Here is a 72,089-nt window from a genome sequence, read left to right on the forward strand (position 1 = left end):
CAAGGATTTAAGGAGATGCCATACTCTCTACACTTTATCAATACTTCCTCAAGACATTTCAAGTGATCCAATTTACTTCAACGTATGCATAGGTCATCTAGGAAGTGATCCACCTTACTTGAATGTATGCATAGCTCATCCAAGAAGACTTGTAGAGACTCGTTGAAGAATGCCTTGAAGGTTGTGTACATTATCCATTGGAAATTGGCCAAGGCATTACACAGTCCAATGGCTTGACTTTGTATGAAAAAATTTCCCATTTTATTAAATATTTTCTTGGATTGATCTTTTGGGAAAGTTTGCACATGATTGTTTGCACTAAATCCATCTGTGAAGTTATAGATTGCAAATCTAGCTACCCTTTCCAAAACTGTTTCTAGTAGTGGTACGAGAAGTGATCTCTAATCGTGGCAACTTTTACATTTTTAGATTGATGCATATTCTCAACTTGTTCTTTTGTGGCACAATGGCAATGGGGGACACCAATCGATGTGTCCATATCATAAAAGAAACCATCACCCAATAACTTTTCTAGCTCTTCATACACTATAGTACCATATCTTGGGTTTGTCCAATGGGGCCCACATACCTTGGGTTTGTGGCACCTTCCCTAATAGGTATAGTATGAACTGCTACTTTGGGGGAGATCCCTTGCACCTCTTTGTAGGACCAAGCCAAATAATCCCTATATTCCATCAGCAAATCTTTTAGTTCATCTTCGTCCTCTTTAGTGAAAAGGTCCATACATGGATACAGGTGGCAACAATCCAAAGTTCTCCAATATTCCTTTGCCCCTCCAAGTGAGAACACAAGTTTCTCTTCTTCTCCTTCCATCAAATGATTTAATTTCCCTATCTTTGTTGGGCCTTCATACACTAGGGTCTCGCCAAGGCTATTTGCTCCATTAGCCTCTAACTCTCTTACCAGTTTGGGCATCGCTACTTGTGCTACCTCTTGTATAGTCCTTACAATAGTCAATACTTATGTCAAGTCCGCATCAAAATGTGAGGTGCTTGACTTTTGTTGTCAGTCATTGATGGCGCTTGTCCTCTTGCCTTGATTCCAAAGATCCTTCATGTGCCGATTTTTTGTGTCAGTCTTCATCCTTACATTCAACTCAAATTTACAAAACTTATTGCTTTGTGCATTTTCAAGCAATAAAAATTTGCATTGTTGTCTCCAAGTTCATTTGTGTGCCAATCCATCTTTGTAATTCCAACCTCTTTGTTGGTTTGGTCAAGTAAAAATCCACCATCCTTGTTCCATTGAAGTGTTCCACCTTAATCTTTTTGGCATTGGCCACCTTCCTTCATTTTTCTCAAACTCCTACCCCCGATTCGTCCATGAGGGCCTAGTTTGGGTGAACCCCACTACCATTAATTCTTGGAGAATTTCAAATCAAACATAACTTTCTGAAGCAACATTTTCTACATTTGTTTCCAAGTCCCAATTGAAGTTTGCACCATAACTTCCTATTATTGGATCTTTGGGATTGCTATCACATTGCAACTTCTTGCTCTTCATCACAAATTGGCATTTCTAGTCGTACCAATTCCACGTTCACCTCGTGCAACATTAGGTGCATTGTCTTGCACTTATGTCACTTTGTCTATCACTTTTTGTTAATATGAGCTCCTTCATTGCTAGGAAGATAAACCTAGGTTTAACAATCTTGATTGAATCATAGTCTACAATTCCCAAGGGCTTCGCTTTGTATGACTAGCAAGTCTTATATTGAATGGGGCCATTTATATACACAATAATCCCCATGCATCATAGAGTTCCGTTGCTACCCAGCATCCACAATGGATAGATGTGGACTAAGCTGTGGAAAATTTCATACCATTTCTATCCATACTCCTCTTACTTGTGGAAGACTTCCTACCAAGCAATGAAGCAATAGGTAGAAAGGAAGATACACAATTTAAGGTGGATAGGAAGGTCCTACCAAGCATTGAAATAGTACTTGATCCCCACCCAACCAAAGGGTGACAAAACCCCATGTACCACAACACCAATTGCAAAGAATTGCCTTAGCAATTTGATCAACTACCTAGTAACAATCACATGTCAAATCCTCAACAAGGCAACAAGGAAGATTCTTAAGGATAAGTATTCTCACATTTCTTTCACTCTTTGCATGGAAAAGTGATCTTTTTAGGGACATTTTATGTGACTATTGGGGTCAATTTATGTGCTTGATAACAAAGGTTTGAAGGGTATAACTCCTTGGCTCTACTGAAGGGCAATGACTTGTGAAGCACATGTTTGGATCATTGGGTGTGGCCGTCTACATGCTTGCCAAGTGGCGATGTGAATTATATCTCTACTACAAGCGCTCGATGCTCTCTTATGAAGCTCCCCTAGACCTAGAACTTGCCTTCTAATTGTTGCTTTCATCACTCACCACCATTATATTTTGGCCATTCTATCTTTCTAACAAGGCTATAGACATAAATGTCTTGTCTTGTGAATATATTGTGGGAGGGAATGATTTCCCCCTCAATTTGAAAGGCACAAAAATGTGCTCAATGATGAAGCAAAACTCAAAAGCTACATTAGGTATTTGACAACACAAGGCCAATGGAGCTGTAGTGAAGCTTTTGTGAGAAGAAAGTGGCAAGCAGCCATCCACAACACGAAGTGGATCCATACTTGGCTTTCATAATTTGGACATTAGGATAAGCATCACTTTTTGCTTTTAGTTCCATGTTGGGTGGTGTTGTGCTAGGCCTATCTTCATTTTGTTAGCTCATAGGAAACTTCCTCGATTGAACTCCGAGTTTGAGAAATCAAATTTGCATTTTGAATAGCTCTCAACAATCGATTTTCAAATAGATTTAACTAAACCTAAAGATAAGGGAGAAGGCCAAATGGAGGATGATACCAATACAAGACTCCAAGCCCAACCCAAAATGCCACCTAAGTTGCCAAGGATGGCCTCAAGTCTCAAATGCCAAGGAGGGCCCATGACCAGCCCACAAAACACACAAGCAAGAAGCATCAAGAGCCTAGGGATGGCATAGTAGAGTCACACAAGAACCAAAGATAGCTGAGTTACAGGTTACAATAGCTGCAACCTCAATACAACTAGAACAAGTAATAGAAACAACATTTGAGATATTAGACCAATCTTATCTGCAATTGAGGTTTTACGCCTATGTGAGGATGCAGAAATGACCTATTTTGGTGTTCAGCTACCAGCAGTTCTATAGCAGTATGACGTATTTGCTCGGTTTCTTTTCTTGTGATTTCGAAGTCCACGAAAAACAATTCATTGCTAAGTTCTGCGACCTAGGAGTTCTCAAATTTTTGGTCTTTGGGATATGCCCACCACTTACTATGGTAACGTACTTTATGCTGTTGGCTTTATGAGAAGATAAGTAACCGTTGGGGTAGTTCCTTTGCCTTTGATAAAAGCCTGTCAATTTCTACAATGGATTATCAAGGATACATATTTGCAAACTGCACGAATCTTAATTCTACAAAACAGTAGTTACGTACACAAACATACTGCTAACACGTGAAGGAGCAAACATGAGGGAGATGTTGAGTAGCCCTTTATCAAACAGGTATTCATCTTTTAGCTTCTTCATTCGTTAGCAGCCACATGAGAGTATTTTAAGAACAATCCACAAGGTCATCTTTTATGTGCATAGTCAATTTCCACAGAATTAATCAAAATTTTGTGAGGCTTATTCAAAAACTTTGATACATTTTTTCCATCCCTGGAGAAATCTTTGCATCGAATCTCCAAAGCAAACCATCCTTACAGATTTGCAACAATGTCTGATCCACATGGTTGTGAAACAACCATATTGTGTTAAACCATGGCTGCAACTACAATACTGAACAATGACTGAAATTACCCATTAGACTCTAAAAACTTAAGGCCTACTTGTATTACAGAACATTTCATTCCTTAAAGACCAGAACAGCTGGTCCATGGAAATCCCTGGACTCCAGACCTCTCCATCTAGAAGGAGAACACGATTGCTTTCCTAATATTGCAGCTCTGTGGGATGAACCGACACGTTTGAGGACCCCAAAAGCTGCTGAACTAGCGTAAGCATATGCAAATAGGTTTGGACAAAAACACAGGACAATAAATAAAGAGGAAAACATGGGACTTGTCACAGGTGCAGCACCTTTATCCCATCACTATGGGATGCAATTTGGCAGGACTACACAGAGAAAGACCTCACTGGCAAACAGCAATAATCATTCATAAAGCGTTTCTTGAAAACATTTCAGTGTGCCAACTAATATACAGACAAACAAGATTTTTTTGGAAAACCATATGCTGCCCATACGGAAATCCAAATCACCTGCACAAGAAAAGAAAACAAAGCACTTCATTTCTCAACCATGTCCTCCACATCTATCCAGTACACTCATCCCCCGGCAAAGCTAATAACAGCTTTTTGAAACGAGAGATGTCTTTCCACTCTTGTTTATCTTTCCACATCTTGTTTAGCTGCACTCAGCTTGTATATTCCAAAAACGACCAGCTGACTCGTGAAGGGACCATCAAAAGGGGCTACTTTGATAGCCACCAAACTGCTAAACTTTGCCTCCCTGGAATGGCTGTGTACAAGCAGGTATAAAAGGCATTAGTCTCTCTCTCTCTCTCTCTCTCTCTCTCTCAGTTGGGTAAAAATGTTTTTTCCAACAAAATTGGCTAACTGGTTAAAAAATCAACAGATCTCCTAGACTACTAGTAGCATGGCAGAATCCGAAAGAGGAATGCAAAAGCTTAGTAGGGTGCCCACTACACACACAAATTCTGGGACGGTCAGAAGATGGAGCAAGTATTTACAAAGAGTCATTGGCTTGTAATGCTACACAAGAAAATTCCTCATTTACAAGATGACCAGTTTGATGTGATCCTTCTGTCAAGGACACCAAGGCAACCTGCTCAAAGAATATACTTTAACAAGCGTGTCTAACAAAGATATGTGTGCATAATATGTCTTGCCAGAACAGGACACCAATACGTTCTATAAAAGCTACCCGGTACACATTATTATATACCTTCATATATCCAATCTTTATCATCCCTTTTGAGGGACATGGCGGTGGCCTAATTCTTTAAAGAACAAAGGAACGAAGGGAGGGAATTAGTACATGAGAAAACTAAAAAGTAGCTACGCTTATGTTCTCATCAGTACCCGGCCATAGTTTCAAAAGATTCCTGAATCTCATGGGTAATTATGTCTAAGAGGTGCTTCCCCAAAGATTCAAGAAAAGATTCGAACCCAAAACCTTGTTTTTCCCACAATTCAGTCCTATAGAGTAATAGTATACGCCCCTTTTGTATTATAAATGCTCCCTCATCCCCCTCCCCTTTGGGATGTCCTTTCCTATTTAATGCCCCCTTCATAAGTGGTGCCTCCCCCCCCCCCCCTCACACGTCTTTCCTTTTTAATGCCCCCTATCCACAATTATTATTTAATTAAAATCTATCCCTTAGTTTAATCATGACCTTGCTCTCTTCTTTTTCACCCTTCTTTCAATCTCCACACTAATTAATTGAATTTAGAATGAAAGCTGAGTAGGGGAACATATTAAGAAATGCTAAAAGAGAGCGAGCAAGAGAGTGAGAGAGAGAGATAGATTAGGTTAAATCTCCACAACATAGCCCCAAAAAGAAGAAAGAAACGACGACGACAATTAATGCAAACGAGGGAACAAAGATAAATCAGGCATACATATAAGAAAACAAATGAAACATCAACTCAAAATAAAAATAAATGCATACATTATATACATACACTTATAAAGATATATATAGCAAAACTAGACCAAATACGTGCCTAAGAGTAGATGAACCCAAAAATAGAACAGACCTAAGAACTTAGAAAGAAAATGGACTATGAAGCTCCCCACTTTGGATTATGATTCTATATTCAAGAATCCTAAATACATCCAAGGATATAACGACTACAACATAGGACAAAAGCAGTGATCCTTCATTACTTGTGTTATAATAGTATTAAATTACTAAATTGGGAGATAAGTGCACAGACAATTGTGCAAAGACAAGAGGACCTGTAGAATTGGGAAGTATATATATACCTTTGTAAGACTAGAATATATCCAATCGTACAAATGTAGACTTTTTGTTGTTCTAAAGTCCAAAAATCTACAAAGAAAATAAAAGAGAAAATGGAAGAGAAGAAAAAAGAGGTAACAAGATTTTTTGTAAAACAAAAGGAAAACATACTTAGCAAGCAAAGCAACACTCATGTCGTCATCAGTGCCCAAGCATAAGCAACTATACTGGGTTTCTAAAGACCCATGGAGTCACTTGGGCAAACCCAATGCTAACTAAAATACGTAAAATAAACAAAAGAGAAAGAAAACAAGTAAAAAAGAAGAAAGAAAGGAGACTAAGCAAGAATAAACAAGCAAATCAAGAAACAAAATCGACCAACAAACAGGAATAAAATCTCTCTCTCTCTCTCTCTCTCTCTCTCTCTCTCTCTCTCTCTCTCGTAGGAATGCAAGAAAGAATTTATAGAAAGAATGAATTATTTAAAACATAAAAAACTAAATGAGCCTCTCACACTTATGTACCGCTTCCTACAAATTGGGAAGTAATCTATTAGAGGTGTTTCCGTCAATATGAGGCATTCGTATGATATTCAACATAGGATACTAAATTGTTGTCATTTATCATAAATATCAACTTCTAAACCTAAAGAAGCTCGAGTAATCCTAAGACCCAAGAGGCTACAATAGCTTCCACTAGCTGTACAATTAAGCTCACAAAACTCTGAGGATAAATTCCTCCACCAAAAGGGTTTGGATCTTTGTATATAAAATCTTTTAAATTTAGAAATGTATGGGACTAATAAGTCATCTATGAATCTCAAATTCATACATGAACAAGTAGAAGTTTGCTAAGAAAACAGCACAATTAGTGCCCATCGGAATACCAATTCTTTGTTGAAATAAACAGTCTCCTAGAGTTATGAACAAATTATATAACTATTAGATCAACATCCGCTTTGAGTGTATGATGTTGATGAAATCCAGCTATCAAAGATTCCATACATTCAACCTATGCAGAACTGTGAATGCATGGGCTTGTGCTTAGATGAAGACGAGAAGTCATCAGTATTGTGTGGGAGATGTCTCGTATGAAGGAATTGAGATAACTCGATTCCAAGTTAAGAACTAGCGAAAAGCACTTCTCTTTGAAACTTTTATCAATCGAGGGATTGATTCGCTAAAAACATATTTTTGATACCATGGATGATAATACTGTCCACAAGTTCGTCATTTAATATTCCATGCTGCAAACTGAGTCCAACCTGAAGTACCAAGTTCATCATGATGGAGAGGTTTGTCATGAAATCCCTCCGCCTGTGGCCACATATTCAGATCTAGAGAAATCAGTATTGACTTTAACTATGTGCATAATCACCTTTTCTCTATCTGCATGTGTAGGCACCCACACTTAACTGACCACCACTCATTGGCATTGTATATGGAACTTGATTGTTCAGCCGGTGGTGGAGTAAGCACGTGTACAAATATGGGTTGATCATCTGTTAGTTATGAGTAGCTAACAGATTCATCCACATCATCTCTACCGATGACAGGCTGTCTTTTGAAAAAATCCCATTATTTATAGCTTTACTCCATCACTATGACCTATGAGAACACGTTTCTGAGAATCTGCATCCAACTTTCTTCTCAATTCATCCAGCACATGTGCATAAACAAGTTAGCCAAAAATGCTCAATGGCTTTGCTTTCTGCCTATAACAGCCTATTTTTTGGAAGCAAATTCTACAACATTGCTTTAGGCCTCCAAAAGGCTCCAATTGATAAGATATAGAATTGTATTGCATGCTTCTAACCAATTAAGATTTTGGGTCGTCCATCCAGCAATAGGCACATTCTATGATACATATCAGCATGTGAATTACCTCTTTACCAAAAAACATGGAGCTGATGTGAAGTATACTCACAACCATTATCACAACTCAAAATCTTGACGTATTTGCCAAATTCTTTCTTCATCAAAACTTTGAAAGCTTTGAAGAAGTCAAATGCTTTAGGGATTTTCTTTCATGAAACATATCTAAGTTTCCTTTGAATAATCATCTATAAGTGTGGAGGTACTATGCACCACCTTATGGGCTTTAGGCAATGAACTAGTATAGTAGACCTCGAAAAATATTGTTCTGCCTAATGAAAACAAGAATTGTGTAGTTGAGATGCTTCATATCTCTTATGCTAAAGTATACACTGGAATTCGGTTATTGTGTGTCACCACATGTGCATGTTCAGAAGACAGAAGAATAAGAAGCTTGCCATCTTTAATTCCTCTAGCAAAAAGTTATGGGCATGATTGTCTTCTCTAATGAAGAGACCTGTCTCTAAAGGTAGGCAGATTCTCCTGCAGTGCATCTAAGTGTCTCCGAAGGCCCTTTGCAGAGGAGGATAAAGCATATGCTGATTGCCTGAATGGAGATACTGTAAGTCATAGAGGAAGAAGGCCTTTGTAAGATCAATGGCTTGCTAGCTTTAAAGATTCGACCCTGCACATACCTAGTTCTAGATACAATGCATAGATCCAAAATGGAGGTTACCATAAATTCTATCACTCCAGCTCTCATGCCAAAGTGGTAGCAGAGTGAGCCCTAATTCATGTCAATGATTACTCAGTGGATGTCAGATTTGTACTATTCATGGTACCCAAAAGGTTATTGGACATTTCCATTGTTTCTTCCTTCGAAAATAGAAAGCGCACTGTCTGTTTGATTACCAAAGGTGGCCAAACCAGTTACAAAAAAGGTGCAACCTCCCCATACATCTCTGCAAAATCAGAAACAACACAAAACCCACTTCTCACTTGTCTTTTCCCACATTTCACTGCTATATCTTAGTAGCAACCTCAGGTTGGCTTGTAAACCAGTTCCAAAGACTGCCCCAGTGCTACGTTTCATTGAATTATTATATTCAACACCTTGATCTTCATTTGCTTTGCCAGAGTAGTTGGGAATCTTTTCCTTATCCGTGCATACCATCATACAATGTCCCCACATGAAGGGTCACGTTGAGGTCTTGTGTTAGCTTCCATATCAATAAAATATTGCTTTCTTTCCAAGCTGCTAGCACACTAAGAGAGTCTAATTTGGACTGATCATGCAGATAACACTTTCCAGTTAACAGAGGAGCACTTTCCAGTTTACACATCTTTCAGGCGATGCCTGAGTTATCCACCACGTTGTTACCTCTTCCCCAGGGGCATTATAATCTTGTTTTGGAGTAGACTAATAATCAAGTGTTAGAAGAACGGCACTACATGTGGAGGAGTGTGGTTAGAAAATGTGCATGAAATGTTAAATTTCTTATTTTTATTTTCCTATCTAGCTTTATGAGGGCACGAATCTGTTTGAAACAGGGGGGGAATCAGACCAACCCCAGCTCAACCAAGATTCAATGATCTCATAATAATTCTAGTAGAAATTCAATGGATTTTGGCAATGTCATTGTACTGTAGGGCATGCTCAGCTCTGGACAAACTAGAGAGACTAGACCAGAAAACAAGTATCTACAAATCTCGTCCTACCATTAAATGCAAAACGATGGGAGAAGTTCCTTACAATGTAGGTTGACAATGGCAAGACTTGTGACATGTTTGACAAAAATTGTTCCCCTGCATCTAGCACCCTTGTTCGGAAAAAGATGATGGTACTAAATCAACACATGCAAACACCTCATGCTACTTACAAATATTCCAATACATACATTTCTTATGAATACTCTCAAGGAATGATGCTTTTTTGTTTCATAGTAATTCAGCTCTTGATTCCTCCAAAGGTGGACAATAGGATGTGCATACAAAGAGGTATTCAATCCAGCTCACCAAGGACTTGCCACACATTACCCTACATACAAGCTCTCTTCTCTCCTATAAAAGTATATCACTTCAAACAAATGACCAAGACCAAGACACCCCTAGCTAGAAATTGAAACTTTCCAGATATAACCTCCGCCCAACATGAGAGAGAGAGAGAGAGAGAGAGAGAGAGAGAGAGAGAGAGAGCACTCAAAGAGCAAGCAAAAAAATAAGAGGTAGCGCAAATTTAATATCATGAGCTTGAGGTGTTTTGCTCCCGGTTTTCTAAGGCAGAGCATATCTCTTGGAAATAAGTAGTCACATAAGAGTTGTCTTCATGTATCCGGGAAACCACTTCTTTGAAATATATCCATGACATCATACCCTATGTGACAATGGGAGCACCCACAGAAGGCATCCTCCACACCCCCCCTTGATCAAGGTGAGCTTCAAGGATTTCCACCATCCCAATCTCAAGTAGTACTGGAATCCATGGTGAGGACGGCTCTGGACTCATTCAAGTAACGATTTACTCAGCCAGTCATGAATGTCCGACAAGCATGATTGGTACGATTTCTGGCCAGCTTCAATATCACCTTTGAGCACATACCAGGATTTTCCATTTGGTTAGAGATACCCTTAGCAAACATACTTCTAGCCTCTCCTATGGTAAGGACGGCAGAGGCAGGACTGGTAAGCCATACTGCAGGGCAAGGATTGCAGGCTTAGTCAGGTGCTGCCGTAGGTACAGGTGGTTTGCTGCAGGGCCTGCAGCGAGCAGCAGGTCTGGAGCAGGGACCAGAAGCAAGGCGCCAACAGCAGAGGCCTTAAATACGCCAGGAGGCAGATCGGCTGACCTAGAACCCTACAGCCTGAAGACTGCCAGGTTGGCCAGTCTGAGGGTGCTGGTCGGCCAATACAGGGGACCTCAATGCCCTTCAAAAGGGCCCCCTTGCCGGGCAGACATTCATTCAGCAGTCCTACATTCTTCAAGGTGAAGAGCAGAGTGAGATTGAGGGATCAAACCATCGGTTCTTGCAGGGCAGAAGTCCAAATATCCACAGCATACCTTGGTGCAGACCTACATACTCTAGGTGAGTATAAGGTGGGGCAACGGAGGGATTTGTCGCAGAGAACTTGTGAGCAGATTTTACAGGAATGCTCAGCCTAGAGCAGCTACTGAACTCCATTTGGGACACTCGGTGATCTAGGAGTCGTCGACAGTGACCATATGAATGCTGTGATTCTGACCTTCTACCAAAATAAGAAGGCCACGAAAATAATGGATGGTGGAGCGTGTGTCAGCATTGTCACGAAGTAGTGCTGGGCAAAATGGGGAAAGCCGAAAGTGGAGAGCACCAACATAATCGTAAAACTAGTTGATGGTGTGACAGCTCAGCCAGTGGGAGTCATGAAGAATATAAAGATCAAGACCTTTGGTATCATCTACCGGGTTTGGTTTGTGGTGATGGACTTCCACGGGCAGCCAGATGCTTATGATGTCATCCTAGGAAGACCCTTTATGCACGCTGCAGGACTAGTCCATGACTATTTTGGCTATATTTTGTACTTGGACATCACCTCCATTTAAGAGATTTATTTGCCTGAATATTTGTGTGTATTCTCTCCACATCTGAAGTATCTCTCTACAACCACACGGATTGAATTGGCATTTCAAGTTCTTTATTTATTCCGCTGTGTAAGAGTTGGCTGTAGCAAGCAATCCTTTTCTCTAACAGCTTCTGCTTGCATGGAAGCCCTAGTTTGGCTGCCTACCTATGCAACTCTTAGTTCTTCTTGTGGCTGCTATGTGGAAGCCCCTCTCTCTCTCTCTCTCTCTCTCTCTCTCTCTCTCTGTGCCAGTAAGAACATTCTTTCAGATACAAAGTATATGAGCCTTTCGGCATCAGTCATTTGTACTTTCACACCTTAATCTCGAGCTCTCTGAAGTCTCTCTGTGTTGCATCAGCAGATATCAGCCTTTGAAGATAGACAACAAAGACTCCCCAACCAACAAATACCCTTCTCTTCTTGTCTTTGAAACAAGATCCACATGACCCTTCCCCTCACTGCGTGAGGCAGATTTCTCATGACTAATCTTAAGCCTTCTCTGGTGCACCTCTTTAGAGTTTGAAATCCACTTGGTTGTAATCACAAAACATGCTTATGATGCCAGGCGAGCATCACAGTAAGGATGAATGGGAGTTGATACGTAAGGACACCCTTCGGTCTCTTTTGATAGACTATGCATAATTCTCAATGATTATGTTCCCACGTAACCCTTGATGACTACATAATTATCCAAATACTGCACACCACAACCTCCTTTGCACCAATAGATGCTGATAAATGACAACAGTTTCAAGAGCATCGACCACCATGGCCTAAATAGATATGTTACGATATCCATCATCTTACATTGCTAAACACAAAAGGACAACCGCAAGACCTTCCAGTACACCAACATTATGCTTTTGAAACCATAGAGCATCGAAACTTGAGCAAATTCACTTGAAGATACTGACTCAATCTTTCCACTGGCGTTGATTGCTGCTTAGACTGCTTGTATCATTGTGAACTTTGATTACCAAAACTAAAACAAGCAGTTGTTATCACATTGCTACTCATTTTTTACCTTGCATTTTTATGTTTAATGAGGTACACCAGGAAAAGATTTATTAGCAAATTTCATGTTGGTCTCCGTACATCACTTGACGTATGGGAACTTCAAAAGCTCTCCTCCCTTTGAAAATGCAAATATTATTGGAGTATCAAACCCCCACAACTTCCAGCATTACCTTTAATCCTCGAGGTGGTGTTCCTACACGAGCTGAGTTTGTATTACCATATGAGAACTTTGGCTTTTTTTCAGCTGGTTTCAAAATCTGAAAAGAGCACATGAGGGATTCATCGACACTCATCATAGCCCCTGCATTGTCAAACTCTCCACAATAGTTTGGTGCAGAAAATATCGTGACCAAATGCCTTTCAGCAAAAAATTCATATCCTTCTTCTACAACCTGGAAAATAAAGCACAACATTTCCACAGTATCAGTCTGAACATTTCAATGAAAAAACAAAAACACAGGCCAAAGAGTCCAAAATGACAACCGTTGCACCTGATGTGCTCGGCAAATGAGATCCAAGTCGTGCATTTGTAGAAACTCATTAACTTTATCGACCCCAAAGGTATACGAAACACCTCTGTCATTTTCACCCCAGCCTACAATTTCTTTGTCTGGGTCTGCCCATAACAAATCACATAACAATCCCTGATCAGGCACATCTGTGGGACGAGGAATGTTTCTAATCTGATCCAAACTATTCAGTTCTGGGGAAAGCCCTCCATGCATGCACAATATCTTTTCATCAATGAGAGCTGCCACAGGTAGGCAGTTGAAGCATTCCGTGAATGCCTTCCACAGCCTTATGTTGAATCGCCGTTTGCATTCATCATAAAACCCATAGATTCGATTGATCGAAGCACACTCGTGGTTGCCCCTTAGCAGGAAAAAGTTCTCGGGGTATTTGATCTTGTAGGCAAGAAGGAGACATATTGTTTCCAGGCTTTGCTTCCCTCGATCAACATAATCCCCCAGAAACAAGTAATTAGCTTGTGGCGGAAGGCCACCATACTCAAAAAGCCTCAATAGATCAGAATATTGTCCATGGATATCACCTGCACAAAAAGGTGATGTTCAGAACATATCTCTTAAAATGCAAATACATAACATAAACTAAACCTCAAACTTGCACAAACTACATCAAACAAGCACTCTAGATCTACTCTCTGACCGACGCTTCACACAAGACAAAAGTTTGACGTGTGGGAAGGAAACTCTTTCTAATCATGCAAGAATTTGAAGATATTCCCAGAAAACATCACCACAAGCAAGCAGTTTAAAAGCAACCCAACTGCAAAAGTCAGTGCCAGTATAAGCTGCGCTGCAGACATGAGTAAGGACACTTTCAATATCTGTCGCTCCACTTTACATTAAAAAAATTGCATACACGTACAAATATAACCCATCCATGCCACCACAAGCCAACCAATAAATGGACAAAAAACTATAGCTGAAACTCAACTGTAAGCAACGTTGCACTATCATAATTGATATGTACTGTGTTTAAAGATGCAGAGGGACATCCATAACTTGCATATACTACCTTGTGACTTCGATCTTATAATATAATGGCTCTGTAGAAATATTGGTCCATACAAGATGAGCCAGATACACCATAATGGGGTGGTTTCTGTCAGTATCTTAAATGCACACCCCCCCAAAAAAGAAAATCAATTCACGTCTAAAACTGTGGCATCCCCAAAGGATGTGCCTCTACTCCACTCGGTAAAACACCAAACAGCAATTAATAGTCATACGACTACTAGTTTTGTCACACGTAAATATGATACCACTGTAGCATTAATTAATATTGAGGTCTTCTCTCAAGCTATCCACCCAGCCACAAATCCCGATGCTCCCGTTCATGTTCTCTCTCTAAATCCTCAAGCATGCTCCCTACCTCGACCTCTTTTGGAGCTCTCTTTACAACTCTCCCACCTAGCCCAATGCTTGCCATCTGGAATGTCCTTATGGGGCCATGTTCTCCCTAAATGGACCCTCAATTGAAGTCTTCACATGCCCATAGTGTAACATGCAACGGTTATCTGATCGTGTAATTCACAGCAAGACCTTTAAACCTTTAGTGAGGAATGAGCGTTGTTTATCATAGAAAGAGAAAGGAGATGAGGGTAGAGAGAGAGTAGAGTCGACAACCGATTGGGTCCCTGTACCCACTGAGGGCCCCCTCCCCCAATCAGGGAGAATTTGCTTTATACTTGGAGAACTGAGAAATACAAAGAACACTCTTCAAGAGAGCACGGAACACGCTTCTGAAGAGCTCACTGTGCACACGTATAGCAGACCCAAAGACCTGAGAGGCAATGCCGCCAATACCGAGACCTTAATGCTGTCCACACTGACAATGTAGGACGCTTCTGCAAGGCAAGGAAGAGGCTTCTGAATGCTCACTGTGCACACGTATAGCAAACCCAAAGACCTGAGAGGCAACGCCGACCAATACCGAGACCTTAATGCTGTCCACACTGACAATGTAGGACGCTTCTGCAAGGCAAGGAAGAGGCTTGTGCTGTCTAGCAGAATGCAGGGTTACTGCGTGAGTGAGAGAGTGAAAAGCTAGAAGTGATAGATCCTATGAGAGAACTGAGAGATGACGGAAATATAGAGCTGAGAGTGAGCTGTGTAAACTATAAAAGAGAGCTGAGAAAGCTGAGGAAACAGTGTCCAAACCTCTCTCTGTTTGCTGGTCCAAACCTCCGACTGTTGTGCTGCGTGGTCACCTTCAGATCAGGCTGAACTGATGGCCAAGAGACTGAGGCTAGAGCAGGGCCAGATCTGAGGATCTCAGGGGCTGCACAGGAGGCTGAAGTGGAGCTGTAGGAGGACTGAAGGCAGGAGCAAATTGAATGAGAAAACAGGGCAGCCAAGGGGCCCTTTTATAGCGCTGGACTGAGCCAACCCAGTCTGTAAACAGACTGACTCAGTCTGTTTTACAGACTGGCTGGCCTACAACCAGCCTATAAAAGGCCCTCCCTGGCTCATTTGCCAGGGGAGTTTTTGGGCAGCCTTTGCAGGCTGCCTTCCCTGCTTACCTGTCCAGCCTTTGGGGACCCTAAAGGGACTCCTAACCTAGGCTAAGACCTAAACTATAAGATGGAAACACTTAACCTACTGTTCTCCAGTGGGTACTAGTGAACCAGAACTGACTACTGACCTGACCTAAGGCTGAGAGACTGACCTACGTAGCTTGTGCCTGACTGTCCCTGGACAAGGGCTCACAAAGGGGTCACAGCATACGACAAAATCTCCTATCTAGGAACTATAATACACTTGTTGATGTAGCCAGTGTGACACCTTGCACCCAAGTGCAGGGGTGCATAGGACATTCCCTCCTTAACTTGGCGGTAGGTTCATTGCTTCCAAGTAGTCCGCCAATATCTGGGGAAACTCCCGGAAAAAATCTTCGTCCAACCACACTACTTCATGGGTACCTCGATTCCGGAACTTGGTGTAAAACTCCTGGATCCTGCGTCCTGACCCATGCTTGAATTTATGACGAAGGATCTGTTCTGGCTGCAGAACTTCGCCTTCATCAAGAACTTCAGGTTGTTGCTCGTCGGAAATCTCTGAAAGAGGAGGCCCAAAATATGGCTTCGACCAAGCTACATGGAACACGTGCATAGTCCAACTGTCTGGTAGGCGTAACTTCATTGAGACATCGTTGATCTTTTGAATAATAGGGAATGGTCCGAAGCTCCTGAAGGACAGCTTAGGGCGTCGCTTGCCCACCTGCTTCAATCGTTGCTTGATAATGCGTAAATACACCCATTGACCCTCTTTATACTGGACATCTCGTCTGGATTTATTAGCTTGGCGTGTATACGATGCTTGAGCTTTGGCGATGCGGCTTTTCACGGACTCCGTAGTCTCTGCCATGGATTCGGTGGTTTTGTTGGCTTCAAGAGATGGAGACACCATCCGGGTGAGGAGTGAGGTAAATCGCCGTCCAAATGCCGCTTCATAAGGTGTGCAACCAATACTCGAAGAATAGGTATCGTTCAAAATGGCCTGCACAAGCAAAAGAAACTGCTCCCACTTTCCCTGAGCATCATGACAATATGATTTCAAAATATCAAATGCCATACCATTATACTTTTCCATTGCTTGTCCCATCGGAGGAGCGGCTTGAACTGTAGTGATCTGACACTGGACATAGACAAGTGCGCACACATGGCACCCTTGCGGACGGCGCAACCTGCTTGAATATGAGAGATTAATGGAATCCCTGGTATGCTCCGATCACCGCGTATCACGGCGGGCTCACGTAAACCTTCCACAATCGTGAAGGTGTCCTGCCGCCAATCAGACATCGGAACATGTTCACGGAACCACTGAATCCTGAGGATCATGTCGCACCCCATCAAAGGAGTCAATATAAAATCCCGCATAAACATGGCCTTCTAAACTGAAAAAGTTAACTGGATGGCCTTATGCGTGATTTGTGTGTGCAAGCCGGGCGTGAACCCATCCATTGCAAGCTCGTGAGGCACCAAGGTGCACCCCACTGTCTTGGCAAGTTAAGGGGAGATGGCATCTTCTTAACTCCCCATATCGAACAGGACAATAAACTGATGCCTATTAGCTATGCCATACGCTCGAATGAGCGCCTTCTTTTGATTTGAGAAGTCGCCCTCCTTACCTTAAAAGACCACCGTGGGAACGGCGTTCAAAGCAGGGAAGACGGCATTCGTAGCTGAGGATGGAGGCGGAGCTAGAAGAGCCAATACATTAGCGACGAACAAAGTAGGTGCTTTCGCATTCTTTTCGGCAAGCCATTTCGGATGATCCTTCTTGCCATGCCCAGCGATGTGGTAGCAATGAAAGCAACGATGTTCTTGGTGGTATCCCTTCTGCTCGTCGAGCTATAGATAGCCTCCCGTAATACCCGCTTTAGCCTTCTCATCCGGAGTCATCTTTGGCTTGGATTCCCTCTTTTGACCAGATGCCTAGCCGTTTTTCTTTTGGAACTGATTGTCCTTCTTCTGATCCTTACCCGCTGTGTTGTTTGGCTGCTGCGGGGCTTTGGAATCTTTCTGGACCTGCTTGGGCTTTCCCCCGTTCAGCATCATCTCCTGATTCTGTGCGAGAGTCAGCGCTCGCTCATAATCCGACGGGTCAAAGTTCCGAATGATAAAACGTATGTTCGTGTCCAAACCTCTAATGAATTGCTTCATCTTGGCGCTCTCCGTCACGCCCAACTATTGCGCCAGTGTGATGACCTTATTACTGTATGTCAACACAGGCAAACCATTCTGGGAGAGACGAGCGAGCTCATCCTACAGGTTAAGCATATATTGGAATGGGAGAAAACGGGCTTTGAGGTCGGCCACAAACGTTGCCCAAACGAAATTCGTCTTAGACGTTTTTGGGTCAGTATGCTTACTAGCCCAATGTTGCCACCAAGTCACCGCCTCACTTGTAAGATGAGGGGCTGCATCATCTTAAATTCGTGCTAACGGAAAATGAGCTACAAACTGATGAATAAATTGCAAAATTGCTGAATGATCACACTTACCATCATACTTAACAAAATTTGGAGTGGACCGAGTGAGTGGTGTTACCTTTGTCAATGGCGAAGCTATAGCCGAGACGGCTGCTGCGCTCAAACTTGCCTGCATAGCGGCTAACATATGTTTGTGTTGGAGAAGCATCGCCTCTTGGTCTAGCTTTTGTTGCCTTTCTGCCTGGGCGAGCTCTGCGCGTCGCAGTGCCTCCTCATTTTTGTGTTCCTTACGCATCAACAATAGCAATTTTTCAAAATCTGTGGTTCTTCTTCCTTCCAACGACTATTCTGCTTCTTTTTCCTCGAGACGTTGATTTGTCTGGTCCAGTTGTCTTCTACTTTCTTCCAGCTGGGATGAATGTTCTTCGAGTTGCTGCAGCAGGACCCGATTCTGCTCTAGAAGGTTCGCCATCACTTCTTGAGCATTTGGCGGAAGCGTATCTTGTTGGTAGTCTTTCTTCTCTTCAAAGTCTTCACGGTTGAAATCTTTTCCTGACCCTTCCATGGTGCTTAATTGTGTGTCCTTTCCGGATCTCAGCACAACCATACACTCGCGGTAGTCAAGCTGGATACAGACCGAAGCTCTGATACCAATGTAACATGCAACGGTTATCTGATTGTGTAATTCACAGCAAGACCTTCTTTAAACCTTTAGCGAGGAATGCGCGTTGTTTACCATAGAGAGAGAAAGGAGATGAGGATAGAGAGAGTAGAGTCGACAACCGATTGGGTCCCTGTACCCACTGAGGGCCCCCTCCCCCAATCAGGGGAGAATTTGCTTTATACTTGGAGAACTGAGAAATACAAAGAACACTCTTCAAGAGAGCACGGAACACGCTTCTGAAGAGCTCACTGTGCACACATATAGCAGACCCAAAGACCTGAGAGGCAACGCCGACCAATACTGAGACCTTGATGCTGTCCACACTGACAATGTAGGAAGAGGCTTGTGCTGTCTAGCGGAATGCAGGGTTACTGCGTGAGTGAGAGAGTGAAAAGCTAGAAGTGATAGATCCTATGAGGGAACTGAGAGATGGCGGAAATATAGAGCTGAGAGTGAGCTGTGTAAACTGTAAAAGAAAGTTGAGAAAGCTGAGGAAACAGTGTCCAAACCTCTCTCCGTTTGCTGGTCCAAACCTCCGACTGTTGCTCCGTTTGCTGGTCCAAACCTCCGACTGTTGTGCTGCGTGGTCACCTTCAGATCAGGCTGAACTGATGGCCAAGGGACTGAGGCTAGAGCAGGGCCTAAACTGTAAAAGAGACCTGAGAAAGCTGAGGAAACAGTGTCCAAACCTCTCTCCGTTTGCTGGTCCAAACCTCCGACTGTTGTGCTGCGTGGTCACCTTCAGATCAGGCTGAACTGATGGCCAAGAGACTGAGGCTAGAGCAGGGCCAGATCTGAGGATCTCAGGGGCTGCACAGGAGGCTGAAGTGGAGCTGTAGGAGGACTGAAGGCAGGAGCAAACTGAATGAGAAAACAGGGCAGCCAAGGGGCCCTTTTATAGCGCTGGACTGAGCCAGCCCAGTCTATAAACAGACTGACTCAGTCTGTATTACAGACTCAGTCTGTATTAGACTCAATCTGTTTTACAGACTGGCTGGCCTACAACCAGCCTATAAAAAGCCCTCCCTGGCTCATTTGCCAGGGGAGTTTTTGGGCAGCCTTTGCAGGCTGCCTTCCCTGCTTACCTGTCCAGCCTTTGGGGACCCTAAAGGGACTCCTAACCTAGGCTAAGACCTAAACTATAAGATGGAAACACTTAACCTACTGTTTTCCAGTGGGTACTAGTGAACAAGAACTGACTACTGACTTGATCTAAGGCTGAGAGACTGACCTACGTAGCTTGTGCCTGACTGTCCCTGGACAAGGGCTCACAAAGGGGTCACAGCATACGACAAAATCTCCTATCTGGGAACTATAATACACTTGTCGATGTAGCCAGTGTGTCACCTTGCACCCAAGTGCAGGGGTGCATGTGACATACAGTGCCTCCTGTTTGAATAGGATTGGTCACCTCCCCACCTGTGAGCCCCCATATGAGGAGTGCATCAGGGGGGTGAACCATAAAGTAGTAATGGGCATGGGTCTGCCACATGGGCAGCACATGAAAGGACGAGTACCTGGCAGAGGAGACCCACCATGGAGGGTAGATCTGGCAAAGGAACACCAAGAGGCTGTCCACACATAGAGAGGACAGAAATGCACAGGTTCAGCAAAGGTTTTGGACCCTATGGGCAGGTTTGGGGCAAAGAACAAAGGGTGGGACTGCCTGGGCCAATAGCTGGAAGCCATGTGGCCACGCATGGCCAATCAAAGCAAGCAACTAAGCCCTGGAGGGCTATTTATCGCCCTCCCCCTCCAGTCGGCTGGTAGGGGCAGTAAAAGTCGGCCAGGCTGGTTGTTTTTCTGACGGGCTCCAGCCCTATAAAAGGTGGCCCTAGGGGGCCTCATAACACATCATCTAGAGCAGCCCTTCAGAGAGCAGACAGGGCAGCAAGAAGAGAAGCCTTGGGCCTATACATAGGAGGTGAAGGTGACCCTGAAGGAGCTGCAAACTGAGCTTGAGTGGCAGCCCACCTAGGCTGAGGTTCTGAACAGCAAGGTGGAGAGATCCTTTCGACGGAAAGTCTACATATGCTCAGTGGAGCAAGCGGGCTCAGAGATCTAAAGGTGCCACACATATAGTAGGAGAACCTTTTAGTATTGTATCTTGTCCAATTTGTGGACGGACGGACATATATATATATAAGAGTTGCTTCTCTATTGTCTTAGAGCACAGTTTATTTGCTAGTCCACACACACATGAATATGGTTGTCAAGTACACACACTTGATGAAGCCCATAGTGAAACACTTCCGCGGGTAACTCTTGGGCTATCAATCACTCTGCCACTGCTGCGGGATACCCTCTGGCGTGATTTCATTTTCTAACACCTCCTTGGTCCACCTTTCAGGTCATTTGGAAGGTCCTTGGCTGCCTTAACACATTTGGTTGAAAATTGCTCTCTCTTTGAAAAGAACGGTGTCTATTGTCCTTCCATTTTTTGGAAGCTGCACCCTAGTGTGGGTATAGGGGAACAGGATTAAGTCTATTCACACAGGTGAATAAACTTAAGGATTTTTTGTGCAGCAGGGCAACAGTTGAATAATTAGGGTCAATGCCCTACCTGTTAGCCCCAAAATGATGAGCAACAGTGAAGCCCATTAGCATAGTAAGAAGCAGGGCTCTCTTGAGCAGCTGCTGAAGCCTGGCGATTGTTGGTTGAGAAAAGTACAAATATCATATCACTTGTCTAGGCAAACCCAAAAAAATCATATGGGCTTTTTAATAGACTCCCATTGTTATGCTCTTTAGCCATCCTATGAGAACTAATCTCGTGGCAATTTCTGTGGCTTTCCACTTTCACAACAAGATCATATCTTCAGTTGGAAGTTTCCATTTCTATTTTTGATTGAGAAGTCAATTTAGAGCCACCTCTATTTTGTTTCATAGAGGGCTAGCTTCCATGGGAAATAAGTGCATGCATCTTATTTTCTAAGAGCCATCATGATTACCACCTAAGATGTCTATTACTTGGACTTGAAGCTGTTGTGACCCAAGCAATGGACACCAATAACCACATCCTAACCATACATATTCACATTGCCTCAATGCATAATGCTTATTTATATATTCAGATAATCACATTGCCCCAATGCATAATGCTTGTTTTTAAGATTCATACGTCTAGTTTCTTTACTTTGTTTGTTTGGTGATCAAGTTCCATGATACGAGGCTTTACCAATAAAGGACACATTGCATTTTATAAATTTAATTGTTTATTTGCTTTAAACTTGATACTAGCGGGTGCTACTGTCATTTCTGAGACCTAATGTCATCTGTCAATCCATCCCATTCAAGTCCAAGCACCCCTAGGTTGCCACTTCAAAAATAGTATAACCTAAGCATTCAAGGTGCTATTCTTTTGTCGTATGAAGGGCTCTCGGACATCGTCTTAATATGACCATTGAACATTTTCAGTCACCAGTGATTGATGTACACGTTCAATCCAGGAGAAGTGTCTACTGCCTACTCACAAAGTTTGTATTAATTTCATTGAACATTTTCAGTCACCAGTGACTAGAGTCCAATAGATTATTGATGTACACGTTCAACCCAGGAGAAAGTGCGTAGTGCCTACTCAAAAAGTTTTTGGAGTGTGAAACGTAATACGAAACCTGCAACTAACTGGAACAATCCATGATCCAACTAGCTCAGCACTCGTTAACATAAAAGGCTGTGGATGTCGTGCGGAAGTTATGGAGACGTCAAAAGGGCCATAATGCGGACCAATATTTTTCCGTAATCTGCTCTACATCATCTGGCAGGTCCCAGCGAACGCAAAGATAGGCACACTGCCAGAACAGCAGCATCTAACGCCCATCACACAGAAACCCTAAAAGAGAACTGTCTCTACAGAAAGAGTGAACCCAAGCGACATAAACTGAGATTCCACGTCTGTACCATTGTAGGATGAGTGCAACTACAAAGCGCAATTTAGGCTTTTGATCGAGAAGGCCAATCTGCGTTTCAAGGTGGAGTCGCCTCATAGAGGAGGTGCAAAATAGTACCGTGGGACGGCAGCCGTCGCCGCGTTCAGACTCTCCTCGCTGAGACCCATAAGGGCCGAATCAACGACTCTGCTTATCGACCATTTCCCATAATCTCGAGGCATCCAGGCGGCATTCAGAGAAATCCCCCAGAGCGCATGCGGTCCGTGGAATCTGGGAGCAAAAGCAAGGGGGGAGCGCACTCACCGCAAATCTTGATGGGAGCCTCGAGCTCGAGGAGGTTGGGCTGCTGCATAAAAATGGTCTTGGAGGTGGAGCAGAGCTGGCGGATCTCGGTTTCGGAGAGCTGGACCTGCTTACCGGGGCGGGAACCACGGACTTCGAGGAGGCGGGAGATGATGTCGTCGACGACGGCAGGGTCCATGAAAGGGGGAGGAAGGAAGGGGCCGAATCCGAGGGGAAGGGGCCGGGGGGGGGGGCAAGGAGTGGGGAGGCCGTGGTGGGAAAGGGCAAGGGGGGAGGGGCTAGGGCTTGGGGAGATGGAGCTCTGTGCAGAAAAAAACAGAGAAGATGAAAAACTGTGCTGTTGAAGAAGAAGAAGAAGAAGGGTTTTTTTTTTTTGGCAATGTGGGGAAAAAAAAAACATAGCAAACGCAGCAGAAGAAGAAGAAGAAGAAGACGACCAATACTACAAAACCGCTTTGCCCGCTCCCCAACTGCCTTTGCCAAAACCGCCCCCCTTCGTTTTTGCCCTTCTAAACGCGGTTTTGCAAAACCGCTCTCCCCCCCCGCACGTTTCCCCTCCCTTCACGTTTTCCTTTTTGAAAAATTCCCTCACTTTCTCCTCCCACCCCCCTCGCCTGGCCCACACACACACGCTCCAGAATGCATCCGTCAGTCGTCCCCTCCGCAGGATGCATCGCCTCCCCTCTTCATCTGCCTCATCGTGGGCTGTTTGATATTCCCATGGACTCGGGCTCACTCTCCTTGCCTGCTCCAACCCTGGTCCCCTCGGACACACACTCTCCTTTTCCTACCAAATGGAATGGATTGCCTCCTTGAAATTCCCATTGAATGGGGCATGGGACACACACTCTTACTCTACAAGATGCCCTCCCCTCTCATGCCCCCCACTTTATGCCTCTTGGGCCTTTGAAATTCCTCGTTCCAAAGTCACCTGCCTCACCACCTTTGATTTCCCCTCCTCTGTGGTCACCATGCCACGCCTACAGACAAAAGCCTCCACGTGACCTGACCCTATTGGCCATGCAATACATCTCCTAATGCCTCCTTTTTGTTTCTTGTTTTGAGAGCCGACTTTTTCCATATGTGCGGCACTTACACCCACTAGACTTCTCGTGGATAACTCTTTCCCCCTTCCCACCTTATGTATTCAGAGCCACCTCAAGTGTGGGACCTCCATAGCTGCTAGGCACATGCATTTTCTCTCTAGGATAGCCTCCTCATGCCTCCTCACCTATTGAATTTCCCCACCTCCCCACCTTGGCCCATTCCAAAGTCGCATGCCTTACCATCAATTTCTCCACAGTTGTGAACTATTAACCTGCACCGCCTCTCGAGAAAATGCCTCCACATAACCTAGCCCTATTGGCCATGCAATGTAGACCCACTTGATCATGCTTGAACATTATGGAGGATTCCATCACCATGAACATTGTGGATGTCGTACTCCTTGACCCATCTAAAGCGTAATTCTGGCCATCCCTCCCTCTCTTTCCTGCCTTTCGCTTTCTATCTTTTTCTTGATCCATATTGCCTTTCATTGTTTCCTCCACTCTCCTTGTTTTTCTAAGATGCTACAAGCTTTCTATCAACTCTCCTAAAGCATTGGGGGGGGGGGGTATATATATCTATATACACATATTTTATAGATTTGGGGGCATAAAAAGAACAACACATAAACACATGTTATGGAAAGAAAGGTATAACTAATGGATAAGCAAGTATCACTTTGTCACTTAAGGAGTAAACATGTAAAGAAGATGGAGGAGATTTGTCCACTATGTAGTTACATGTGTGCATGTGGGTGCATATTTGAGAGAGAGAGAGAAGAGAGAGAGAGAGAGAGAGAGAGAGAGAGAGAGTAAATGCTAGGGTGTGTATGTGTGCATGGTTGCATGTTAGTGAGAGAGAGAGTGAATGCTAGGGTGTGTATATTGGCATTGGGTGCATGTTACTAGTGAGAGAGCAATGCTCATGGGGATTATTTTGTGTAGCTAGAGTCACAATAGAGGCTGAGAAAATCAAGGGTGCGTGGTGAAGGGGGAGAGCAAGCATCCCAATCTATGAATGAAACTTCAGTGAAATAACTGTAGTAGCATTTCTATCTCATGTACCTTTACCAGGCCTACATAGTATTGTGACAGTGATATGCCATATATATTTTTTCATGTGCACTCTACTCTAAATTCCTTGTCTACTTATTCTAGTTCTACACAAACCATCATATGCCATATATATTTTTTCATGTGCACTCTACTCTAAATTCCTTGTCTACTTATTCTAGTTCTACACAAACCATCATATCATAAATGTCAACTTTACCATAAATTCTTCTTTTGCCACTTCACATTATCCTTAGACGACGTGAAATTTTGCAATACACGTTTCCTTTGGGTACTTGAGATTATCCTCACATAGCATACGATTGTGTGACAAAATTGCATGGCATACAATTTTGCAAAATCACATCCACGACCAATTATCTTTTTAAAATCAAGCATATACTTTTCCACCTCAAATGTCAATTGTCAACAAGCACTTTGTTGATATTCTCCCTCCACTTGGTCTAACTTTTGTGATCCTTATAACCTTGTAGCATAAGATTGCTAATGAATGATCACTACATAAAATACTACTACAAAGTAGTTAATTATCATTGTTAAACTTCTTAGCTCAACTTTAAGAAAGCACTCCTTTTGTTAATGCAGTGCTCAATGTTTAGCATGGTTGCAATGCATAAAAGGTGCTAAATTGCATCAATAATTAAGTGAGCATAACTTTGTATAAATAAAATATGGACACTTCTTTTGATAGTTATTTTCTCTCCCACACTCTGCATGCTCATACTCACATGCAATCTAGCATGCTCATACTACTCGCCTGTAGGAAGCATGTATGCCCATGGGAGAAATCATGCATCAACCTATCATTCAGTTTGTGTGTGAGTAAGCATATGAACAATGTGCAAGCTTGCCACACTCAGAGTACATTAGGCATGATGTAATTACTCAAAAATCAAAGGACAAGACGAATAAAAGATGCTGCAAACAAACCCCATAATCAAATTTTGAAGAGAAATTCCTTGCATGACTCAATGTGCCTATATGAGCTTTAGGAGCTTTTTGAAAATCTATAAACTTCATCTGGCGTCTAAACTCTATGTGTGTAGAAGAACAACCTCTATAGGATCATCCCCTGCCTTGGGTGTGCACCTCTTCATATATAGGTTCCAAGAAGTCTTGAACTTCAAAGTCCTTGCTCTTGGATTTAAGAACAACTGTGTGCGAGATCCCTACGGGGGCTTTGAATCAAAATTGCTAGCCTAGATGGCCACATGCATGCCTCCTTATGATTACTCCCTCATGCTCGCATGCGGGTTTTGAGGCTTCTAAAACTTCCTTTACTATTCCTTTATGCTAATCGTTCTAGAACTTAGATGTGTAAGATGGCCGTGGAATACTTGACCTCGATAAGCCATTAAACATTTGATATGATGCATGATTATTTGATGGTTACTACATTTCAACCCATTTCCAATGCTTTCATGGTGCTCATAACATAATGCACTAAAAAAAACCCTCCTCACCAGAAAGCTTTAGCCTAGCAACATTAATATTATTCATGTTTTCTTCATTTTGCCTCCCATTAAATAGTCTACTCACATTCGATCATAGGACTATCAACTACTCCTAAGGTAAGCATTAGAAGTCGTTGATAGACATTCCAAGCTTCCATGTAGGCTCTATGTAGCATTGCTTTTTGGGTAAGCCTTTCCAAGTGAACATCTTTTGGTGAGCACTAGGCTTTGCCATGGAAGCCTCTCTCTCTCTCTCTCTCTCTCTCTCTCTCTCTCTCTCTCTCTCTCTCTCTCTCTCTCTCACACACACACACACACACACACACACACGCACGCATGCATCCACACATGCACCCACACACGCACACATGTACACATGCACATGTGCACATACGTGTGCACACACACATCCATCCTTGTCATGTCATCATCTCCTAGTACTACTTTTGTGTGCCTTCCATTGCAATCAGCTCGATCAACCTTGACATTTTCATTGGCTTGCCTATTGTTGCCAAGCGGAGTTGCAAATGGATTGATCTCATTAGGGAAACAATCTCTCCAATCATGCATGGCTCGTGCTTTGTTAATTAAATGGGTAGCATCAAGCCTCTTACTCGCAAACGATCATGGAATATGTTGTCTTGTGCCTCATTAATGAATTGGGCAGCATGAGACCTCTAGTTGGTGGTCAAGCGTGGAACAAATCCCACACATGTACATTGTGGAGTCTCACTTAAAGTCACATTGTAAGTACTAATAATTTTCAATATGAAAGACAACATTTTGATTATGATCAACAACTTGTTCCCACACATCTACTGCTTTCAGATCTATTGCCTTTTTTTCCTCTCATTTGCTATAGCAGAACTTGTTTTTCTTTGTCTTCTTATGCCATTGGTTGTAACCCCGCCTACAACAGGAATACTTTCAGATACCATAGTATTTGTCTATACATTTTTTACCTCCAACATGTACCCTCCCTTGTTCAATATATCCACTTCCTCTTGGATCACGTTAGTTCCATTTTCAATTAGTCATTGATGCAAAGGCAATGTTGGACAATTCAAATGCTCTTGTTACAATGCCATGTGTGAGTCACATCATCAGGACAAAACCACATGAATTTCATTGGCTCACCCCCACTATAAACTCATTTTCCAAAGAAATCAAGAACCATAATTTTTTTGTTGACCTACCCATGGTGATCGCCTTTCCACATTTTTTCTTTCCCCCTCATGTGCCCACCCATGCATATCACTTTGCTGCCATTTTTAATTCACCTAATTGTCCAAAAGGTCTTATGAATTGTTTCTCGACTATTGTCTACAGCAATTTTACATGAGTTTTAGCCGCCGTTGCAACCCTTCAAGGATGGCCATTGTATTAGTTTGGTGTCCTTTTGACATTAACATACTAAATGTCCACATGCTTGCGGAAGAGCCCAAGCAATCTTTAATTGGTCTCTTTCTCCCAATATTTATCTCATCTCCATCCATTCCTTTTTTTTTCACACCCAAGGATACTTTTTCAACAACATCATGAAATATTCACAAATCCTTGTTCATGAATTGCATTTGGTTTACTAGACCCCACTCTCCTCACAAGACAGCTCCTTCGAAATCATCGACGGGGCAACCAAGCAACCACACATCCAACCAACTCTGCAATGCCCGACGACCTCCTGCTCCACGGCGGCTCATAACTAGCAACCATGTCGCCTTCCTCAACATGTTGCCGTCGTAGCAGAAAGCTTTTCCTTCTTTTCTCCTCCAAGGTTCTGCCAAGGTTCCCATTGACTGCCACATGCCAAGATTGGATGTGACCAAGGTTAGGTTTGCTCAAACTTTGGGTTAACTCATTTGGTTAAAAGTATGCCACGTGGTAGATAAGTTGGTTAAACTAATTGTGGTTAAGTGGTGGTTAAGGCTTAGGGTTAGGTAAATGTCACATCATCATGCCACCTAAGCACACAGTAACCCTTGCTAAGCATAGTATGGAATTTTGCATGTGAATCCCTATGGCATGTTAGCAAAGGCCCCTCTTCTTCACAAAAACTTTGACAAGCCATAACTTCCAATCCAGGATGAATTTGCTTGCGCTTAAAAAAGGAAAAATGATCATCTTTTTGAGCTCTACACACTGTCAAGTCAAAACCATTGTATGCAATTAGACACTACCAATATTGAAATAAATGAATTGGTAAGACATTTGCAACAAATGACAAATCAAAGCATGAATGCACACATCGTTGTCATAAGCATGCCAAAAGCATAAGTGCATGAGATGACCATAGCAGAGAACATGGCATCCACACATGAAGCATTAAGGCACATGGAAGAACAAAGCATCATGCATCAAGCTACATCAGGCAAAGAAGCGAACACCATCGACATCAAGCATTGAGAAGCAAAAGCCTTGCCACCTTCAGCCCACACGTTTGTAAATCAAACCTAACCACCTGAGAGTAGCTATGAAAGCACCCAAGGGAGGTATTGACATGTAAAAGCCACACTTGACCACCTTAAGTAGTAATGCATGCACCAAGGGGAGGTGATGGAATGTAACTCACATCTGACCACCTTGCAATAGCCAAAAGATCATGGCACCAAGGGGAGGTGTTGAGAGTTGTGGTGCCATGAGCACATAATTAGAGGCTAAGGTATGTGCTAAGGAAATAATTAAAGTAGCCACGCTAGGATGTAGACTACATGATGTGGAGATGTGGATCAAGGATATCCACAAGGAGAGATGCGGATCATAGGATCCCACAAGTGTTCACTATTCTAAGGGCACTCTCTATATAAGAGGCCTATCATGTATTGTTGAGTACACACACACACATTTGCAATAGATTGAGTGTTGCGTACTTATGTCTCTTTCGTGGTGCTTCGACCCTCCTTGAACATCTTGCTCTTCATGCATCTAGACTAAGAGTGCTTGATCCTTCACCTTCACAAGGATCATCTCCATTCTTTGCTTTTGTAAATGCAAACTGTATTGACCATGCTATCCACAAGTGTGGCAACAATAAACATGTCGGATACTTGTTCTGTGAACTTCAAGTTTAGAACATGATGTATCCAATTTCTGGCAAGAAGAAACAAGTCGGATATGTTGTCGTGTTAACTTCAAGTTTAGAATAGGAGGCATCTGATTTGTAAATACATCAACATTGTGGTTGCTGCCCTATTGGTGGCTTTCTATTCATTAGCTCCTAAGAAACTCTCTAGGATGAGAGGGAAAACATCTCGAGTAGCAAACTCCCTAGTCAACAAGTCAGAGTGTCCATAGCCATGAACAACATGACGTCCATGACAGAGCTCGGGATAATGGCGTTGCATCAATGCATGCGCTCTCTGTGACATTGTGGGAGTGACCAACAATGATTTTTCTCCTGAGATATATGTCGTTGGCACTGTAAGTCACATGATGAATGGTAGACATTTGTCGTGTCCATTATGATCTATGACCTTACCAACTCTATAGATAGTTTTGAGTTGTCAAAATCCAGTTGCAAGCTTTAGATGTTAATCATTGTAGCCAGTTGTTGTTGCAGCTCTACAAATAGTTTTGAGTTAAAGTTCATCATTGCATTTAGATGATGTTAATTCAATTGTTCTATTATAGTATCCAGAGTTTGCAAACTATAGCCATTTATGAGATGAAAGTTGAGGATGCGATGGTCTAAATAAAAATTTGGGAGACATTGAACCTCGTGATGAAAAAAATATGATGCTCAAAGACAGATGAGCAAGGTCGTGAATGACCGAATAGTCTTCTTGCCATGAGCCGATGGAAAAATCCGAGGGTGACCACTTACTCCTGCGAGATCTTTTAGTCTTCTCTGTTGGTGGGTCTACCATCTCAGCATTTGAGGGCTCTGAGAAGGACACCTTCTTCCTGGGGTGGCCTGGTCCATGGTTTGGAGAGGGGTCCGAGGTTGTACGACTTCTTTTCCCGAGGTCAAGGATCTCTACATTAGAATCCTCAGTGCCAGATTCACTTAGAAGATTCACCCTTGGAATATTGGGACATTCCATGCGATAATGACCCTTCTGGTGGCACTCGTAGCATACAACATTAGCACGGTCTCTTGGAGGGCAGTTGGCTTGATTTCAGATGCCCACCATCTCAAGCCGAAGATCATTCAAGGCCTTGGATAGGTCATTGACTCCGGATTCCTCAGTAGGAGGGGTGGGGGGAGTAGGAATGAGGGGGGCTCGTGGGTGAGGCTAGGGAAATCTTCCAGGCGGAGGTTGAGGTTATACTCCTTGTTGAGGATAAGCATCTAAGGAAGGACCATACATTTGAGGTGGAGGCGGTGGATACATCCTTGATGAGGGGTGGGGGTATGCCCATGAGTTAGACCCCCTAGGTTGTTGTTGCAAGAATTGAGGGGGTTGCGGAGGGACAATCATCTTCTTTGAAGCGGGGTCAGACTGAACTTTATCAAACTTTTGAGCAATCTCATGTGCTAGCACCATAGTTTCTGGATTCTCCCATTTAAGCTTGAGGCGGAATTCGTCACTTGCTCCTACTACAAGGTAGCCCAACACATGCTAAGTCGTTCCAACTCAAAATCCGGCATTGTCTTGCGTGGCAATTAAACGATCCATGAGCACGGTCACTCGATCCACATATCGATGTGCCGTCTCACCTTCTGACTACTTCAAGTTTACCACTTGTAGGTACACATTCTCCGGCTCCTCTTTTTTGTCGAAATACTCAAGCATCGCTGCTGTCAACCTTGGCTAGCTTTGGCGAACATCTTCGGCCTGCTTCTCATAACACACTTGAGCCAAACCCTCTAGAAATATGGGAAGAACCAACAGCCATTTGTCTTCAGTAAGAAAGTTGAGAGAAACACAATGGCACTTGAAGGCCACAAGATATTGATTTGGATTTTCTTCAACCCATCCACAAAACATGAGAATGTCAGCCATGCTTGGAAAATGGAAAAGAGAGAGACGAAATGAGGCTTATCTATGGGCAAACAATGGAAAGAGGTAGCTTGAACTGAAAATCAAGTGAAGATACATCCACAAAGCACACATAGGCAGGGTAGGGTGTGATTGGTGTATTGTGAAATACTACAAGGAAAGAATTTTCAGCATGGAATAGCTCATAGACAATCTTAAAAGGACCAACCCTCATGATATCGCATCCATCTTTACAAGTGAGGGTTAGAGACATGGTTCTGCATGAGGTTGTTCATCAAGGCAAACAAGAATGCCATGACAAATGTCAACAGTTGGAGAGCTTGCACATCACCTTCATCTTCTTCCAGTTCTTGTAATCGCCATGCTATTTCTTTAAGGGGTGTGCGGTCTGGTATCCTTCTTTTGAGAAATGTCCTTGAGGACATTTCTGATGATCTTCGGTAGTCGGTAAACTCGTATCAAATATGCCCAACACTTAGTTTCATGATGACCACAACCTTTGCATTCCTTACAAATGATCACCCTCATTCATGGCTTGCTGCTTTGTTGGGGCGGTGCTTGCACTCGCTTCATGCATGATTGAAGTACAAGCTTCACGTGCTAAGAAATCAGTAACTAGATTTTGAGCTCGAGGGATATGCTGAATTCTTACCTCTTCAAATTGGTTGTAAAGTTCCAATGCTTGTTGATGTCATGAAACCAAGCCTTTGCTCCACACCTTCTAGCTTCTACTAACTTGTTCACACACTAGTTGGGAATCTCCTTACACCTCAAGTTGCTTGACGTGATGTTCTTGTGCCTTTTGTAACCCAAAAATGAGTGCCGAGTACTCAGCTTGGTTGCAAGTACTTGCAGGTGCAAACTTGCTATAACAATACTCCTCACCACCCGGTGAAGTCAGCTTCACACCCACGCCAACAACCTTGGTCGAAGGTTTGTAAGCTCCATCAAATTGAAGGATCCAAGATGTCATCACACCAAGACTAAAATCCAGACATCCCAAGTTTCTTGGTAGTCTAAGATAGGTAGAAGGAGAGGGTGGGGAGAATTCAATACTTGAGCCAAACGTTCAGTACCAAATAAACTCTTGCAATCCTTTGTTGATAGTTTATCTTTAGACCAAAAAGAATTACAACTTGAAGCTCAAAATGAGGCACAAAGGGTTGATTAGGTACAAAGGGATTCTTTGGTCGAAACATTACCAACCATAGCCGAGCCCTAGAAATCTTTGTAGTGAGATTGAGAATAAACCATTCAAGACGAGCTTATCCATAGGAATTAACAAGCAGATGTGCCAAATCTCCCCCCAAGCTTGGGGAGCATCCCACTCTTTGAAGAAGGACACCCTTTTAATTACCTCCAAAGCAGCAAGTAGCTCGATCACCGCACAATGAGTAGAATTAAAATCAAAGTCCTCCCAGCGTATCACTAGTTCTTCACCTTGAATCATCCCCGTTGTATCATCCCACCTATCGTCTCCTTGAGCAATCCACTATACAATCAGTTGTTGCAGATCGACATGAAGTCAATGCAAAGCCTCTGTGATGAGACACAAAATGGGGTTTGCCCTATGAACCCTATGTAGATAGTGCAATTTACACTATCCTCAATAGGTAGAAGTGTGGGGCTTTGGCATTGGTTGCCCTCATAGTACCCTTGAACCTATAGTAATGTCTTTGGAACCTAGAATTAATGATGGATGCTGAAATGGAATCACTCAAGGAGTTGGATGCACTACGACGTAATCTCTACAAGCTTTTGGAGATGCGAGTGCCTTGAACTGAGGACTTATCGGAAGCATTTGTAAACTCTTGCGGTATATCTATATCATTTGTAGCAAAAGATGGAGTCGGATTCATGCATGAAAATGATGGACCAAAGAAAGAGATCTCGCCCATTGGTAGCTATAAGGCACGGAGGAGCAGGCACCGAATCCTTAAACTTGTCAAGAAGTGACATAAATATCGACTCTCCTCGTGGCATGTGTCCGTGAAGTGAACTTGGAAAAGTTCCAAATCGGTGATCTAGTAGGAGATGTGAATAGAGCACATGAAATGAAATACTTTTTCTTTTTACAGCAAGAGGAAAACTCCCTATGGTTAGAGAGTTACAGTTCATGGGATTTCAATATATAAGAACTATTAGTACATTTTCATCACTTCTTGTCTGCTGGCCCAATGATAAGCCTCCCTTCTATGAAGGGGGAGGTCTCAGGTTCAAATCCCATTCTTTAATAAAAAGAGAGGAGAGGAGAGGGGAAGGAGAAGAGAAAGAGAAAGAGAAGGAGAAGGAGAACAAGAGAAGAGAGGGGGGCGCAGGATCTGTTACAGTTTTGCAAAAGCCCAGTAAAACTATCCGCGACCAGAAGACACAAGAGCCCAGAAAACTGTCGCGATCTGACCACGATGCATGTGGGTGTACATAGTAGATGCACAAATGCATGCACAGGAACTCAAAGGGAGCCCGGATGTTTTGCAGAAGTAGGGAGGTTTTGCAGCCGTAGAGACAGGGAAGGCACGCAGTTTGGAGGTGCAAAAGTAGAGAACTGCACACGGAAGAGGCCGCAAAGCCGCACCCAATCATAGGAGTAACAGATTTTACACCACTAGCCATGGAGATTTTGATCCCAGTAGCCACACCTTTTCTATTACCGAGAAAAGAAATCAGGACAAGAGGCTAGACACTAAGCATGGCGATGCTCAAGGGCCATAGAGGAAAGGAGAACATGAGGGCAAAACGTTATCATGGGAGGGGAAAAGGGATTAGAAGGGGAGGGAATGAAGAGGGAGACTATGGCACAAGGGAAAAGGGAGAGGGGGAAGAGAATCATGTACATGATGGGAGGAGGTATTTAAAGATGGAGACATCAAGGGAAGAGGACCATGCTTTATTTGAAAGGAAGGGAAGGGGGAAATCAAAGTACTAGCTAGGTGGCTTTACAAGAATGAGCGTGTTCCATCAAGGAATAGCCCCCTCCTTTTATAGCCAAGAGAGGGGGTCTCTCCCAATAAATGCATCCTCCCACATGCATGGTGTGTGTGGAAGAGTCTCCCATGTGGGCTAGGCGGTTACGCACTCTCAATTGTGTGCGATAATGCTTGGCCACATTTTTCCACATATATCAACTCCCATATCCCAAGTCTATGATACTCCCTTGGTCTCTTCCCAATTTTATAATACGTTCAAACATCTAGGAGGACAAGTGGAGGGTTGGCACAAGGAATCTTGCCACCTCATCCTACTTTCCCCATTATTTAACTTGCACTCTTGGACCTTCTATACCTCCCCCACATGGGACTATCCTATATGGGGGGAATAACCCAATATAATATCCATCTCCACCTATTTTATATTACTTCTCTCATGGACTTAGGGCCATATCTCACTAAATGCAGGCATGGGACCGCCTAGGTGGAGGGGTGGCACATGGAGGAACCATGCCACCTTACATTTTATAATATTACTACCATGGATTATGTACATCACACCTTATGGGTTCTCTTACGTGGAAGGGTGGCACATGGTCATGCCCTGCCACCTCAACCCTGGGCCCTATGCACACCATATTTTATTATACTATTGCCACACATACAAACACACATGCATATTTATGCCTTTTTTCCTTAAACAAATTTATCCATAACAGTGTGCACATGAGCATGCGTGTGTGTGCGTGTGTGCGAGAGAGAGAGAGAGAGAGAGAGAGAGAGAGAGAGAGAGAGAGAGAAGGAGGGGGGGGAGATCCTTTCCTTAGGTGCATGCAATCTTAGAACCAATCATGTACATGCTATGAGAAATGGCCATCCTAGTATGACATCATAGGATCATGGTTGCCTTTTGAAGTCCATAACCACAAAAGATTATTTGTAAGAATGGGTGAAGCTTTTGATTCTAACATCCTTCAAACTCCTTATGGTTCTAGCTATTGTGCCATCGACCAACTTACCTTTAAGAGGCACTCCAAGTGTGCTCATTTTGTGCTATAGATTGAGAAATCATCCAATAAAATTGCAAGGAATTGTTGACGTAGTCTTAGAACATTTCCACCATGTAGCATGGAAATGTTGCCAGTGCATTGTTTAATCCAAATGGGCATGACTTTGCTTGAGTATGCCCCCCATTTAGTGATGAATATTGTCTTCTCTTGGCCTTATTTGGCCATGATGACTTGGTTGTATCCACTGCAGCCATACATTAATGAAAATTTTGTGGTTAGCCTTTTTTCTAAGGATTGTATTTGTGAATGAAAGTGGGAATGGGTCTTTTATTGTTTGCTCATTTAATTGCTTGTAGTTGATGTACATTGTAGACACATAATTGATTCCTTTTTTTTGTGGTCTAGGTGATCGATAAACCTTGCTTTGAGAAATAGGTCTATTCGGCCCTCACAAACTTTACATAGTTGGGATTATAGCATATGCCCACATACATGATGATCATTGCAGAATGCAAGAGCTGAAAGGAAGAATGGTACTTTAGCAGATAGTGCTAGAGCAATGCTTAGTAAGAAGCATCTTCCAAATCATTATTGGGTAGAAGCAATAGCCACTGCAAACTATTTGCTTAATCGGCTTTCTACCAAACCGATACAAGGTATGACACCCTATGAAGCATTCACTGGACACAAGCCACACATTGGGCATCTCCGCATATTTGGTTGCATAGCATATGCCCACATACATGATGATCATCATACGAAATTGGATGCGAGTCACGCAAATGCATCATGGTTGGCTATAGTGAAGAAAGCAAAGCATACAAGTTGTATGATCCCATCAACCCAAGGTTATTATCTCTAGAGATGTAATCTTTGATGAGGAATCAGAATGGAAAACCTCAAACACACAGGAGATAGATGCACCAATTACATAGTCATCTACATAAATAGTTGATGAAGAAGAGAAAGAATTGCTAGCAACACCCCAAGTAGAGCCACAACAGCTCAGATGGTCTACTAGGGAAAGTAGACCTCCAACCAGATTAACATATGCTCAGAAAGGCAAGGCAATTTAGGTTGAAACGACCACTTATGACTACCATCATGGCTACAAAAGAGCCAGTGTACTTCGAAGATGTAGTAGACAAACCAGAATGGCAAACTGCTATGAATGGAGAAATGGATGCTTTGTATAAGAATAATACTTGGGAATTATGTGACCTTCCACCAGGAAAGAAGGCCATAGCAAATAAATGGGTTTACAAAGTGAAGTACAATCTAGATGGAAGTATTCAAAGATACAAAGCGAGACTAGTTGCAAAAGGATTTGCATAGCAATATGGTCAGGACTATGATGAGACTTATGCTCCAATAGCAAAGATGGATTCCATATGGTTCTTGATATCACTAGTGACACTCAACAAATGGATTGTGTACCAGCTCGATGTCAACAATGCATTTCTTAATGGTTATCTAGATGGGGAAGTCTACATGCAACAACCAGCAGGTTATGTTGAACCAAGAAAGGAGAAGAAGGTTTTCCATCTTAAGAAAGGCCTCTATGGCTTAAAGCAAGCACCCAGAAGTTGGTATAGTAGAATTGACAAAAATTTTGCTAATCTAAGATACATGAAGTTTGATGCAGATCATACTCTCTACTACAAAGTTCAAGGGGAAGACATTACTATTGCACTTTTGTACATAGATGATCTAATTGTGATCGGAAGCAAGGATAGCTTCATCAGAAAACTAAAACAAGACTTATTTGTGCAGAGTTTGACATGAAAGATCTTGGACTTATGCACTATTGTCTTGGAATTGAGTTCTAGAGAGATTCAGATAGCACATTTAAGATTCAACTCAAGTATGTTGACAGTCTCCTGAAGAAGTTTCATATGGCAGATTGCAAGATTGTAGCCACTCCCATGGAACAGAGTTTGAAACTTACTAAAGATTCAAAAAAGCCTATAGTCAATGACAGATACTATAGGCAACTCATCGGATCTCTTATATATATCTGACTATCACAAAGCTAGATATCTATTATGCAGTAAGTTCACTAGCACAGTTTATGGCAAATCCAAAACAGTGTCATTGGAATGTAGCCAAAAGAGTCTTGAGATACATCAGACAGTTTGGGATAGAATATAGAGGAAGTCATCCACAGTTGCATGGATACTGTGACAGTGACTATGCCGGAGATCATGAGACCAGAAGATCGACACATGGATATGCATTTTTCCTTGGTCAAGGTGCTATATCATGGTTGTTAAACAAATAGCCAACTGTTTCTTTGTCTTCGACCGAAGCAGAATATAGAGCACTCATACAGGTGCATGTGAAGCTATATGGCTTAGAAAACTATTGTCAGACACATATTACTTTGATGAGCCAAAAACAATATACTGTGATAATCAATCAGTTGAAGCATTGGCCAAGGATTCAGTATATCACTTTAGGACAAAGCATATTAATGTCAGAGAGCACTTCATCAGAGAAAGAGTGTTACTCGGTGACATCACATTGCAACTTTGTGATAGCAAAGAGAATGTTGCAGACATCTTTACCAAACCACTTAGTAAAGAGATTTTCAAGAAACACTGACTAGCTCTTGGTTTGACGCAGAGGAAGAACATTCCCATTGAAGGGGTGTGATGGAATGTAATGTTCAGTCCTTCTTTGATTCTGCAGAATCATCATCTTGAGGGAAGGCCTACTTCATGATGTTAATCTTGAGAGAAGGTGTTGAGAGTTCACGCTCAACATCATGTGATCATATGTGCATAGCACTAACCCAATAGAGTGCTATAAAGGAAAGGGTTATATGCCCTAACCCTAACCCTAAATGGGTTTGTATATATTCTACATTTTCAACTAAATCTAGTGTATAGTTAGTCATTTGTGGTGTGCTCTCTAGAGGTACGCTCTCTCCTCATCTCCACTCTTCTCCTCTCCCCTCTTCATATTTTGTCAGCTCCAGCTAATTAGACTAGAGCACCGTGGACCAGAGTTCGATTATAGTTAGGAAAATAAAAAAAATACGTGGAAATTCACACTAGTTTTGAAATTAGACCCAAAATCATTCATAAAGCATTCTCTAGTAAGCTCGTGTTAACAAATATGTCAATGGGGATAACCCCAATTCCACCTGAGCTAGGCCTACCCCATGTGCCTTAGGTGGTGGGGCATGAGGTCTATTCCTTTTTGGATGGGTACAGTGGGTATAATCAAATCAAGATTCCCCAAAAGGTCAGTTAAAGACACCATTCATCACCGCATGGGGTGTCTATGAATGTATTGTGATGTGGTTCAGGTTGCAGAATGTTCCATCCACATTTCAGTGGGCCATGTAGGAGATCTTTGGACATCCATACTTAATGCAATTCATGCAGATTTCCTTGGATGACTTAGTGTGTTCAGAGCAATATTGAGTCACTTGGAACACCTGCAGCTATGTTTCAAACACTGTCAGGAAGTGTCCATCTTGAACCCAATGAAGTGTGCATTCATCACAATCCAAAGTGGCCACTTTATTGGTCATGTCATCAGTGCAGAAGGCATTGTGGGCAACCCCAACAAAGTGGCAGTAATCATGCAGGCACCTGCACCATCAAACTCAAAGTGCTTGCAATTTTTTTGGTAGATCTGGTGGCACGGTAGACACTTGTGGTTCCTCACACACATGGCCATTTCGTTAATGCCTAGTACATGTGGAGCCCAAAGCATTCTTATGGTCCAAAGAATGTGATAAGGCTTACACCAACTCAGTGTTCAACTGTCCAGAGCACCAGTCCTTATACCTCCAGATTGGGCCAAAACATTCCATGTTTTTGTGGATGCATCTGATTGCGCAGTGGGTAGTGTGTTATAACCTAGGTCTCTATTTTGTGTTTCATGTGGACCATTCTTCATTCCTGAAGCAGCAAAATCTCACAATCTGATTTCCTAAAGAAGATGCACCACCATTTCTCTGCTCTTCAGAAATTAGAAGAGCAAACAACTCCTCAAAATTAGGAAATTTTTCACGGATGGCCTTTGAAACTTTATAAAGACCTTTAAATGAGTAAAAAACTTATAATTGGAAAGGTTCATAAGACATCATTTTGTATGGTGGGACAGCATGCTCTATGCGTAAGTGCTAAAAAATTATACATCGAAATGATTACAACCTAAGTAATGTTTGTAAAAGTTTAAAAATGCCTTTTTATAAGTATGTGCCATACAATTTCAAGGTTTCATAATATTGACACACATTTTCTCATTTTTGAGCATGCACTATTAGAAAATTATGCATTGGAATGCTTATACCATACCTCTATGTATCCTGTGGTCACAAAACTTTGCAATGACCTTTCAAGGATCAATGCCCTTATACTTGCAAAGTTTCCAAACTATTAGACATCATTTTTTTGGTGGTACAGAGACTTTGCAAATACCTTCGGATGAGTAAATTCTATATAGTTAAAAATTTTTCATAAGGTTAAAATATCATTTCCATGGTGGGATATTCACATTTTCTCATGTTTTATCAAAGATGGTGCATAAATGTAAAAAACTCTACATTGGTATGCTTATACTTACCTCTTTAAGCATGCACAATGCATAAATGTAAAAAACCTATGCATCAATGGTATAAATACCATACATTTATGTATCCAATGGTCAAACTTTGAAAATTTCTTATTCTTCTTGGGCACAATGACAATCGAAGAAATCCACTACGGATTCTCGATCACTGTGGCGATTTTAATCCCACTTGTAGAAGATGCTCTAGTTCTACCTTGACTTGCTTTGCCATATGTGGATTCATCTTGTATCTCTACATTTTTGTTGCTTTGGCACCCTCCTTTAGGTTGACTTGGTGATGGTAGAACTGAAGGTTGAGGCCCCACATGTCAGAATAATCCCATGCAAACACATCTATGAACTCCGCCAGTAGTGACACTAACTCTGCCTAGAATTCCTCATCAAGTAGTGTGCTGATCTTTACATGTTTGGAGCTCCCATCAGCTCTTAGAAAAATTGTATCGAGGACATCTTCTTGGACATGGGTCACTCGCATCATGCCTTCCTTGAACTCCCTCTCCTTCTCAAAAACATCTCGCAAATCCAAATCTACCAACCATGACTGGATCATCCATCAATATGGCCCGTGGTAGTGGAGCTTCCATGCCTGCAAAAGGTCCTAGCAACATGTATTTTGTGGAGATTTCATCGACATCCATTATGAATAGAGGCGCAAGATCTAGATTTTTGCACAAGAAATCTTCTTTCTCATTATCATCCAGAGTGTCCACCACATTGACCATTTCTTCCAACACTGGTTGTACTGCTCCTTATAGCACGCACACCGCTCCCATTAAAATGTGGAATTTCTTCTTTCCTCTTTGCAATGACAATATATTGAGCTTCCAATTCTATTTTTCCATGCAGCCAAGGTCTACCCTATAAGAAACTATACTCTGGGCTGAGCGCCTCCATGTTGAGTACTACAAATGAGACAATGAGGAAGATCCCCACAACCTCCATCACCATGGCTTTTGAGGATTTTGAGTGTCCTAACTCACTGCCGCTGATCTTCCATCCACACTAGGAAAGGTGCTGGCTCCCATTCCATCTAGACCATCTCCTGATTAGTCTTCAAGCTTACGATGTTGACATTGGACCCTCCATCAATCAACACTTGAGAAAATATTTAGCCTTGTGCTCTTGTGGAGATAACCATAATGCGCATGTGAGTGAGTTGCACTGCTGGAACTGGAATTGACACGGCATGAAAAACGTCAACCTTGAGCACTATAGCCTCACCCATTAAGGATTGGTGGATGAGTTGTTTGCGAAACTACAGCACTAATTTTAGCAATTGACCAAGAGAGATCTGGGTTGGCGCATCCAAGAGATACTCATCTCCAAATTCATTAGATCTTGCGGCTGCCATCATCGCCTTCTTTGTCACATCCGATACCCGGATTGGTGCTAGATGTAGGAGGACCTTCAGAGGCTAGGATCCTTCCCCAACCAGCAATGGACCCTATGCTATCCTTCCACAAACTACACCTTGTGGATTGTCTCCATGACTGGTTTGTGAACTAACACCTCTTCTTGGGGATTTGCCTCTTTGACGTAGTCAACTAATTGCCATCGCACTGCTTCTTGTATTGGCCACTATACTAGTGTTATCATCTTTTCATATGAGACCCACACCGTCATGACATTGACTTTGGGTGTGACTTTTGGATCATCATCCACGATCTCTACCATCGACATGCTTGGCATTTTCCTGGCCATCTTTTGTCAATTAGTCCCACTCTTAGGCCTCTGGGCATTCATTCTGCCAATGACCCTCTCCTAAGTATAATAAGTAGTTCTTTGGTTGATTTCCACCATGACCACTATCTCCTCATTCGTAGCCATGGCCTCCTCTACCACCGCCACCTCTGGAAGAAGGTTGGTCCTAGGACACCGCATTCCTAGATTGTTGTGCGTAGGATGCTTTGGGATCAGTAGACATGGGTGTTGTCCATTGCATCTGTCCTTGAGATCTCAGGCCTTGTCCATTGTAGTGACATGGCATGCATATTCGTCATGCAGATGGCACACCACTTCTCATTTTAATGCACATTCCATCACAGAATGGGCAGGATTCTAGTAGTGAATGCACCAGGGTTTCGTTCTTTCTCGGTTAGGTGAGTGTCCTCCAAACACCACAAAGCTCCCTTTTCCTCCTATAGAGGTCTTCTTGGGCTTCTTCTCTTCTTCAGCTTCCAACTCCTCACTACTTTCTTCTAAGGAACTCTCGTCCAAACTCTCATCGTCGAACTTGTGGTCTCATTGGCTCTGTGCTTTTTCCTCGATAATCTATTTTTTTATTTGTTTTTCTCTTTGGATGCCTTATAATGCTTGGTTGTCTTTGACCTTGAAGTGCCTCTCCCACATATATCTCTTGCTTGATCACATCATTTAGAGGCATTGTGGCTTTTTCCATGGTTGCCAAAACCATCCACACATCCTTGGCCAATCTAATAATAAAGTACTCATTGGCACTTCCAACATAGGTTGCTGTAGATGTGAGGAACGCATTGCAAAAGTTGACAAAACAAGGCAGCATAGTCTTCGGCATCTTGATCGCCCTACTCCAAGACCTGAAATCCCTCTAGAGTTTGTAGAATCATCTTCCTTTTTCAAAATCACCTTAGGAATGCGATCCTGATAGCATCCCCATAGCATCATAGGTTGTGAAGTGATTGGCAAGGTATTTTGCCAACCATTTTGATGCCTTCCCCTCTAGAGGAGACTTAAACATCGCTTCCTTCTGTGCCACATCCACAACACCAAGAATGCTAAGTCTGGAGATCTTGTCAACCTATCAGACATGTGCATCCAGATTGGTTGTGCCCAAAAAATTGTTGTACTTGACATTCGCAGCCCCGCCATGGGAACCCCGCCATGGGAACTGCAAATGACTAGAATGATCGAAACAGTCGGAACAACCAAAACAACTAGTTGGAACAACCAAAGCCAGCAGTCCTCCCCCTACTGTTGGAGATTGCAGACTTCTAAACATACCTCTCACCACCAACCAAAGCCAGTCCTCCCCCTACTGGCTGGTGAGTGCAGTGCACTTAGCACTCCCCAGCCACCCAGAATAAGATATAAAGCAAGCACCAAATGCAAACATTGCCTTGCGCTTGGTAGAGTAACCTCACTACTTCTTGTAGGTTACTCTGGCTCCCACTGGGCATCACCATGCTCCAGAGCACCTTCGGCTTTGTTCTTTGGGTTCTGCTGAAACTTGCCCTACTCCAAGGGATCTACATGAGTGGATATGGACTGCTTATACCATCGGGTAGCCTCATTGGTACTAGGAGATCTAGAGGTCCTTGCGATCGTGTTAACATGCATGCTACCGGTTAGTTCCACAATTCGGTTGGACATGTGCTAAACCCCCGTATGCAAGTGCAAAATCTATCAAACTAGTGCACTAGTGAGGTGCAAATCATCGAACTGAGAGTCATGCAAGTTTGTCTTAACAGATAATAATTGGTTGCATTTGCACCTCACAAATCTATTGTCGCTTGTGGTCGATGCTTGTTTGCAATTTGACTATAGAGACCACATGTTGCGGTCACATCAGATGTCATGCCATCCAACAATGCAAGCATGAGTGAGACTACATGGGGAGATGCACCCAACCCACATATGAAAAAAGGTGAAATTGTGGTCACCAATGTGTAATGCCCTAAGTGGAAAGTGTTACAAGGTACATGGAACACATACTTACATAAACAAGAATACACATAGACTTAGAATGCAAAAATAGACACACTTTTACGACTACACAATGTGTGAATAGATAACATAGAATAGAATCCCAAGATATATTGGTCGCATGAATATACAGCATGCGGTTGCAACCACCATCTACATGCTGTTGCAAGTACTTGCACCTCTAGGAGTCCGAAAGGAGTCCATTCTAACTCTACCATAACCCCACACTATTTATGCCTTAATAGTCTCACAATAATTACACTGCATATTGACAAAGACCTTATCGGTCAACATGAGAAAATTATTAGGCCAAGTAACTATGTAAGAATTGAAATTTTTTGGATTGCTACCAAAAAACCTCATGGGAGAAAAGGGATTTAGCATTAGCATTGAAAGTAATAGGAAGTATGGTCATTACATTGTTGCCAACATGCAAGATTGAATTTGACATTCTTTAAGAATAAAATCAATTGTAGAATTGTTATAAAGCACTGATGTGTATCCAATTGGCTCATTAATTATTGTACTGAGAAATTCATAAGCTAATACCTTAAAGTTGCTGATGGCACATGCATAGATGATTGCTCAATTGTAAGTGGCTCTTTTTTCAATGTTGATGTTTAGAATTGAATGAAATAGCAATGCTAATGTGAGTTTGTTTTTCTTCTCATTTGCCCCTTATGCCCTTCTTCCTCCTTTATTTGTGCAACTAACATTTTATGGTGACCGCAAGCATGTGGAAAATAAAATGCTAAATGCACTGAACTATGGTAAGCCTACTATATATGTGATACAAAATGCCAATTAGAAGGCACACTAGTAAGAAACAATTATAGTCTATAAGCTTTTCAAAAGCGGCTCCAATAAACGATGTATCTACTATTCAAAGACTCACCAAAGTTTACTATTACTACCATAGTCAAGGTAGCAGCATTGAATTTGCAAGTGGAAAGTATATTGTGGTGTTATGTGTTGTGCTTGGCAAGATTTAATGGATTGGTAGTTCTACCTAAGTCTAGCACATGACCATCCCCTAGAACACTACTCTGGATTTTGTAGCTCTGCGGCGGTGAGCTAATTTTTATACAAACTATTGGTCCATTTTCTTCTACATAATCAATTTCAAAAGCACAAACAAGCTTACAAAGAATAGGCAAGATTACCTACAATTGTATGCATTGTAGCCATCATGTGGAGCTAGAGAATGTGAATTGCATGGCCACAAAAATCAAGTTAGGGAACGATGTTGAAGTTTGAGCAAATGTCAAGGACCCTTTGATATTTCTCTTGCTAGGAATAAGTACTCTATTGATGAGTACTTCAAAAAGAATGAAAAGGAGTTCTATCACCAAAGTAGCTCTATGCATGTCAATAGGCAATTTGGACTGACAACTAGGAATGTGTTGACTGCCTACACATTGCTATTAAACTTAGAAGATGATGACACACTGCACGACATTGGCACTAAGGAAGAATCTAGTTCCAGAGCTGGTGCTTGATTAGCAAGAATAGTTGTTGAGTAGCAATGTGCGCTGTTGGGAAAGTGGGTGCTTAGGCAATTGAAAAAAGGCTATTTTGAAAGACTATACGCTGCTTTTTTAAAAAACTATTTTGCAAATCTATACACTGTAAGAAAAGCTATTGCTAAGCTAATTCAAAAAGCTATTTTAAAAATCTATGTAAAAACTAAAAAAAGTTTATTGCTTGGACAACTCATATAATCCTTTTTTAGAAACTATGAGCTACAAAAAGTAAAAAGATACTTTTCAAATCTATATATGATGAGAAAACCTATTACTCAACTAATCCAAGAAATTGTTTCTTGAAATTGTAGATTCCAAAGGGAAGCTATGTGTTTGCATGCATTTGAAAACTCAAAAGTGACTTAATTACCATTTTTCTTTGAGATAGATTAAAACTCTATGCCATGGCTCTTGATAAGGATAATCTCAATTCAAGAGAGGAGTTGTATACATGGCATAGTGTTCTGCTTAACATAGAAAAAAATTACTTGGAGGAGGGTTTGGGGGGGGGGGATATAGAAACTAGAAATTTGAACTTGCAATTTCCTACAATGGCTCGGGCAATGTTGTGTTGCAAAGACAAGTGCTATACCATGTATGTGATTATGAGTATACAGTAGGTGATTGTTTGTTTGACATAGTAAGATTCCTAACACAAGGAAGTGTGACATATGAGGAGCTTTGTGTTATAGTACTTCAAAACTTTATAGTATTTTTGCACAATAACGATGAATTGTCTGGAGATATGTTTGTCTTTTGAGTTAATATATGCACTGTGAAGATAGTGGGAGAGAGGGAAGGAGTCTCACTTGCGGCTTTCTCACATACACAATGGGGGAATACACACACAGGTGGAGGCTGAAAACAATTTTCCTATTCTTAGTTGTGAAAGCCAAAAGAACTCTAGTACAAAGAAATAGAAGAACCCTATATGTGGTTCTCAAACCAAACTCAACTAACTAAGGTGGCATACTAATTGAGCCACGAACTAGAGTAGATAAGGATAGCTATCATCTAGCTATTATTTGTGGGCGGTGTACCAACCGCATCTGCAGCTAACAAATCGGTGACATAAATTCACAACAGTCACCCTGGCATATCACGAGTGGAGCTCGATATCTCAACACTCACCCTCGAGCTCAATCCCAATTCTTGCACACCAAGCAGGTCTCTGAACTTGCGCAGCTTCTCTACACCCAATGCCTTCGTGAATATGTCAGCGACCTGATCCTCTGTGCTGACATAAACTAGATCAATAAGACCTAGTAAAACCTTCTCTCGCACATAGTGATAATGCACCTCAATGTGCTTTGTTCTAGCATGATAGACTGGGTTATTTGCCAAGTGTATATTGCTCATGTTGTCACAATAAATGACAACTGGCCCATCTGTAGACTGATGCATATCATAAAGTAGCTTATGCAACCAAGCTACCTCACATATGCAGCCATTGCTACACCCCTATACTTAGCCTCTATGCTCGACAAGGCAACTGTAGGCTGTTTCTTGCTACTCCAGGTGACTGCAGCACTCCCAAAAGAGAACACATATCCACTGATAGATCATCTATCAGAAATACTACTAGCCCAATCAGCATCAGTGTATCCATACAACAGTATCTGAACCCCAGCCTCATAAAATAGTCCATACTGCAATGTGGACTTCACATACCTGAGTATGCGTCTAGCTGCATCCAAATGCAGTTTCCTTGGAGCCTGCATAAACTGACTTACCAATCCAATAGCATAGCTTAAATCTGGCCTGGTAATAGTCATATAAATCAAATTTCCTACTATGCATCTGTACATAGTAGGGTCTTCCAAAAGCTCACCTGCATCTGTGCTCAGCTTCTCATTCTGCTTCAAAGGAACTGAAATAGGCTTACAGCCTGTCATCCCATATTTGGACAGCATGTCCAATCCATACTGCTTCTACAAGAGCTGTATCCCACTTGGTGATCTAATCACCTCAATGCCCAAGAAATAATGTAGCTCTCCCAAATCCTTCATCTCAAACTTCTGCTTCAATAGCATTTTCACATGAAGGATATCTTCATTACTATCACCTGTGATGATCAAATCATCAACATAAATAACAAGCAACATAATCCCTTTCTCTGTTTTTCTCACATAGAGTGAGAAATCTGGCTTGGAAATCTAAAAGCCAATAGTGACAAGATATTGTCCTATCTTGTCAGACCATGCTCTAGGTGCTTGCTTCAAGCCATACAAGGCTTTCTTCAACCTGCAAACAAACTCAGGATGAATAGCATGAACATAACCTGCTGGCTGCTCCATAAAGACCTCTTCTTGCAAATCACCATGCAAGAAGGCATTCTTTACATCCATCTGATGTAAAGACCATCCCTTTGATGCAGCCATAGCAATGACTGCTCTTACAGTTGCCATCCTTGCAACCGGACTGAATGTTTCTTCATAATCAATGCCATATGTCTGTGCATACCCCTTGACAACTAATCTTGCCTTGTATCTATTCACAGAACCATCTGCATTGTGCTTGATCTTATTAACCCACTTACAGCCAATTGCATTCTTGTTTTTAGGCAAAGGCATCAATTCCCATGTAGCATTTGCTTCCAAGGCATCCATTTCGTCATCCATGGCTTTCTCCCATTTTTCATTTCCCATGGCTTGCTCAAAAGAAGTGGGTTCTGGTTCCTTTATCACTTTGACCATATAGGCATAGTGAATGGCTGTAAATCCATCATATTTCAACCTATCCACAGGATACCTAGCTCTGGTAGACCTGCACAAAATAGGCTCACTTCCAGGTGCTCTCAAAACATCCCTGGTCTTCCTTACTCCAAGTGTAACAACAGAAGGAATACCCAACTCATCAACAATGCTTTGTTCTGAGCCACTGGATTCACCATCTACATAAGAGTGACCTGCATTCACATCAAACATGGGCTGATCTACCTTCTCTTTTCCTTTTCGTGATACCCACGTACCACTATCTACATTGCTTTGAGGAGATTCTCCTAATCTCAATCTGCCTATCCATGGTGAAGTATGTGAACCACTGCTAGAGGACACTGCAGGTCCACTGATATTTTGTGATTGCTGCTGTGAATTTTGTGCAGCATTACCATTTTGTGCATCTACATCAATCATCACATTCACTGGTTTATACCAGCTGCTCATCTCATCAAAAATGACATCTCTGCTCACTATAAACTTACAAGTAGAAGGGTTATAGCATCTATACCCTTTCTGCTCCAGAGAATAACCAATAAAGATGCACTTCTAAGCTTTTGGATCCAACTTGGACCTCAACTCATCTGGCACATGAACATAGGCAATGCAACCAAAAATTTTCAAATGAGAAATGTCTGGTTTCCTACCAGTATACATCTCCTCTGGTGTCATGCCATGTATTGCTGCAGTGGGAGTCCTGTTCATTATGTAAACTACTGTAGCAACTGCTTCAGCCCAATAATAATCTGGTAGATCTTTTTCATTTAGCATGGCCCGAGATACCTCTCCAATATGCCTGTTTTTCCTTTCTACAAGTCCATTTTGTTGTGGGGTATGACTGCATGAATATTGTAGCTTTATGCCATGCTCCTGCAGGAACCTTGCAAACTCATTTGAGAGGTACTCTCCCCCTCCATCTAACCTTAGGCATTTTATTTGCAGGCCTGTTTCTTTTTTAACCATAGCTTTAAAAGCTTTGAAGTGCCCAAACACTTCACTTTTCTTTTTCATAAAATACACCCAAACTTTTCTATTGAAGTCATCAATAAAAGTGACAAAATAGTGATAGCCTCCAATAGATGCAGCTTTAGTAGTCCACAAATCAGAGTGGATTAATTCCAATGGCTTTTTACTCTCTTGAACATGCCTAGGAAATGGTTTCCTTGCCTGTTTTCCAAATTGACAGGCTTCACAAACCTTATGCATTTCTACAACCTTGAATTTAGGCAATCCGACAACAATATTTTGGGCTTGCATTGATTTAAGTCATTGTATATTAACATGACCAATGCGTTTATGCCAGATATCAATATCTGCAACTACACCGGTCCCATGTGCAAACACTGCTGCACTCAATTAAGGCATGTCTGCATCCAACGTAAACATCCTGCCTTTCTTCTTTCCTTTTACTATCAAGCGACTGTTATTTTTCATATCCTCAACAAAGCATCCATGAGGATTAAATCTGACCTGCAAGCCCTACTCAACCATTTGACCAATAGAAACCAGGTTCTTGGTGATGTTCAGGACATGAAATACATCAGACAGATATTTCTTTTTCCCATCCTGCATAAACAAAGGAATTTTACCAATCTGCATAATAGGATGTGTAGTATCATCACTAGTCTCCACAAATCTTGGTTTTTCCATTTTCCTTGCATCCTGCATCCACTCTGCATGACCTGTCATGTGGTTTGACGCACCTGAGTCAACATACCACACATCATTTCATTCTTCTGCACTTGTTAGAGAATTGGTCATGTGCTGCACCATAAATAGATGCTCATTTCTGTCATCACCCTAGCTACACTCGTCTTCTGCTTTTTGTAGCAGTCCTTAGCCATATGACCCATTTTACCACAGTAGTAGCATTCAACATTGTTGTTTGCATTTTGGCCTCTCTGCCATCCATCACGGCCTCTTTGGCTCCCCCTGCCTCTAGAGTTACCACGTCCTCCTGCATAGGACTGGTTTTCTTGAGTTTGCTGCATATTCTAATTTCTACCATGGCCTGCAGATTGGCCTCCTCTACTTCTGCCTCTACCTCTTCTAGCATTTGAGTAGAAGACAGTTTCTTTTGAGGTTCCTCCTGAAGAAGATGCACCCCCATTTCTCTGCTCTTCAGAAATTAGAAGAGCAAACAACTCTTCAAAATCAGGAAATTTTCCACGGATGGCAATGGATGTCCGGAACTGTGCATAATCCTTTCCTAGACCATTCAAGGTCACAGAAACTAGATCATCATCTTCCACTGGCGACCCAATGGAAGCAAGTGCATCTGCAATTTTCTTCACCTTCATGTGATAGTCATTGATGCTAAGATTTTCTCTCTGCACATTGTGCAACTCCTGTTTGAGCTGCATTTTCCTGGCTTGCGTATTTGTGCTATACATTTTTGCCAAAGTATCCCATGCCTCCTTTGGCGTACTTGCATCCTGAATATGCACAATCATAGAATCCGGAATACTGATAGACAGCTAGTACATAACTTTTTTGGCTCTCTCATGCCATCCTTTAAATGCCTACATTTCTTGTTGATTGGGAACATTAGGAAGAACTGGTTCTTCTTCATTTCCTGTAATGAACTCCCAATAGCCTTTTCCCATAAGGAAATTCGTCATTCTAAACTTCCATGCCTGGAAGTTGTTCTTGTCAAGCTTTTCAGTGACAATCTGTGAAAGAGAATCAGACGCCATTACTGAACACTACAAAATATTCTGTCACTGCAGAAAAACACAGCTTTTGCCTCACACGGGCAGATCTGCAAAACTGACCAAAGTGGTATTTGACCACACAGTCACTTCCTAGTGACGATTTTGCATCAACAGGCAACAAGCATGATTCTGCAACTCCCAATATCTCTGCACACAGGCATACAATGCAATTTCTGTGGCAACTTTTCACCGACCAGCAGAGCAGTGGTCGCACAGCAAAAACAGGGCCTTTTTTTGAGTGCCTGCGAAGAACTTCCGCCTTCAAAACGGGCCCCGAAATGGCCTCGAATCAGAAAAATAAAGTCACCAAGGGCTTTGCCCTTGTCCCGCAGCATATACTACCCTCTCGCCACACTACGAAGGGCGTCTCAATCTGAGACAATGTACTCTTGCACTTCTGGCTATGCTACGTGCAAAGATTTGCTCCCAAACTCGAAAAAGGAAAGCAACACTGGTCCTCTTACCAGGACACCGCGAACTTGGTTTGCTTTCTTGAGCTCCTTACCACGAACAAGGCTCTGATACCATGTGAAGATAGTGGGAGAGAGGGAAGGAGTCTCACTTGCAGCTTTCTCACATACACAATGGGGGAATACACACACAGGTGGAGGCTAAAAATAGTTTTCCTCTTCTTAGTTGTGAAAGCCAAAAGAACTCTAGTATAAAGAAATAGAAGAACCCTATATGTGGGTCTCAAACCAAACTCAACTAACTAAGGTGGCATACTAACTGAGCCACGAACTAGAGTAGATAAGGATAGCTATCATCCAGCTATTATTCGTGGGCGGTGTACCAACCGCATCTGCAGCTAACAAGTCGGTGACATAAATTCACAACAGTCACCCTAGCATATCACGAGTGGAGCTCGATATCTCAACATGCATTTCATGAAGTCTAGTCTTGCGATGACTTCATTGAATGGACGGCTGTTCTAGCAATTTATGGGACCACTAGTTTGTTGTTTTATCATAATTTTGAATTTCTTCAAAAGCCCATATATGTATGGTCTTTAGTCAGTAAAACAATTTGTATGCAATGTGGGCAAAAATATACTTCAAAGCCTTTGAAAATTTTGTGTGATGATAGAAATAGAAATTGTGCTCACTTGAATCAATTTTTGAAATAACTATAGCATCTAAAGCTAGAATGTTTAAATAACTATAGCCTCTAAAGCTAGAACTTTATGTGCTATGCATAGTACTGCTATGACTTTGCAAACTACCAAAACTTAAAATATGTTGTTTGCTACATCATGTAAATGGCTTTTTATTTGCCAAGTTTCTATTTCAAGATGAGGTTGTCATCCTTGGAACACATGCAAAAACATCGGTCTTAGTAGATATTGAAGCAAAATGATTCAATCGACATTGTCTTATATAAGCAATAGCTACACTGCAAAAGTAATTACAAGTATAGTTTGGAGGATTGCTTGTTTGACACAATAGGCAAACACAAACTTAACATCCAAACAAATTGGAGTTGCAGCAATTCAAAAAAAAAAAATCTTCTTTACATAGAAAGCAAGAAATAGGTTGCCATGCAAAGGATTTTTACATAACTTGCATGGCATGCAAAGCTGTGAGGGTGAGTATCTAGCATGTATAACCATCTCTACATCATGGAGTGGCTTATGGGGAGATCATTTTGTGATTCTATGGGCATCAACATACTTGCAGATAATAATCTATGTATGGTTGTTATTAAACAAAAGAATTTGTGCAAGGTATGGCAAAACATTTTGTGTATATCCTTTGTAAATTCTATATGCTACGCATGCAAGACACTTTGAGCCAATTGTTCAAATTAACGCAGTAGGTGAAAAAAAAGGTTCCAAAAATGTGGTTCATTTGTCTATTGTTTCATCTTTGAGAAAAGTAAAAGAATTTGCAAGAAGCAAAGCTATGCATGAAGATTCTTCCTTGGTAGAGCAATTAATTCTTTGTTGCCAGCAAGAACATTTAAAGTGTATCAAGAGTAAAGCTACACTCCTTATAGTAAATGTTTATTTGACACTTTGAGCTATTTTCTAGGTTCAAAGTTATCAACCAAGGAATTAGTTGTTGTAAGAGAATCAATTTAGGTATTCATTGCATCAAAATTGTCCAAAAGCAACATTTCTAGTACCAAGTTTCTTACAAATATTGCATGAAATATGGGACTATGAGGAGTACTTAAAATGCATGAGCAACATGGCATCAAAGGATGGCCTCTGGGGCAACCATTTTGCTATTTTGTGGGCCTTTGAGTATCTTAAAAGACCAATGTATGTATGGTTACTATCCCAAACAAAACTTTATTGTTGCAAAGATGGTGCAAGCTTTGCTTTGTCTCCTTTTTAGCTTATACACCACAACAATCCAATGCATGTCTCACACTTTGAACTAATTATTGAAGTTGATGCGGCATTAATTATTCAAAGATCATGCATGCACTCTGAGCCTCAACAAGATTCATGTGACAAATATGTGCATGTTCATGGGAAATATTTTTAAAACCCTATGTTTGAGGGTGCTATACCTAGCTAATCCAAACCATTTTGTCGTTGCTAGGTAGAGTATTGTATGTTCCACCAGTTCATCCCAAGCGAGCCTCTCCCAAATCTTGCATTTTGTGGGATCGATGAGAAGAGCCTCCCATGCATGTGGAACTCACGATTGTTGAAGGTTGGGAGATCACCATAGTAGTCAATTTTGGTGTGTTCCCAAATGCTTGCTATCATTGCCATCAACTTGGACATTTTGCTCAAAATTGTCTCCTAAAAAAGATTGTTGTCCCTCAAGATAAAAGGGAAACAAGTAGGGGCAGATTGACCAACTACATCTACCAAGTTCTTGTCCCATAGGCATAGGTGTAGACTCAAATGCACAAATGTTACATCCCCTTTACAGGCATCAAGTGCTCAAGGTAAATACTACCCTCGACCAAGTTGTAGAGATCCCACTTCCTCCAAATGCTATGAAGGAAAGGAACGGTTTGGAAGGTGATGGTAAGGTAAGGAATGGGATGGCAATGGAACCCTAGTGAATCGTCATTAGATGAGAGGATCTAGAGGTGTGATTCCCATAGCTAGGCTATCCTCCCAAAACCACCGGTTACATTCCCCTTGTCAATGCATTGATGCTTCCCACCATCCCAAAAATAATGCAGCACCAAACCAAAAATTGGAAGCTCCTGCCATCTTCTCATGCCTCTCCTTTTGCAACTCCACTTGCCAATGCCTGTCTTCTTCCTCCTTGCCAAGCTCACCTCCATTCTGTTTTCTTGCAAGCCATCTCCTTGCCAAGCTCTCCCCCCCAACTCCTTCTTGCATCAACCTTCACGTACACCTTAACATGAACCTCTAGTGTCAACTTCCCTCCTCGACGCATCGACCTCCACATACGCCTCATTGTCAACCTCCATGTTCTCTCTACGTTCCTCCTTCATGTGAACTCCTGCTTCTCTCTAGCTTCTTCCTCATCAAATGAAGCTACGTGAAGGGCCTCCTCTTCAACAACCTCCACCTCCCATGACACTCTCCTCCTCCTCATTGTAGAAGAGCCTCTTCCTCCTCCTCCAAGTCCACGCTTCTCATCATTGTAGAAGAGCATATGTGCAAGAACATCTTGCTTCACGTGCACTCCCCTCTACTGCCCTTCTCTTCTACCCTCATCTCTCTACTCTTCTTGGCCTCTCTAGCCATTCTACAACCATGGACTTGGATGACAGAGTTTTACCTTTACTCGTCACATCCCTTGTGGGGGTCATGTTGGCCTTGCAGCAACGTTTGTCATCTATCCTTGGCTTCGAAGAGGATGACATTCATGATCTCATGGAAGATGAAAATGCGGTGGATGTGGAGGATGAAGATGAGCTTCTATCCCCTGAAGAGGCCACCAATTTGCACGTTCTCATGGTTGTAGTGGGAGTAAGGCAAGACCATAACATAAAGGATTCAGCTTTTGGGGTTTGGTATGGCCATGAAGGCAAGAGTTCTAGGAAACTTTTATGGAGTTCTCACGTGGTGATGATGTCCGCTTTGAAGAGCATCTTCGATTGCCCATTCTTCACCTTTGTGTGTGACTTGGTCAGAGCTGATTTGTCTTCTCCTTGCCTTCCTCCGCATCAATAAACCTTGTGCTTTGAGTCATCTCACATTGCTTATGTCCAACATGTTTCTAGTCGTGTCAACAACTAACTCTTTGAGACTTCTCATCACCTATTTTACCTTGTGACGCACTCCTGTGTTGAGCAACCCTCCTCATTTGCATCATGGGTGGACTGGGTCTCACTATTCATGGGAGTCTTGGGGGGAGCATCATCTACAAAATTGGATGAGCAATGAGGAAATGAGCACATGTAAAAGAAATGCATTACAGAATAGGTGCAAACATTTACTAGTGTCCACAAGACTACTTTCACTAGTGGATTGGAAAAGAATTGGGCCTGGATTCACATGACAGTCCCATCCAAAGAAATTAACCAAGTTCTCATAGACCTCCTCCTTCATATCATCAAGGGGAAGGCAAGCAATCCTCCTCTCCTCACTCGTCATATTCCAATAGCTCAAACACCCACATGGAATGTTGTGCTTGTAGTCTTAAATGCGATGGAAAAGGCCATTCATCTTCTCCCATTTTGATTTGCATTGGGTCTTAGAACGGTGCACACCTTGCACTTTGAACAGCTTCGAGATGTAATGCCATTGACCATCCTTGCACATATGCCACCCTCACACACAGCCATATCCACTTCTTTCTTCTTCTCAATCAATACCAAGAGATCATGAAGTCACCAGTTCATGTGCAGCTGAGTCGCTTTTGTGCAGGTGAGTCGCTTTTGGGTTCTCACTAATGGGAAGCTTTGGCCAGAGTCATCCAAAGATATAATGATGGGGTTGGGAGTGCCTTCCATTGATGGAGGGTGATGAGAAGGAGTGCCACCCAAGGGCACTGAGCGATGTACAAGTTGAGGAGGAGGTGTCTCGCCAAAGGCGAAGGACCTACACAAGGGTGAGAATAGGATCCAAGGTGTGGAGGAAAGTGTGATGGAGAAGGGGAGAGAAAAGGAGCTGCGAGAGGAGTGGAAGGGAAGAGAGGGGGAGCTACACCTTGCATCCTAGTAGGATTGGGATGAGGATGAATGGGGGTTGACAAAAGAAGGAGGAGGAGGAAAAGGTGATTGTGGAAAGGAAGGGGAGGTAGCAACGGGGGCCATGGATGGAATGACACCCACAGCTCCATGGGAGCTTGCTGCAGTGGTATGAATAGGCTGAGAGGATTCCTCCTGGTCGGGTGACATCTTGATATCAGTGTCACCTTGTGTGCTTGGAACAAACTCTTCCTTTCTCTCACAAGACCCGTAGTCTTCATTGAGGTCTTAGAAGGATGGGTAGGAAGGGGTGGAGCTCCTCATAGCTTTGAACCTGTAGAAGAGAAATAGGGGAATGTCAAGGACATGCACAAGAAAAAGGTTATTGAATGCAAGTAGAGGAGAGCGCAGATGCGGAATAGTCATCACACACCTTGGCAACGTGTTGGAGCTGACAGCAAGTAGAGGAGAATGTAGATGTGGAAGAGTGGTCTCACATCTTCACAACGAGTTGGAGAAGAGGCTAGCAGAGGAGAAATGTGGAGGCGAAGGAAGGAAGAAGCAGATGGCATCGCCAGGGCTTGCAAGGGTGGCAAGAGATTGAAAGCTTTGGTAGGAGTAAGGGTGGAGGAGGGAATGAGTAGGTAGAGAGCCATAGATGCCTATTGGTAGGGCATTGCATGCCTTGAGTGAGAGTGAATGGTAGCCACCATCATTCCCCCCATCATTGCATGCATGTCGCCGCTCCTACCTGCTGACGAACACGTCGACTGCACCCTTTGATTGGAGGTGTGGGGGGTTACCCCCCCCCCCAAACCTTCCTCCATATCCGTGATGGTGCATTTGCAAGCTGCAAGTGGCCCATCATGTTGGGGACCAACCCCTAGCCTCCAAAACTACTAGCGATGGCAGTCTGTAGAGGATATGGGGATGGCCTCTAATTTGCCACCTCGTGGAAATAGGGCTCGAAACCCTTAACGTCGGAATGCCCTCTAACATTACTACCCTCTGATAGGTCTCGATTGTCTTGCAATTTTAGTGCTTATGCTCTCCCTCTACTACGCATGATCCTCCCCCCTTTAAGATGAATATAAGTTATTTTGGTGTTCATGGGTTTCACAATGCAATAAGCTCAGCATGGAAGATTGAGACAGTCTCTGTGCCTGGTGAGGCAATTAGATGCTTGCCTTCATGTCATCACTAATGTGAGCAGAAGTGTTTGGATGATAAAAGGCTAGACCGCCGCTTTGGGCTTCTCACAATTTGGCAAATAGTGTTTGGGAAAGTCTACTCATTACCAGAAATCCCCACCCTCAAGACCCGCATTTGCACCCTCTACTCTCAACGGTTGATTTTTTCCTTTGCGCACTTTAGCATAACAAATTGGTTGCTACTCATGTTCTATTTGGATTAAAGTGGTTGGATTTAGGAGGTCGCCCTTTGGACTTCTTTTCGACCTACCCTGGGGGAGGAGTCTTAGCAATGACGTTGTTTGAGGAAAGCAAAAAATAGATGAATTTTAACGATTTTTTTGAGCCAAATTACGTGATTGGTTGTTTAGTTGAGAAGTGGTACAGTGTAATCCATTCATTGGGCAGTCTAGTAGTAGCAAGTGGCAGTTCTTTGGCTACTTGTGCCAGTTGTCTGTAGTTGCATGGATAAGGTCTTTTTTTTCATTAAGACACTCTGTAGAAAAATTAATGACAAGCTGCTACCCTCCTACGATTGATTCTATAGCAAAAATCAATGGTAGATGATACCCTCCTCTGCACGCAGTGATTGTGCAATCAACATGGGATTTTGGCCACTATTCTGCGCTTCTTCCCTATTCTAATTGTCCACTATTCTGCGGGCAGATCGTCTGCCACCACTGTTGTGCACATTTGTGGCTCTGGCAATTCTTCTTGGTGGCTAATCCTCTCCATATCTTGCCCTTAATGGCTCATAGCTTCCAAGGAATAATCAAGCCCATAAACAATTGATTGCGAGCTTATTTTGTGTAGTTTACGGTGGGATTTTGCCTATTGCAGTATATTTGTGTTTGCATGCATTTGGTTTGTGCTTGCATGTGGTTTTTGTGCGATCCTAGAGAAGATGCGCATGATGATGGTCGTTATTTGGGCATGGAAAATGTTTGTTGTTCCGTGTCACTGTCCGCCTATAAATTCAAGATGCATGCGCAATGGTTTTGCAATTCTTAGTTGTGCAAAGTTTCTAGTTATTGCGATGGCTAGAGTAGAGGCTTCTGGCGACTACATGGAAATGGACAGTGGAACTTTTGAGTGAGGTCTTCCCAAGAAGAACACTTTCCTTCCTTCTCTTCCTTCCTTCATTAGATTATTTGACATCAAATAGCAGCATGCACTCTATTGTATGGATTTCTTTTCGTTGAATTGTGCTACATTATGGTTTGACTAATTGTTGAGCCGTCGTCATTTTTTGGTGCTACATTATAGCTTTCTGAGCTTCATGGACCACCAACTTACTTTGTTTGTTTTCCATAGCAACTTACTTTGTTTGTTTTCCACTTGCAAAGGCTCTTGCCACACCAGTGTCTGACAAGATTACTCCCCAATCACTTGAGGCTCCTATTACTATAGCCTATGGTAAGGCCAACCATGTGGCTAATGTCGGACGAAGAGTTATGCTCGTGAATGCCTCCGCAGACTTCAACAATATGATCTTTTCACATTCGAATGTACCCTTCTATAGTATTAATGCGACGAGTTTCCGTTAACATATGTTTGATAGATGCAAAGTTTGATTTGACGAGTTTGTAATATTTGTCTTATTTACTAGTCTACATTTCGTTCATGCCTTGTGCATCGATAGTGTTAAGATGTTATGTCTCAATTAACTGCCTTTTGGGTAGATTGCAAAGCTATGCTCTCAGGTCCTTGAAGCGACGGTTTACTTGTTTTCTTGGTTTTCTATATCGTGGAGGATGAAACATAGTTTTATAGGTTCTTGTCCAATGTAGGGATGAATTATTAATGAGTTCATTTCTTGGCAATCCACATTCTCTTCAACAAATGAATAAAGTTGTTTTGCTCTACCATGCCAACAAACATTATTTTAAGCTTCGTGTGTGGTGTTAGTTAGAGTGGTTCTATTGCAACATTTTCCATGTCCTTATTAGTAGTGGAGATCAAACATTTTGCAATTTAACTCTTCTATTTTTTTTATTTTACATGCCTTTATTCTATGTTATGCTACTAGGTGCTTCTCTTGCTAAATCTACATGTTCCTACAAGGAAAAAATAACCTCCCCACCTACTAGTCATGCTTCAACTCCATTTTCCATTGCTTCTCCAAGAAGGCCCCCCAAGGAGAGTTTGTTGAAAAGCTCATCCATTAAGAAAACTTCATCCAAGCGCTCTTTAAGAGGCTTGTTCCAAGAAATTGCTAAAGAGGCTTACACATATTGCAAGTTCTCTCCTATTTCTTCGTTGATTATGCCAAATTTGTAATAGTTTCTTTTGTCTTTGCCTTCAATGAAGAAGCTTGTGCAAACACACCCAGAGTATGTGGACTTTTGGTGTAAGATTAGCACACAAGTTGTTCACTCAAGAAAATCTGTTTGTGTGGAGCATCCAAAGAGTAGCACATCCCCGATGAAGGCTAGCGTAATTGATGTCATAGATATTGACTTTGACTAGATTGAACAACACAATTTGAAAAATGATGGACATGCAAATAGTTGTTGCAAGAAGTTGTTACAACTAAACTTAAAAAACTATGTGCCATGGAATTTGTGATAGGTAGGAATTTGTTGCAATTACAATTATAAGACTATGGCTTTTTGTGATAGGCAAAAAAGGTAAACTCTTGTGATATGCAAGGACTACTTGTTGCCAAAAAAAATATAAAACAATGGATTTTTGGGTTGGTTTTCTGGTTTCTTTGATTTGTTATTTGAAATACATTTGATATTTCAATGAAGCACTTCTCATTAAAAGTCAATAATTATAGCAATATGTACACTTCACCTTTGAAGTCAAACTAAAATTTGTGCTTGCATATGTAAACCACGATTCGAATAATGTGTTGCACAAAAAAGGTTGCTAGATTTTTTAGTGTTTGCAATTGCAATCCTTACAAATAGCTTTATTTATAAGTGTAGTTAGCAAACAAATTATCTTGAAACAAGATGGTGAAGAGGTGAATTCTTACAATGGAGGCAATGACAACAAAAAATTTCAACCATCCCATGGTTTTTGTCCAAATGCAAAAGCAATCATTCCAAGCAAAGAGAATGTTGTAGGGGGTGGAAATTCATTGGTGTCACTAAGTATAACTCAATTATCCGAATGTGTGCCGCATAGGTTTGTCTTTGAAGGCAAGTTGTTATGCAAGTATGGAACATACAAAGTCCCAAATGCAAAATATCCAATGTTCTTAAAGGGTGATTTGATCGACAAAAATTGTTCACATACTATTACATTGCTTATACCATCCACATACATTCACCAATTTGTAAACTTCTAGCAAGTTGGAGAATTCTATACAATAGAGGGGGAAAGTGTGATTCCGAGAGGTGCGAGTGAAGGAGGAACCTCTAAACTATCTTTTCTTTGATGCAACCACTTGCATCATTAAAGGAGAGCCTTTTGATGGAAACCTTCAATTGCTTCTAGACCATTCTCTTTGTAGCTATGTGCCTTGGGCAACAGAAATGGTCAACCTTTGCAATTCAAATGTTGCAAAGGTTAGTAATGACGACAGGGTGGCTGATAAAATATTAGTTGCAGATGGTCCTCGAGATCAAGACAAAGTAGCAAAAAGTTCAAATAACACTTCCAATTTTCCCAACTCAAGAGAGACAATGTAACGATTCCATGTCAAGTTTCTTTACTTTGTGCACTGCAGTTATCCTTTGTAACCAAGCGAAAATCCACTCTCACATCATTGATACTAGACACTCCCACATCATTGATACAACAGTTCAACGAAGAAGGGGTGGTTATGTATGTTCTAAAAAATGTCTCCTCCCTCAAAGCCAAGGGAACTATATGCATCTTTGATTTCACCATACTTGCAGAGGCTCCATAGGGTCCAATTAAAGATGCATTGAAGGTGGCTTTCTCAAGCCAAGCTATTCGCTTCGGCTACAGAACAAAGGTACCTTGTCCTACATTTATTCAATATTTCTTGGTTGCTACAAAACACCATTCACTATTGTTGCATGCTTGTGCAGGTCCTTGGAGTGTTGCATTTCATAAATGTGTGCAGACTTGCTAGAATATGAATGTGACTCTTGCGAGGGGCTGCACATTAGCCGAGATCACCTTTGGCCATATTGCTACTCGTGCAAAAGTGTTTAGAACATTGTTCGTGTCCCTTACTTGACTGGTGATTTTTACCAACGTGTTGGTGAAAGGATTCCAGTTTAGCTTAGGGGGCCCAATGTTGACATTGTTCTTCAACTACACGTGCATTTCATTGACTTCTACAAAAGAGCAGACATCATGTTAGCTCATGGAAAACTAAAGACAACAAAGTCAAGCAGAAATTTCATGATCAACAGCTCCGGATTCGTTATTTCGTTCCAAACCAATGCATAATTTTGTACTTTGTTCACAACTTCTGTGCCGACTACTTTTCAGGTGATCCCTACCAAGCTAGATGCACATGCCTATCCATTGATTTTGGGAAATGAGATACTGGAGAATTGATTTTGTGGGAAATGTTAAGAAGGTGCACTACAACATCATAAGTCACAAAAAGGAAGTTGTCAAGGAGGAGTCTTCAACATCAGAGAGTTAGAGCTCTGACTTAACCGATGAAGAAGAAGAGACAGGGTGTAGCTTCGAGGAGTCCAACTCAGAGGGTGAGGTGGAAGGAGTGGCCTTTGGTCTTTGTCTTGGTGCTGATCGGGATGATGAGTCAGGAGGGAACAAGGTGGTGGTACAAGAAGATCCTATAAAGACACTTCATGTGGAGGATGTGGAGCACACTAAGCGACGCCAACGGAATGAAAAGCTTGTTGGTGATTCTCTATCAGGTAGTGAGAAGCTTTAGTACTTGGATATGTTAGATGATTTTCCATGTCTCTTTGCAACAAGCTATTCACAAGTTCGACCAGTCTCTCTTGTGGAGCACGAGATTGAGTTGAAGCTAGAAAGCAAGCCATGGGTTCTTTTCCCTAGTTGTAATTGCTTGTTGGAACAACTAGCAACGTTGCTTTTCTCTACAACTTTGTCTTGCAATATAACATTTGGGATAAATTTGAAAGAAAATGGAACTAGATAAAGCACTTCAACGTAAAAACTTTGTAGTAAACTTTGCCTTTTTGCAAAAATACCCTTTAAATGAAGATTCTTTTCTATGCCTTTTGCATTTTTTCCCCACTCTTACATATCATCCGTTGTTGCATATTATGTTTGAAAACATTATGGCCACAACAATGGTAGAAAACACTCCATGTCAAATCTTGAGTGTTAGATCAAGCAATTGTCCTTTGGATATAAACAATGTCCAAAGTGTGCTCACAAAATCTTCTTGTTCTTACACAATAATTGTTGATGTATTGCAACGTTTCCATAACATTTTTTCATTTTGCTATGCTATAATGGCTCCACATTAACAAGGAAGGCCTCCATAGGCAACTTGGGCAAGAAAAAAGACACACTCTATTGGTAGATGAGTCCACACCAACTTGGTCGATTTCTCCTTTGATTGGAGTGGCTTGCAATCGCACATATTGCAAATGGGCAGAGGGGATTTAAGGTTGCTAAATGAGCTTGTGCTAACACATTTTAATTCACCTGCAAAAGATACTACTACTCTCCACCAAGCACTTCAGCTTGAGAACAAATACATACTCCAAAGCATGGTAAACAAGATAAACAAGATGAGGAGAATGGCATTTGACAATAGCCATGTCGCATATCCAACAAATCTACACGATTCGTGCAAAACCAAAGTCCGCAACTAGAAATGCAAGGACAAAAGTGCTCATACCAAGAAGAGAAAAAGAAAACATCCCTTATTACATGCAGAATATGAAGACAGGATTAAGGACACTCCATGTTTCCCATGTGTCTCTTGTGGCTCATTGAAATTTTGCTGTGCAATGAACATTGAAATTTCGCCGTGCAATGTCGATATTTCTTGAGTCAAATGGAATCAAAGTCTCTAACATTGACTCTTCAAATAGGTTATTATGTTCCATTTGCTCAAAACAAGTGAAGCTCAAAAAGATTCCTTTGTCCTCAACCAAGAACATGAAAATGTTAGAGATTAAAAACAACACACACGCGCTAAACATTGAAGCACGCTTGATCTCTATCAGAGTACCCTTTGCACAAATCCAAGAATTGTCATATGATGGGCAATATGGCCTCCATGGCAGCATTGTGAATGTGTTTGCAGATGTGGACCGGGGCCCAAGATCTTCTCCCTAGATTTCTAAGTGAGCAAGACACAATTGCAGTATCAATCAAAAGAAAGGTTTCATACAAGCACAGTTACATGAGCGGGGTCGTTTGACCTACATTAACAATGCTTACTCTAAAAGATATGTTGCATTCTTCATTATACAAAGATTTTCAAAGTCAACATAAATACATTATGGGAAATGCACATAAATGTCGTCCAAGCATAAGAAAAACAGCTCCAACACGAACACCCTGCTTTTTAGAATTTCAATGATGATGAGCAACCAAGGACTAACACATTGGTGCATGGAATCTACAATAGACAACAAGTTGTAGACTTTGAAGACCAAACCATTGTAGTCGCTCCTTCCAAAGGATACTCTCCCCTAAGCATTTGAAAGACAAATTTTGCGAGGAGTTAGCGTTTCCTAAACTCTTCTATGGCAATCAATGACAATACAACCTTCCCGAATGCACATCCTATTAAGAAATTGCACGCTGGGAACTCCTCAATGTGGACCGATGTTTTGCACTATGCATTGAAAACCTTTTCTTCAAAACAATGAAGATACTAGTGCAACAAGTTTTGTCTTCCACTTGGGTTCGCATGCACAAAGATCAAAACAAGGGCAAAACATTGCAAGTAAAAGATGCACTGCTAGACACAAACATAGAGAAGCTATTGCACTCCAACATAGGTAATCAAGACTTCACTCATCTGCGTAGCTCTGCTGACTACAAGTATCACTTTAAAAAGAATGTATTTGCAATGCTATGCCAACGTGGGCCACCCACTTTTTTTGTTACACTATTTGTAGTTGAAAAGCTATGGCAACCACTGATAGATTGCTTGCAACAATTGACCGAGACAAAGCCAAAAGAAAGGCACATGGTCGCTCAAAGTCAACCATTCATGAACTTATTTGATGGGACCCAATAACAATAGCTCAATACTACATACACAAGTTCCAATCTCTAAAGACATTCCTAAAGGACACCAATATTTTGGGGAAAATAACCAATTTCTTCTTCCTGACTGAGTTCCAACATAGAGGTAGCCGGAACGATCATGGGCTTCTATGGATTGATGATGCGCCTAAAGCTAGACTTGCGACCAACAATGACATAGAAACATTCACCGACATGTACATCTCTGTAGACATGTCATTATTCCCACTTGACCAAATTGAAATCCAAATGTACAAGCATAAAAAAACATGCTTCAAGAAAAAGAATAAATGTAGATTTGGCTTCCCAAGACTACCAATGCAAAGAACAACTATATTATCTCCTCCTTAGTAAGACTCTAGATCAAACAACTTAAAGAAAAACACGATGCGTGTAAATTTGACTCTCCAAGACGAAGAGACACTCCTGATGGACCATGCTTCTTTCCTGCATGCAGTTCATCTATTTGAAGAAGAATACATCAAAACTTTGAGATCATCTATCTCGCAGCCAACATTGTTTCTTTTAAAAGAAGCCCTAAGAATATTTTCACTAACAACTTTAATCCCACTATGTCGAAGCTATGGTGTGCAAATACAGATATACAATTCATCATAAACCCACATGGAGCAGCATCATATTGCATGTCACACATCACCAAAATAGACAAGGAGACCTTGGATGCTATGAAGGCAGCCTACCCTGAAAGCATTGCTTCGAATGGCCTAGCAAATGAATGCAGCAGAAGATTGGGAATGCTATTTTGAATACACAACACATAAGTTCGCAACAAGCAGCATACCTATCAATGTCTTTGCCTCTCACTAGTTCATCAAGTCAATTCTAATAAAACACATCAACACAAACATTGCAAAAAATTAAACACTTCTCTTAAAACGCAAATCGCAACTAGAAAGACTACACACAGACAACACAGACATATTCTTCGATGACATAATATCAAATTACTACAAACATGACATCACCCTTCACTCAATATGCTTGGCCACATTTGCTAGCGATTACACAATCGTGGGAGCAATAGCAAAAAAACGTTAAGAAACCCAAAATCATTCGATACAATAACTCCAAGGAGCACAAGGACCAAGAAAACTACTACAAAGAGATGTGTGTTCTTTTCCTTCCTTTTGACAACAACAAACCAACTCTCCATGTAGGCACCCCAACATGGCATGATTTGTACACAGAAAACAAGCACATAATAGACATGCAAAAGAACAAATTTAACAAGGTCATCCCTAAAAGCCACTCACATCCTCTTCAACAATAACTACTACATCTACAACTACAAAGACAAGTGGCAACCTTGCAAATGTTGATAAGAGACTTGACATGCCAAAACAATTCCTAAATACATCATTGGCAACATATAAGCTTGTGCCAAACCGAGATTACTACAACACAGTAAAGCAAATGAATCCAGAACAATGCTTGCATTTAGACGACATAATGTTGAACAAGAGAATCAAAGGAGAGAAACGATTTTATATTTTCCTAATTGGAAATGCCAACATAGGCAAAACATTCATGTTGCTTGCTATTTTACAAACTCTTTTGCTGCATTATTCACACAAAGACTCTTCTAACCTTGAACTCTCAAAGGTGCTTCTTCTAGCTTACACAAGAAAAGTAGCATTCAAAATTGGTGGGACAACAATTCACTCGACCTTGCACTTGCCACTGATGGCAAGCCACTACCCAAGCCTATCTGTCGAAAAGCTTCAAAAACTTTCACTTCTCTATAAATACCTAGAGCTAGTTGTGTTCGACAAAATTTCTTCAATTGGGCACAGCACACTGGTTGCAGTAGACATGCAACTAAGAGATAAATAAAATCAGAAATGGGGAGCACACAGAAGAAGATGTTTTGTACTTGAACAATATATTCATGAGAAAACCATTGGATAAAAAATCGATTCCACTTGTTTTACACCAATACTATAAAAGATATTCCCAACAAAGAGGTTTTCCACTTGCTGCAAGGGAACGAACATGTTCTTGTTGCAATAGACAAGAAACACAAAACTTGCAACAAAAACATCGCAATTCCAGACAATTCAAAAAACACAGTTGGCTTGTACAAGACATTGCACTTGAAAAAAGAAATGGTAGTTGAGCTCAAGAAACCTAGACATATTAAATGGCCTAGTGAATGGTTCAAATGGAAATTTCAAAGGTGCAAATCTTCAAGAATCACCACCTTGCATCTAGATTTTATTCCAATAATCCCAAGATAGGGCAACATGCCCACCTAGAAAATAAAAAACTTTACACCAACGATGTTCCCTTCAATTGGACTCTAATACAACAATTCACATGGGAATTCCAAGTCGGAAAGAACAAGCTGAACACAATTACACGAGTCCAATTCCAGTTCAACCTGTAGTAGCAGCTCGAACGATTCACAATTCTCAAGGACTAACCATGGACGCTCTAGCATTTGACCCTTCCAACATCAAGTCCCATGGGCTTGCATACAGAGCACTTTCATGTGTGAGAAGTCCGAAAAACCTTTACCTAATGAACAAATTGCAAGCAAAACACAATAAAGGTAGACAAGAACATTCTAAAGGAAATTGAACGCTTGAGGACAAAATGATAATGGCTACCAAAGCAATTGAACTTCAACCAATAGCATGTGAATTGAGCCACTCTACAATAACTAAACACAAGATTGCTAAAGGCTCACATGGCAGACATTCTGGCAGACAAAAGCCTACTAAGTGCAACAATTTTGTGCCTTCAAGAGCTTCACAAAAACAACTCCTCAAAACTTGAGTTGCCAATGTTCACTTTAATAGAAGATATATCAGGAGCAAGAATAGCAACTTGATACAAAAAAAATCTTCAACTAAGGCACAACAAATCAAGTGTCGATCAAGGGTGCCAATGGAGGGGATATTCCTTCGCTCTTCCTTATCCGAGCTAAAGGATGAGTGGCCCACAAGCTCGATTCTCGTGTAGCCTAAGGACTTAAGAGGGTGGATTAGCTTGAGTGGAAAGGCACCCATCAAGGTACAATTGCAGGACTTTTGCACTGCATCGCCTTCTAATATTTCCATGTTGACACCACTTGCCTAGAAGAAATGGGTGCCATATGATACGGTGGGCACTTGGTCACATAGATTGTCCAAGGTTTGGATTGCTATGCCTTCAAATTGCCTCAAATTTTTTCTGTGGTGCCTTCTGCTGTGTAAGCTGCCCACTAAGGATCGAGTAGGAAAGTGGAAGCGAATCTCACCAACTTCTGCTCTTTGTAAAGTGGCCATGGAGGATCGTTTTCACCTTTTCTAGAGGTGCTTAGCTGAACATCTATTGTGCCATGGGATCAGAACATGGTGTGAGAGTGCGAGTCTAACGGTACCCAGTAAGTGGAAGCAAGGATTATTTGGGGATAGAGGTGATCTAAATGAATCGTAGCTCTCTTTATGGCATATTATTAGAGCCTACATCATCCAACAGATATGGTGACGGAACATGGTGGTCTTCAACAGAATACCCTTTCATGGTGATCTGTTGTGGGAAGTCAAAGCGACTATCCTACAGGTTCTAGGCTATTATAGCCAGAGATTTGATGCGTTTGCTATGTCCTATTGTTCTCTCAAGGCTAAACTCTAGGGTGAAGCTCTTCAAGCTGTAATTTGCTTAATAAACTCTTCTTATTTCACACCCCCCCCAAAAAGAGGTTATAAAGAAAGAAAGAAACAATGCACGATGTGGCGCAAAGGGCTTCTTGTGTTGCACCCTCTCCAACATGCCCCCACCTCAAGGAGAAAACAACAATGCGGCCACACACCCTAAGGTGTATCAGGAAGATACTCAGAGCATGGAACTGGAACAATCCCTCCCTCCTCTCCCCCCAAGCCGCTCCCTGCCCCCACGCCCATGTATTTTTGAATTCTTGAGAAGCTTCTTAGAAATTCTCTAGAAGAAGTTGCGATGATAATATAAGAAAATGCAATGCACACCATCGAGTGCGGGGGACAGGTGTGAAACCGACCTGATACATGTGTGAGAAACGTCATCAATCAACACTTGGGATTAGGGAGAAGGGCAAGTGGGGGAGCTGAGGTGGAATTGGGGGGGTTTATCCAAGGGAGAGAATATTTTTGAATTTGTATTAGAATTTTGTATTTAAAAGCGAGTTTCTTCTTCATCTTCTTCTTCTTCATAATCTGCTCTCTTCTTCTTCTTCCGAAGCTCTTCTTCTTATCGCCGTCGCCATCGCCATCGCCATCGCCATTCGAGCTTCGCCCTCTTCCTCCTCCTCCATCTTTTCTCCTCTCCCTCTCCCCTTTCCCCCCTCCCTCTCCCATTCTCATTGCATTTACCGCCCATTCCTCCCTTTTGAATGGCCCTCGCAGCTCTCTCCTCCCCTCCCCCTTCTGCCTTCTCCAGATCCTGCGCCTCTGACTCGCCTGCTTCCAATAGAATCCAGAACGGCGCCAGAACCTCCCTCCTTAGCTCCTTCCTCATGTCCGATGGGGTGCCCTCCAGCACAGCCTCGAGCTTTCGTGGGCAAGCTCTTTCCGACGCGTGCCTGCTCTGGAAGTCCGCAGAATGCTCGCGGGGGGGCGGGATGGCAACTTGCATGGCGTGGGGTGGCACTCTATCTGCAGTGCGGCTTATCATTCAGGGGAAGCATCTAGAGGTAGGCTGTGAGACATCTATCTTGCATGCAGCTAGCTATTAGAAGTTACATTTGCAGTCTGAGTAGGTGTGCAGCAGACGTGAATTGGGTGCAATTCGTGGTCGAGACCAATCCATCGATTTTGAAGCTGACTGTTGTACAGTCTTTGGCAGCTTACAGATGCAATCAAGGCCTATGTCGAAGATAAGATAGGAAATGCAGTGCTCAATCAGTACAATCTTGTCCGTGAAGTAGACGTTATGATGTCCGTACGCGGTGGCGAGACGGGACGAGGGCAAAAGTTACAAAGATGTGAGGTAACGACTCCATGCTTTAGGGCGAGATGTTGTTCAGCTTGTCCGACATGGTCAGCATTGTTTGTTCTGCCATGCCCTCTAGCCTTCTGGGAAACACTTTTGTCTAAGATCAGCCGGCATTTTGCAGGTGACTTTGTTTACAAAGAAGCATGGTGTAGTTCGGGCTGAAGAAGAGTCCGAGTCCATGTACGCCAGCATTGACAGAGTTTCCGATGTCATCTCAAGAAAGCTTCGAAAGATCAAAGAGAAAGATGGAGGCCATGGCCGGCCTAAGCAAGTTCGCCATCAAGCAAAGTTGGGAGAGCTATTGACCACTGAAGCAGTGGAACTTAAGCCCAAGGAACCTGACGATTTGCCCGATGAGGTTTGCATATGTTGACGAAATTTACCGTAGCATATACAGTTTGTCTGTGCTTCGTCAGTGTCTCCAAGCAGGTTCTAGTGATGTTACATGGATTGCCTTTTCCTGGTAATATGGGTGAGCCTAATACTATATGACCCGGAGTCTTTGTCCAGGTGGTACGTACAAAATACTTTGAGATGCCCCCGATGACGTCAAGCGAAGCATTGGAGCAGTTGGTGAATGTTGGACATGACTTTTATGCATTCCGAAATATTGAAAGTGGTAAGTCTCCTTAATTTGTTGTAACTAGTAATTTTTTGAGTATGAGAAGTTCCACAGAACTTGTATGTTAAAGTTCTAAATATTTGATTTCACTGAGTTGTCACAGGGGAGGTAAATATTCTGTACAAACGTAAGCATGGTGGATACGGTTTAATAGTTCCAAGGAACAATGAAGCTTGGGAAAAGGTCGACAATGGATCTGCAAGGAGTACCTAACGGTAGCAGATGATGAAAGTTGGGATGTAAGTTGGCCAGTAACTTATATTGTTACGGAGAAGATATGCTGTTCCAGCCAAAATACAGCTTACATTAAGTCGACTATGAGCTAAATTTTATTCCTGGGAGAAGACTGGGGATTATGGCTGCTGCAACATGAACCTTAGGTATTGCCGTTGATGGTTCTGTTGTCTGATCTGTGTATCCTTCTGACAACAATCGCAAAGGCAAACTTGTTGGGCATAGGATTTGAAGTCCTTCAAGGTCTGTTTCTATGTCTGCACATGTTGACCAGAAGTATTTCTCCTACAAAGGCCCCCTTCTATATCAATCCATATTGCTGACTTAAACTCCATGTTCTTTGTTTATGCATTTTAGCGAAGTCTGCATGTAGGTTTGTGCATCTATGAATGGAAGAGAAATGCCTCGTTTATTTTCTAGCCAATGCATGATGAATATGATGTAGTGCGATATCTCCTTTAGTACTAGCCTTCGTCATGGCTGAGTTTGCCCTTCACCTCCAGAGTGCCGACAGAAACTTAGTACGAAGACTTTGTATAAATGGATGCGGTGCTGATGACGTCAGTGGGGATGTCATAGTAGCTAGTCCCTGCTATGCGTGATGGAGTTTATGGTTTTTAATCTTATGAGTGACTCCCGTGAGATTGAAACTGCACTATGTTGTGTTTTTAGAGGATGAGTTTGGGAATGTTCCTGGATTCATCTAGGTATATGTAGTGCGATATCTCCTGAGGCTCAATAAAATGAAACATTGCTGTTTAATGGAAACTTTTTGTCCTCTTTAGCAATTTGTGTCAATAAGCTGGCTCAGCTTTGATAATTGAAAGTATCGCAAGCATCTGCTTGGTAAGCAGAAAAGTCCGGGGTTCCTGGGTCATTGAGTGTTGCACGTGTTAAGATGTCCAGCAACAGTCTGTTAAAGATGTAGTAGTTAGTGCTTCAGAAGAAGCGTTTATTCTAAGCACGTTGTTTTAAGAGAGCACTTTATTTCTTTGGTTCCATCAATAGTAAAGTGCCTGTTTACAAGGCCTCTCCGTGTGTATGAAACTTCACATATTGCCTTGGTTTTGGTAAAGAGCTCTTGAGGGTATCCTGTAATTTGTGGGCGAGGATCCTTAGGGCATCGCCGTATCTGAAAGAAGGCAGCTGTCAATCCGCATCATTATTGTATTCTGGTGCTTTCTCAGTTAGGATTGTAATTTTGCCTCTTTGTAGGAAGAGATACATAAGGGTAAAGGGTCCATTTAGCTTTTTATGTTTTAAACGAGAGAGAGAGAGAGATTGTTAATTCTAGTTTTTTTGGAAAATTTTGTTTCTTGACTTGCTTGTTTATTTTTACTTAGTCACCTTCTTTCTTTCTTGTTTTCTTTCTCTTTTGTTTATTTGACGTATTTTAGTAAGCATTGGGTTTGCCCAAGAGACTCCTCGGATCTTTAGAAACCCAGTATAGCTACTTATGCTTGGGCATTGACGATGACATAAGTGTTGCTTTGCTTGCTAAGTATGTCTTCCTTTTTGTTTTTCATTAAAGTTTTTGTTTACCTCTATTGTTTCTTCTCTTTTATTTTTTGTATAGATTTTTGGTCTTTAGAATAACAAAAACTCCAAATTTGTATGATTGGACTTATTCTAGTTTATGACTACTAAAAATATGTTTTTATTCATATTTTCATCAAAGAAACTTCAAGATTCTTACCACTATTTTTAAAAAAGTTGCTCCTTTTTGTGATAACCTCTTTTTAATTTCAAATGATAAATTGTAAGCTAAGAGCCTTGCATTTATTGCAATTTGCGTCCTAGTGTGGGTAGATATTAGCTAGCCTACCACTGACATTGGACACTTTTAAAAAAGATAAATAAAACTTATAAATTTGTATGGAAGCTTTGTTTATCCTTTTGGTTATCCCTTTTTGCTCTTATCGAGACTCCAAGTAGGCCTAGAATATGGGAAAAGCAAACTATACGATGAGGTTACAGAGTTTATAGACAATTATACATTGCACTAAATTTGAAATATGGCATTGTATTTTGGTTGATCCCACGTAGAGCATTCATGCGACAAGTAATTTATGTTGTCTATAAGATACATAGTAGTAATATGCTTTGTGTAGGACAAACCTCTAGGACAGCTTTCATCCGTTTTTAAGAACATGTTAGGGAAGCTAGAAAAGTTTATAGGAAGAGTTCCTTAATTAAGTAATCAAAATCCTTATATCCGGTAATGGTAAAGTTTGGTTTCTAATCTTTTTGTTGCTTTCCTATTGAGCATATAGAGGGCAACAAGGATGCTTGTCCTCGTGAATTGTTTTGGATGAGAACTTTACACACTTCCTTCCCAAGAGGTTTTAATTTGGAAGGAAAATCAACTCATCGTAAGAAAAAAAGATTC

At 41.8% G+C, this 72,089-nt stretch overlaps 2 protein-coding genes across 2 annotated transcripts; one reads left to right on the forward strand and one right to left on the reverse strand.

The window, feature by feature from the left end:
- Positions 1-4,205: 4,205 nt before the first annotated feature.
- Positions 4,206-23,192, reverse strand: LOC147882671 (serine/threonine-protein phosphatase PP1 isozyme 2-like). The gene is made up of 4 exons (XM_087400257.1): positions 22,801-23,192; positions 12,978-13,537; positions 12,657-12,878; positions 4,206-4,587 (listed from the first exon to the last, which is right to left on the reverse strand). Exons 1-4 carry the CDS (start codon positions 22,976-22,978, stop codon positions 4,564-4,566), a joined length of 984 nt encoding a protein of 327 aa, XP_087256383.1. The 5' UTR covers positions 22,979-23,192; the 3' UTR covers positions 4,206-4,563.
- Positions 23,193-68,075: 44,883 nt separating this feature from the next.
- On the forward strand, positions 68,076-70,029 carry LOC147882672 (30S ribosomal protein). The gene is made up of 5 exons (XM_087401078.1): positions 68,076-68,542; positions 68,695-68,838; positions 68,966-69,202; positions 69,355-69,463; positions 69,570-70,029. The coding sequence occupies exons 1-5, from the start codon at positions 68,243-68,245 to the stop codon at positions 69,677-69,679; spliced, it is 900 nt and encodes a 299-aa protein (XP_087257204.1). The 5' UTR covers positions 68,076-68,242; the 3' UTR covers positions 69,680-70,029.
- The last annotated feature ends 2,060 nt before the right edge of the window (positions 70,030-72,089 follow it).

This window comes from Dipteris shenzhenensis, chromosome 29 (assembly GCF_047967505.1).
Source record: "Dipteris shenzhenensis isolate YYH24624 ecotype China chromosome 29, Dip_SZ_1.0, whole genome shotgun sequence".
Lineage (NCBI taxonomy): Eukaryota > Viridiplantae > Streptophyta > Polypodiopsida > Gleicheniales > Dipteridaceae > Dipteris > Dipteris shenzhenensis.

Bases quoted from the DNA above. Each gene is read 5' to 3' on its own strand.
- LOC147882671 (XM_087400257.1), bottom strand. From the start codon at position 22,978: ATGGACCCTGCCGTCGTCGACGACATCATCTCCCGCCTCCTCGAAGTC. The intron at 13,538-22,800 runs GTGAGTGCGCTC...CTTTTTGTGCAG, and splicing joins GGCTCCCATCAAGATTTGCG to GTGATATCCATGGACAATAT. The intron at 4,588-12,656 runs GTAATGCTGGAA...GCTTGTACACAG, and splicing joins CACCACCTCGAGGATTAAAG to CCATTCCAGGGAGGCAAAGT.
- LOC147882672 (XM_087401078.1), top strand. From the start codon at position 68,243: ATGGCCCTCGCAGCTCTCTCCTCCCCTCCCCCTTCTGCCTTCTCCAGA. The intron at 68,543-68,694 runs GTAGGCTGTGAG...AGTCTTTGGCAG, and splicing joins TTCAGGGGAAGCATCTAGAG to CTTACAGATGCAATCAAGGC. The intron at 68,839-68,965 runs GTAACGACTCCA...GGCATTTTGCAG, and splicing joins AAAAGTTACAAAGATGTGAG to GTGACTTTGTTTACAAAGAA.